At 43.6% G+C, this 63,923-nt stretch overlaps 1 protein-coding gene and 1 long non-coding RNA gene across 3 annotated transcripts in view; one reads left to right on the top strand and one right to left on the bottom strand.

The window, feature by feature from the left end:
* Window positions 1–4,506: 4,506 nt before the first annotated feature.
* NUCKS1 (nuclear casein kinase and cyclin dependent kinase substrate 1) lies at window positions 4,507–36,582 on the top strand. 2 transcript variants are annotated; one of them, XM_015099136.4, is made up of 7 exons: window positions 4,507–4,731; window positions 21,901–21,950; window positions 23,531–23,636; window positions 26,442–26,497; window positions 28,837–28,989; window positions 29,808–29,954; window positions 30,963–36,582. In XM_015099136.4, the coding sequence occupies exons 1-7, from the start codon at window positions 4,715–4,717 to the stop codon at window positions 31,160–31,162; spliced, it is 729 nt and encodes a 242-aa protein (XP_014954622.1). In that variant the 5' UTR covers window positions 4,507–4,714; the 3' UTR covers window positions 31,163–36,582. The 2 variants fall into 2 exon arrangements, with proteins under 2 accessions (XP_014954622.1, XP_014954620.1); XM_015099134.4 differs by having other exon boundaries at window positions 29,805–29,954.
* A 26,257-nt stretch (window positions 36,583–62,839) lies between these two features.
* LOC121820755 (uncharacterized) overlaps window positions 62,840–63,923 on the bottom strand; it is a 4,985-nt gene continuing 3,901 nt past the window's right edge. The window contains exon 3 of the long non-coding RNA XR_006061435.2: window positions 62,840–63,923. This exon is cut by the window's right edge and continues 150 nt beyond it. This is a non-coding gene — a long non-coding RNA (uncharacterized LOC121820755).

Here is a 63,923-nt window from a genome sequence, read left to right as displayed (position 1 = left end):
ATGATTTATGTCAGAGAGTGTTCTGCCTATGTTCTCGAGGAGTTTTATAGTCTTTGGTCTTACATTTAGATCTTTAATCCATTTTGAGTTTATTTTTGTGTATGGTGTTAGAAAGTGTTCTAGTTTCATTCTTTTACAAGTGGTTGACCAGTTTTCCCAGCATCACTTGTTAAAGAGATTGTCTTTTCTCCATTGTATATTCTTGCCTTCTTTGTCAAAGATAAGGTGTCCATAGGTGTGTGGATTTATCTCTGGGCTTCCTATTTTGTTCCATTGATCTATGTTTCTGTCTTTGTGCTAGTACCATACTGTCTTGATGACTGTTGCTTTGTAGTATAGCCTGAAGTCAGGCAAGTTGATTCCTCCAGGTCCATTCTTCTTTCTCAACATTGCTTTGGCTATTCAAGGTTTTTTGTATTTCCATACATATTGTGAAATTATTTGTTCTAATTCTCTGAAAAATACTGTTGGTAGCTTGATAGGGATTGCATTGAATCTATAGATTGCTTTGGGTAGTATACTCATTTTCACTATATTGATTCTTCCAATCCATGAACATGGTATACTTCTCCATCTATTTGTGTCCTCTTTGATTTCTTTCATGAGTGTTTTGTAGTTATCTATATATAGGTCTTTTGTTTCTTTAGGTATATTTATTCATAAGTATTTTATTCTTTTCGTTGCAATGGTGAATGGAATTATTTCCTTAATTTCTCTTTCTGTTTTCTCATTGTTAGTGTATAAGAATGCAAGGGATTTCTGTGTGTTAATTTTATATCCTGAAACTTTACTATATTCATTGATTAGCTCTAGTAATTTTCTGGTGGAGGCTTTAGGGTTTTCTATGTAGAGGATCATGTCATCTGCAAACAGTGTGAGTTTTACTTCTTTTCCAGTCTGGATTCCTTTTATTTCTTTTTCTTCTCTGATTGCTGTGGCTAAAACTTCCAAAACTATGTTGAAGCAGAGTCTATCTTTAAACCTGGCTGGCTGATTTTCATGCAGCCACAGAACTGGAAGTGCCCGGCATGGAGTAAGTGCTCAAAATTTTTTACAAAGTTCCCAGAAATTATAGCATAGCCTTGAAGGAAATGGGTCTTTGTTAGGGGTAGGAAAGAATCATCAGACTCACTGCCCCACACTGTCACTTCTTATTGTCTTTAACATATGCAGGGGAGAAGGAAAAGGCTAATTCTCAAAATGTAACTAAAATCATAGGGGAAATTAAGCATTGGGTTCCCAAAGCCATTAAATCTCATTTCCTGGGAGAAAGAGTAACTGTCTTTTCTGTCTCCTGAGCCTGTTTCATTTTCACGATTTCGTATATTGTCTCTTCGAGGTTAACTGACAGTGCATCTGATATCTAACGCACCAGATGATTAGTATCTGTCTTCAGTTTCCTACAGAGTGGCTGTGCTTGAGACAGGTGTCCAGGGGAGATTGTGTGGGGATGCACTGGAGGGATCTGACCTTGGAGGTTGCATTTCAGATTCTCCTGACAGCTAGGGAAACAGTTCTAGGGGTCTTGTAGGCATAACTCTGTACTTGCTCACTAAAAAGTAAACTAGAAGTTCAAGTCTTCCGTCCTTCCTGAGAGACAGTGTTTGTTGAAATACTGAGTGAAGGGACTTCCCTGCTGATCCAGTGGTGAAGACTCCCCACTTCCACTGCAGGGGGAAAAGGTTTGATCCCTGGTTGGGTAACTAAGATCCCATGTGCCACACAGTGCGGCCAAACAAAACCAAAAAGAACAGTACCTGGAACAAATGAAAAGGGTATCCAGTGTTTTAAAAAAAGAGAAAAAAAGAAATACTGAGTGAATAAACAAGCAAACAGAAGCTATTAGCTGAAGCTAAGGAGAGAGATAGGATATGACCCTCACTTTAGAAGAGGAATAGCCTTCCATGGCCATCTGTACATAGGCCTGGAAGTAAACTACAGTGCCAAGGCCCAGAAAACCTGTTCTGAACTTTCCATTTGCCTGGATATGTAGATTGGTCAGTTCCTTTCATTGCCTAATAAATGAATAACAAGAATTCCTCTGCCTCATCTCACAATAACAAATAATGGTATTTGCTAAATAACAGCAATCTGACCTAATAATAGAGCTTCCAAGAAAGTCACCTGTGACTGCGCCACACCAGCCTCTGCACTGGCATTGTGGCAATAATGGATGACAATCCTTAGTCAAAACGTATTTGGACATCCACTAAGACTACCACCAGGAAAAACAAAAAAAAAAACAAAAAAAGATGACTACTATCAAAAAACACCAAAACAAGGGTTTCCCTGGTGTCTCAGGGGTAAATAACCCACCTGCCAATGCAGGAGACATGAATTTGATTCCTGATCCAGGAAGAGCCCACATGCTGCGAAGCAACTAGCCTGTGCCCCACAACTATTGAGCCTGTACTGCAGAGCCAGGGAACCACAGCTAATGAGCCCATGTGCTGCAACCACTGAAGCCCACATACCCTAGAACCCATGGTCTGCAACGAGAGAAGCCATCACAGTGAGAAGCCCTTGCTCTGCAACTAGAGAAAAGCCTGTGCAGCAATGAAGACCCAGTGCAGCCAAAAGTAAATAAATTATAAAACCAAAAAAAGTGTTGGCAAGATATGGAGAAACTGGAACCCTTGTGCACTGTTTGTGGGAACGTTAAATAGTGCACCTGCTATGGAAAATAGAATGGAGATTCCTCAAAAAAATTAAAAATAGAGTTACTGTATGAGCTAGGATTTCCACTTCTGGGTATATAGTCCCAAAAATTGAAAGCAGGTGCTAGAAGAGCTATTTATATATTACATTCACAGCAGCAATTATTCACCATAGCCAAAATCTGGAAATGATCCTAGTGTCCACTGACAGAGGAATGGATAAACAAAATGTGGTGTATACATATAATGGCATAGTATTTAGTCTTTAAAAGGTAGAAAATTTTTATACATGCTTCAACATGATTGAACCTGAGCGGACATTATGGTAAGTGAAATAAACCAACCACAAAAGGATAAATACTATATGATTCCACTTATGTGAGGTTCCTTGCAGTAGTCAGATTCATGAAGACAGGAATAACGATGGTGGGTACCAGGGCTCGGGAGAGAGGGAATGGGGGATTAGTGTTTAAGTATAATGTTTAGTTGAAAATATTCTGGAGATGTGAATGTACTTAATGGTATGCTTTATTTTTTAACTACCAACAACATTCACGGGGGAAAGGATGGCGCGACATGGAAGAGAAAATATAACTTGTTTTACGCTTTACTGGTGGACTGTGCTATTCTTTTCCCTTAGGGAAGCCAGAGTTTACAAGGGGAGACATTCAGGAGGCAATAGTAAAGGTTTGGTTTGTTTGTTTATGGACTGTGGCTTCAGTTGGTTATTAACAGGCTGCCTGTAACAGGGATTGAAGTCTGTTTTACAATGGTCGGGTAAACCTTGGCCTTTCCCATAGGGATCCTGAGCTCTACTTCCGAGAGTTCTATGCTTCCAGCAAATGTTCATAGATTTAAATCGAACGATCTGAGTTACCCTCAGTTATTTGACTTGAGTCTTGAGCCAGCCCCTCCCCCATCCCCACCAAGGAATTAGGAATATGAATTTACTAATAACAAATACTTACATTCCGCTTACTGTTCCAGAGACTGTCCTAAAGCCTTTTAATATATCAACTCATTTAACCCTAAGAATCCTACGAATTCAGTAGTTGCCCATTTTACATAGGAGAAAACTGAGGCACAGAGCGGTAAAGCTATACACCTATTAAGTGGTGGACCTGAGGTTCAAACAGAAAAACCTTCTGGCCCAGCGCTCTTGCTCCTAATTTTTAGGGCCCTGAAGTCCACGACTGGGACGTTAATGACCCTGAAGTGATCTCAAGGTCCTGAATGGAGAATGGAAATTGATGGTGAAGTTTTTCCTTGACTGAGAGCCTGCCTCCCTGCTCCAGCAGTTGCTGGGCTCCTGAGGTCTAACGGTGAAGCAAGGCGAAGGGGCTTGTGGGTTTAAGGTCAAAATTTTTGAAGCTGTGAAGTTTCCCTCCAATTCAGAAGCAGCCCCTTGCTGACGAATCAGCTGCCTAGCCCACAGGTTTTGCTGTCAGTGGAGTTTATAAATGACCAAGACAGGCGAAATGATGTATCATTAAGCTAACATTAAATAACACTGAGCCCTTCATAAATCTTTTTTCTCAGTCGTCCTAAGGCGCGACCCAAGACGAATCTGCAACTCCGGAGTGGCAACCAGGGGGCGGGACGAGCAGCGACCATTTTTGTTTTGCGGCCGTGCGCTCTCAGAGAATCTTGACAAACAGGACCTCACGGAGGAGGTGGGGCCTCTCCGCGGGCGGGGCGGAGCCTGGGGGACGTGATGATTCAAACGGACCAATGAGCTCCGCGCATCTGGCAGGAGCTGCCAATGACCGGTGGTGCTGGGGCGGAGCCCACCGGCCCTAGTGGGTTCGGTAGTCCGGCGGCTTTGGCGCATTTTCGGCTGGTTTGATTCATCCATTTTGAAGAGACTGGGGAGCGGGGGGCTCGTCTGATTAAGGGGCCCTGAACCAGGGAGCGGCGGAGTCTGAGAAGCCAGCAGCTCGGGGCTCGGCGGCAGCGGCCTCCTCGGCCGAAGTTGGGGGGGGTGGGGCGCCGAGCGCGCGGGGTGGGGGGGGTCCTGGTCTTTGGCTCCTCGACTCGGTCCTGTTTCGACAGCGAACATGTCTCGGCCTGTCAGGTCAGTGCGGAGTCCGAGGCCTGGAACGGGCTGGAGGGGGCTGGGGTGAGTGGTGAGGGAGCGGGTGGGGGGGGAGGGCCGAGGCGCAGCGCCGGCCTTCTGCGCGCCGCGCGCGGCCTCCTCCCTTTCGGGCCCCGCGCGCGCCCCTGAGCGCGGGGGGCCTGGCTGGCGCGCGGGGCTGCGCGGGGGCGGCGGCTGCGCGCCCGAGTCGGGCTCCTCCCCGCCCCGCGCCGCTGCAGGGCCTGGGGCCGCGTTGCCGCCTCCCCCACTCGCCGCACTGGGGCGGGCCGGAGGGGGAGGGGTGTGAAGTCGGCGCCCCCGCGCAGGCCCCACCTCCTCGGGGCCGGCCCCGCGGGCTGGGTGGCTTGGCCCGGCCTCGTTGGGGGTTGGGGCAGAGGCGCCGTGGAGCGCCTGCCCCGCGCGGCCCGCGTGGGGGTGGGGGGAGGCGGCCCGTTCTCTCCAGCGGACGGCGTTGCTCCCTGCCGGGCGGGAGGGGCCGCGCTGCTGCGGCGGCCCGCCTCCGTCCTCCAGGGTCTCCGCAGGGCCCCACCTCCCGGATCGGGGCCGGGCGTGGGCGGGACGCGTTCTTTCCCCCTCAGGCGGGAGGAAGAGTTCGGGGCTGGGCCCTGGCGCGGACTGCGGCCTCTGCCCCGCCTGGGGCTTTCTGAGCGGGGTAACCCCCCGCACCTCCCGTCCCGAGTTCGCTCCCGGCCCCCGTCTAGAAATGCCCTTCCTCGGGGAATCGTCCCTGCTCGGAGAGGTGCGGGTCAACTTGCACAGCCCAAATCCCGAGTGCTCGTCCTTCCCGTTACCCGGCTCTCCTCTCACGTGGCCGAACACGTTCGGGTGTGTTTGTAATCTTTTCACCCCCCGAGTAACTTTAATAATAAACGGGCTAGGGTCGGGCAGCCGTTGGACTTCATTCTGAGACTGTCAACAAGTTTGCCGTTCCCCAGCGCCCGGTGGAATCGCCCTCTGCTGTCCTGGCTATTGTATGGAATGTGCCATTTATGGAGGGGTGTGGCTTAATCCAATCTGGTGCGGCCTTAAGAAGGAGCGCTGTTGCTAATAAATGTTATTTTTAACATAATGTCCTTGAGGCTGTCAATGTAAGGATTGGCTACTTGGCGTTGTGTTTTCTGGATAAATAGGTTTCGTTTTTAGGTATTTTAACAGTTTCTTCCCCCTTCTCCATTCCAAGTTTTGTGAGAAACGGAAGTATTTTGACCTAGAGCTGTAAAGGGAGGTTTGGAACCCCGGAAAGGGTTTTTAAACGTTGCACACCGTTCTGTCTCCAGACTAGACTGCCCGCTCCAACTGGTGGTGGTCTGGGACTGCATACTCCTGTGCTCCGGGTGGGCGTGAGGAGAGTGCTCACTACCTACCTGACAGCCTTTCTGCTTAATTTCAACCCGCATCTCTGATACCTTACCATCGCCACCGGAAAGAGTTCTGCCTGCATTTTGGCACGGAGTCTGAGTCGATATTTCAAATTACAGTATGCATACTTTTTTGCATAATAACCGGTGTATCCGGTCAATTTTCAGAGTATTTTCTTTAGGATCAGAACAAACAAGACAATTATCATAATAAAGATTTATTTCACCTGGATTGGATCTTCTGTCTTCTGGAAGTAAATTACTGCGTGATGAAAATGGATTTATTTTTCTCTACCTTCTAACCGCAGTTCACTAGGTTTTGATGACTTTTCACTGTTGCAACTTAACTCCTCTGCCTGAGTTTGTGCCCCCAGATTTATATGTTGGGACAGGAACATCTTTTATCTCTTGAAAACTTGGATTTTTTTTTTAATATCACCAGGTGGGAATAAATACATTAAGCACGTTCTAATGCGTTTTTTGGTAGGCATTGGGATTTGTGCACAACTTTTTTCTTAGTATGTTAAAAGTAATTTTTTTAAGTGTTTATTTGCCCCTAATTGAAGAATGAAGTTAAATATATTGTAGAGTTTTTTGAGTCACTTTCAAATGATTAATTTCAAGCAGCTTGGTTTCTGATTATATATTTAGTGATGAAGCCTCTTTGTAACTGTCTTTTAAGTCTTTTACATACTCTTGATCAATAATAAAGCAGAAATAATTAAACTTGAGTTTGGTGGTTTGTTAAATTTGCAATAAAAAAAGTTCTGTCTTAGGGAAGTGCTTTTATTTCAAGGTGTAATTGAATCTGTTTACTCTAGGGAATGTAACCAAAAATTACAGATGTTGACCCAGTATCAGAATGATCAACTTCGTTTAAAAACAAACCAAAAACCAAAAAAAGCACGTGTTGGATAAGTGTCTTTGCAGCTTAGGGATATGTTTCTGTCCTTAGGCCTGTATATAATTTTGAGGGTTTTCTGGTTTACGTTTTTGACTATTTTAATGTTAACCTAAGCATTTAAAGAAGATTTAGAAATGTACTAATGGCTGCTTGACACCAGTCCTAATGAGTGGAATTGATCAGCTGCGGCAGGATTTTCCACAGATGTGTGCGCCACACATATCTAAGTAGTTTTGTTCAGGCTATATTGTTCTCTTCACCTTTTATAGTATATGACTCACATATAAATGAGAGCTCAAATATTTTAGGTCTTGGATTCAAGTTTATAACATAAAATTACAGTCTTAGAGCCAGAAAGAAATTTAGGCAAATTCATCTTGCAAGTGACTTTATGTGGGGACCTGGACAAGTGAAGTGCCTTGCGTCATCCGATAATACATGCCAATACTGGGCCTAGAACCTAGATTTCTTAATTTCCAGCCCTGCTTACCCTCATCCTCCCCCTTTCCACATAAATGTTCTACCTTCTACCAGATAAGAATTGATGTTACTTGACTGTATGACACTTTGAACTTTTGTTTTTATGACTCTTATCCTTTGGGGTAGGGACTAAAAATGATACTACTTGTAAAAGATGAAACAGAAAGCTCAGAGATTTACTGACTTGCCCAGACTAGAAAGTGGGTTTTTTGAAATTCGGCTTGGTGTATATCTCCAGAGATCCTCTCTTATTGAAAATACTCCCAAGTCACTCAGATCAATCTATTTCTCCTTTCTTCATCTTGTAAGTGTACTTGATATCATGCCTCTTTTTGTTTAGTACTTGAGATTGCAAAGAACCTTTAACATTGAAAGTTAGATGTGAAAGCATAGGCTCTTACTGATAAAACTATTTTTGGTCTTGTTTATACTTTTGTTGAGAATTAACAAGCTTTTCCAAGATTTCAAATTGCTTTATTTTCAAAGAGAATTTTGTTTGGAATGTGTCTGGATTTCTTATTTTTTTTTAAAAACGACACTCTCTTACCGGGAAATTAGTTTCAAAACGGCCTGTTAAAGGGAAAAACTTAGAAACCTGAAAATTTTAGATAGTTTGGATTTTGATACCAAGTATACACCGTGCTAAGTCTACTGTGACTCTAGCTGGCCAAGCTCCTCTGTCCAAGGGATTCTCCAGGCAAGAATACAGGAGTAGGCAGCCATTCCCTTCTCCAAGGGATCTTCCCTACCCAGGCATCAAACCGGAATCTCTTAACGTCTCCTGCTGCATTGCCGAGCTGGTTCTTTACCACTAGCGTCACCTGGAAAGCCCCCAGGTAGACACAGGAAGATACTTAAAAATGTCATATATTAATAAATGTGGTTTTAGATGAGCCTGGTTCCTTGTATCTCATCTTATTCTCTATGTCCAGGATGTGTGTGTGTGCATGTGAAAGAAGTGTGATTTTTATTAACCTTGAATCTGTACATTGTTACTTACATGTCACTTTCCTCTAAAAAGACAAACTCTTTGTAGACTTTACCTTCCAAAATATCTCACATAACTTGCAAAGCCTGAATAATGGAGGAGTTAATTTTGTAACAACACTTAAATACTCAACATTTCCCAACATACATATATTTAATGTGAAAACTATAGTAAGACAACGCTGGGAATTCCCTGGTGGTCTAGTGCTTAGGACTTGATGCTTTAACTTTGATGGCCCAGGTTTGATCCCTATTTGGGAACTTAAGATCCTCCTGCAAGCTATATGGCACAGCCAAAAAAAAAAAAAGTTTTAAGTTTGATTTTAGAGAAATTAAATAAACATTTAAAATAAACATTTACTAAGTATAAATACAGAATCACGTACTCCACTAGAGGATTTCACTTTATCTTGTGTTATCCTTATCACCCTGTAATAGAACATTTTTTTAAATAACAGATGACAAAATAAGTTACAATAGTATGTTACTCAATGTCACAGAACTATCAAACAGAGCCAGTATTTGAACTGAGATTTTCTGAGTACAATGCTGGCATTCATTCTGTGGTACCACTCTTTCCTTCCTAGTGTTTGGCATGAAGATGGGCAAATGCTACTTTATTTAGTCATCTTTAATGGTGAGTGCATTCTGTATGCACCGGTGGTTAAGATTTATATAGAAAATATTTGAGGGGAAATATATGGCCAAAATGTTTTAAATAGCGATCTGTGTTTTTTTCCAACTCAATCTTTAACTTTCAGAGATAAGTTAATTAAAAGCATTTGTTAAGAAAAACAACTAGAAAGAACTTCAGCTTAGTCCAATACCATCTGTTTGAAGTGATAACTTTGAAGTCAAGGAGCTAAGGTGTAGAAATAAAAGTAAAGGTGGATTTAGGCTTCACGAGTCTTATTTAAGTCTCTTCCAGATTTGAATTGTGTTTGATTACACACCGAATGTATTACAGGTCCACAATCCTTAGTTTGAAACCACTGGGGGACTATATGTTTGAGAGAGCAGTATTTTCAAAACTTTTAAGCAGGTAACAAGATTTTAAAAAAGTAAAAGGGTTCCTATACTGAATATATAGTGTACTATCACCAGTCTGGGGTAGTGCTCCTATAATGAAACACATTAATCTCTGGTAAAACCTAGGAATTTTCACACTAAAATTCTAAAAATCCTCTCGTTTGCCCCTCATATATTTACCACCATATACATTATGAAAAAACTTGGTTTTCAGAACTTTTTGAATTTCCAAATCATAGATGAGAGAATGGACCTTTTAACAGTGCAGTTCCTTTCTCAACCTTTAATTTTAGAAAAAATAAAAATCTTGAAACAACTCTTTAAGCAAAGTATATATATTATCCCTACTTTGTATGTGAGGTAGCTGAAACTTAGATAATTCCATAATTGGCCCAGGCGACCTAACCGTTAAGAGGAAGCAGGGATTCCAATAGAAGCTGTGGCCAGTCCGAAGCCAGTGTGATCGGTTCTGTGAGTCACTGCCTCGGGGCATTACTCACGTGGTAGCAGCACACTTTGCCATCTTTGGAGGCCTTTAGTTCATAGCAGGACTTCGGTGGACACGACCAACTGTAGAGTAAGCTGGGGAGGGGTGTGAATGGAGAAGAGGAGAGTCGGGGGCAAGAGTAAGAGAGCATGTGAAGAGGTTCATTAAAGGAAAAGAACACTTGAATGCAGAGGAAAACTTACTGAAGTAGTGTGAGGCTTTTGCGGGAAGAAAATTGCATGGCTTTAAGTGAATACAGTTCATAAGTCGGCATTTTTCCCCTGACCAAAATAAGTGAATGGATTCCAAAACCACCCAAAGGACACCACAGGAAATTAATGGGCTCATTTTACGTATACACATAGATGCAAGAATGCCAAACATAGCTAACTGAAGCTAGTATGTATTAAAAATATCAAGTAGAATATGTCCCAGAAACAAGATGTAGAATCTTTCACTGATTTCATCATATTATTAAACAACCAAAGGAGAAAGACCATAGCATTTGAAAAGGTTCAGCATCAATTATAAAACTCATTAGTATACTACAATTAGTAGGAAATTAAGATTAATAAATTGGAGTTGATTTAACTTGACAAGTTATAAATTAAGGTAAGTGGTTGACTTTTAGTGATTGAAATCATTTAGCAATATAACATTAGTAAGGAGAAAGTAATTTGGAATAAAGAAAGGGAGATTGGTTTATTTATGTTTTTGGTCTGTTTTCCCCAGAAATATAAAAAACAAGGCCACCGTTCTGTGTAGCTCTGGGATACCAACCCAGTTAACATCCACATTACAGCCCATGTGAATGGTGCCTCTCTGGAGTTGAGAGTTAATGATAGGCAGTCACATAGAGTTTGCAAACTTGAGTCACTTGAACTTAATGAAGTTGTTGAGTATCCTGTGAAGTGTTACTTCTGTTTGCCTTTTTAAATTCTTAGCTGCAAAGGGAAATAAACATACCATTCTGGATTATGAAGAAGTGGCTTCTTGGATTGTTGAGTCTAGAAATAGAGACTGCAGTGTTGTAGACAGAGAAAACATTTGATCTAGCACATGACAACTTGATCAAACTGGGGCATCCCTTTGTTTTGTCTCAAAAAATGTATTCCTATCTAGGTTCTAGAAAGTAGAACTGATGTTACAGAATTGCATTGCCATATTTTTAAAATAACTAGTATCTAAATAGTCAGAGGTGTTTGAAAAGCTTTAGGTTGCCAGAGTGTTTCAGCTGGCTGTATTTTCAGGTGCTTCTTAGTATCTTTTGAACTGTGCACCTGTACAGTTACCTGCAGAGCAAGGTGGTCTTCAGGAAGATTTCATCTGTCCAGATAAAATGACCCAGAAAGTGAATTTCTTAAACTAAAACTTAGCTCCACTGAGAAGTAAAAATCCAGCCATCTATTCACTGGGCAGAGATAGCAGACTTTCTTCCACAGAAGCTACAACTGGAAAGATCTATAATAGTATAATAATGAATAAATATAAACTAGAATACTCTTCTGAATACTGCTCTCCCACTGAGTTCTCTAAAATCAGACCGTCAGACTCTGCTGCTTGAGGCTGCATTATTAGAGGGAAACATCACACTCAGCAGGAAAAGCTGTCCTTGATTTACAACTTTAGAGCCTCAAATAAGGACTTCTTGGGCACAAAATTCACATCTACCTTAACTTCTTTGCCAAGAAATAGGACCCAAGGTCCACTTCACAGTCTAAACCTGATGAAGACCCCTTTTCACACAGTCCTACTGTGCTTTGAGCCCATCAAGACACTGATTCATTTAAATTTCACCTAAATTGTACCCTTCCCCAAATCCTTTTCAGTTTTCCTGTTGGGTTAGATGCTCCACAGTTCTGATGTTCCATCATCTTTATGAGTCAGTAAATCTGACTTTCTTAGGCTACAGATTTGTCCCTGATAGTTATTAAGACAACTGGAAGAGTCCGCTGAAGTTTCCAAGACTGCTGCAGACAGGACTCTGCTTGGTAATGTGCTCACCTGAGACCCCTTTAATCTCAGCTGCTTGAGGTTTACTCTTCCTGATTGCATAGTTTTTGCAGTAAACGTACTTTTGGAAATGTTTTCCTATATGGAGGAACTGAATTTATTTTGGGAGTAAGGACTGCCATGTAATAGTTCATATTTATTCACCTGAACTGAAATACTAGCAAGTTGATAAAAGGTTTAGGAGGGAATTGTAATAACTATCTAATATATATCTGGCTCATCATTCACAATGCCTTTATTCTCGTGCAGAAGTTAGAAATTTACTTTTCCCATTTGGAGAACTGAGAACTCTTTACTTGATTTTTTAATTTTTACTTAAAATTTTTTGCTTTCTTGTATCTTGTGAATGGTTTTGAATTCTATTTAATTGTAAAAAGCAGAATGATATGCAGTTAAATCAACATTTCTTAGTCAAAAGGAACATGAAGCTCAAAGATAAGCAATTGTGAGAAATTACTCTGAATTGAATTTATGTATCTCAGCTTCTATGAACTAATTTTCCTACATCCTGAGAAAATTTGGCACATGAATAATCTTGAGAGTTAGGAAAATAGAGGTAAAATGTCCTAAGTTTTAAGGGGAGAGTGGATAGTGATTGGTGATAAGCAGAAATTTTCATATTTAGCCTTGGAGGAGAGTGGAAACTCACTTCAATTTTAAGGGCTGCTCTGTGGAAGAAAGTTGAGAGTTAGACCATGGCAATACCAGGAGCTAGACAATTGGAGCGTGGACTTCAGAGGCAGGTCTCACGGCACTGGAAACTTCCATTATGGAGTTTTCTTAGAATTAGTAGCCTTGGGAGATCATGGAGGCCCTCAGTCAAGCCCTTACAGTACATCCGTTACTAGGATGACGTGTTTGGGGTAAGACTGGGCCAGTGTCAGGCCCAGTAGTTCCAGTGCCTGGTGGTTTATCACCCTTCCCCCTGACCCCCACAGGCCACTAACCTTGGATAGGCTTTATGAGTGCTTAAGGTTAAAAAAGTGATTTTCGTGAAAAGATGAATTAAAGTAGGAAAAAATGTTATACTTTTGTGGCCACAGATTATAACTGTTTCTTGTAAAAGTGAAACTGCTTTGGAAATCAGTATATTCTAAAGCAGTGGCTCTCAAGACATTTTCTATGGGTTCCTGTAAGGAATAGGTTTGACATTGCAGTTTTGTTACATGTAAGAATACAAACACAGAAACAAGCTTCAGGAACTTGCCAGTTATTTAGGTACAGTTTTCTCTAATATTTTCTATTTGCTGCTTTTTCTTTTAAAGAGCTAGTTACAGGGAATTCCGTGGCGGTCCAGTAGTTAAGGCTCAGTGCTCTCACCCCCTGGTCGGGGAGACTAAGATCCCCCACCTGTGTAGCAAAAAAAATAAAATGCTAGTTACACATCAGTAAGGGCTTCACTTTGGAACAACAGACTGGTTCCAAATTGGGAAAGGAGTGCATCAAGGCTGTATATTGTCACCCTGCTTATTTAACTTGTATGCACAGTACATCATGCGAAGTGCCGGACTGGATGAAGCACAGTCTGGAATCAAGATTGTTGGGAGAAATAGCAATAATCTCAGATATGCAGATGACACCACCCTTATGGCAGAAAGCGAAGAGGAACTAAAGAGCCTCTTGATGAAAGAGGAGAGTGAAAAAGTTGGCTTAAAACTCAACATTCAGAAAACTAAGATCATGGCATCCTGTCCCATCACTTCATGGCAAATAGATGGGGAAACAATGAAAACAGTGACAGACTTTATTTTCTTGGGCTCCAAAATCACTGCAGATGGTGACTGCAGCCATGAAATTAAGACATTGTTCCTTGGGAGAAAAGTTATGACAAGCCTAGATAGCATATTAAAAAGCAGAGACATTACTTGGCCAACAGAGGTCCATTTACTCAAAGCTATGGTTTTTCCGGTAGTCATGTGTGGATGTGAAAGTTGGACTATGAAGAAAGCTGAGTGCCAAGGAATTGATGCTTTTAAACTGTGGTGTTGGAGAAGACTCTTGAGAGTTCCTTGGACTGCAAGGAGATCAAACCAGTCAATCTTAAAGGAAATCAGTCCTGAATGTTCATTGGAAGGACTGATGCTGAAGCTCTAATACTTTGGCCACCTGATGTGAAGAACTGACTCATTGGAAAAGACCCTGATGCTGGGAGAGACAAGGTGGAAGGAGAAGGAGATGACAGGATGAGTTGGTTGGATGGCATCACCGACTCAATGAACATAAATTTGAGCAAGCTCCAGGAGTTGGTGATGGACAGGGAGGCCCGGCATGCTGCGGTGCTTGGGGTTGCAGAGAGACGACTGAGCTGCTGAACTAACTGACTGAATGGCTTCCCAGGTGGCTCAGTGGGTAAAGAACCTGCGTACAATGCAGGAGACACAGGAGTTGTGGGTTTGATCCTTGGGTCAGGGAGATCCCCTGGAGGAGGGCATGGCAGCCCACTCTAGTATTCTTGTCTGGAGACTCCCATGGACACAGGAGTCAACAGAGTCGAAAAGAGTTGGACCCGCCCGACTGAAGTGACTGAGTACACTCGCAGGCATACATCCGTAAATTGGCTTCAGGAGCCAATAACAGGTTGTGACTGACAGACTGAAAAACATTGTTCTAGAAATTTACCAGTTACATGATTAGTGAAAAGAGCTATGTTAGCTGTTTCTCAAAACTCAGGTAAACTAAATTCTAGAAAATTAGCTAGGTGTTTCTTCCCTGCATTGACCAGAGAGAGCAGTGTGACTTCTTCAGGGTTACAAATGGAAGGACAGTCTGCTTGAGTGAGCTAAAAAGTGTAAGTTCTTTATAAGTTCTGTCTGGTTTTCCTTGAGAAAATGATTTTGTGCTCTTTAAGTAGTATAAAGCTTACGGTGTCAACAATTAAATGTGTGTTTCTATTTTAAAGTTTGCTTCCTTGCCTGGAATTTGATGTGAACATTTGTTATAGATTAGCATCAGATTTTGTGGCTTTAGTTGTTTTCTCATCTGTAAGGTTAAGAGGGTTAGTAGATCATCTCAAAGGTGTGGTCATTTTCATCTCTGAAATACCGTTCATTCCGTGATAGCTCAGTTGGTAAACAATCCGCCTGCAATGTGGGAGATCTGGGTTCAACCCCTGGGTTTGGAAGAGTCCCTGGAGAAGGGAATGGCTACTCACTCCAGTATTCTGGCCTGAAGAATTCCATGGGGTCGCAAAGAGTTGGGCACGACTGAGTGACTTTCACTTCACTTGATCTCTAGAATGTTATTCAAATATTATTGACTTGGTCTTAGATAGTTGCTGATATAAGAAAGAAAATATATTTTGGGGGTAGAATTACTACTGTTTAGTAGAAGGAAGTTGATGATCAAGAGAGAGGAAGAAAAAAAAATCCTATTGCTTGAGTTAGCCATTTTTGGTGCCAAAAATAGATCTTTTCTTGTTCTTTGTCTAGCTTCCAACTTTACCTTTCAGCTTTGCATTTTGCTGCTGCTAAGTCGCTTCAGTCGTGTCCGACTCTGTGCGACCCCGTAGACAGCAGCCCACCAGGCTCCCCCGTCCCTAGGATTCTCCAGGCAAGAGCACTGGAGTGGGTTGCCATTGCCTTCTCCAATGCATGAAAGTGAAAAGTGCAAGTGAAGTCGCTCAGTCATGTCCGACTCCTAGCGACCCCATGGACCGCAAGCCCACCAGGCTCCTCCATCCATGGGATTTTCCAGGCAAGAGTACTGGAGTTTTGCACTTTATACCAATGCAAAAGTGAGGACTTATCTCAAAGCCCTCTGGTGGTCATCCAAGAATTGGTTCATGTGCAACCAAGTTACCTTTAGAATCTAAATATAGTGATTATATCAGCTTTTAAAATAAGAGCAGGCACATAATTGAAGTTTTTGTGTTCCTATAGTTTCTATTTTAAACATTTGTTTTCCTTACTGAGTTACAGTTCTGTTTTCTAGTATAAATTTTTAGACTTATTTAGATAGAACTCCATGTGATTTGACTGATAGAAATTGATCGAACTTGAATGGTGGATTTAAAATAGCTAGTATTGCTACTTTCCCTGGCCTAAATGGTAACTGGAAACTTTATCATAGAGTTGGAAATAATGTTAAAATACCTATTTTGACATTGCATTTTAGTGAAATGAACAGCAAACTCTTGAACACAATCTTTCTAAATAATACTAGAACCAGACACAATGTTTTTAAGAGGAGTGATTTAATCATGCTGTTCAGATAAATAGTTCAAGAGTGTTGTGTAATCAGGTGGGTTCAAGATTGCAGTGGTATTCTGGATGGAACAGGTTAGTGGTTACAAGAAATAATGGCTACTGTTTATTGGATAATTGTGTGCCTGGCACTCACAGCATCCTTGAGAGACAGCTGTTACTTGTCTTAAAGATGAAGTTCAAAGAGGGGAAGTAACTGGGAGACCCAGGATTTAAACCCAATTTTAAAATCCATGTTTAACTTTTATGCTATATTGAAATTTTTAAATTTAATTTATTTTAATTGGAGGATCATTGCTTTACAATGTCTGTATTGGAAATTTTGTATTGTCCTCCCAGTTTGAGTTTTTGATGTTCATTTTACACTGAAGAATTGGTTTTGGCATTTGATAGTTGCTCCAGCAGTTAAGACTCCATGCTTTCAGTGGCATCATAACATGTTTGTAGTTTTCCTGTGTTGAAAACTAGGATAGAAAAAAATATATTGATATGAAATATGGGACTTCCTTGGTGGTCCAAGGACCTTGGTGGTCTTTGTTGCCAAAGCAGGAGGCTAGATCAAGGAACTAAGTAAGATCCCACATGCCATGCAGCATGGCTAAAAAGAGGAAAATGTACTAAATAATTTTTTGGCTGTGCCAGGCGACTTGCAAGGTCTTAGTTTCTTGACCGAGTATTAAACCCTGGACCACTGCAGTGAAAGTACCAAGTCCTAAGCACTGGACTGCCAGGAAATTCCCCTTTCAAATCTCTTAAATCTAAAATAAAGTTTTTTAGTTTGGAGAAAACTGAATTTTCTTTTGTTGTTAAGAGCAGTGGGATTGAAAGTCTGATAGGTTAAAACCTCCAGTGGCACATACATCCTCCCTTCTGTTGCCCTTTCTCACCCTAATCCTTTGGAAAGGCCAGATCCATTCACTCATAAAACCTGCCTTGAATCTGACGTTCTAAGTGAAGGAGAGACGCCTCTGTCCTCAAGAAGTTCACGTTTAAAAGGGGAGACAGGCATTAGTGGTTTATGTAGTATCAGTAAGGGATTAAAGGTGTTGTAGCTGGTATGAATGAGACTGATAACGAACGAAAGCATTCTAAGCAAGGAAGCTGCAGGACCAGGTGGTTAAAAAAAAAAGAAACCTGATTCTTGGTTGCCTTCTGGTGTTGATTGTTAAGTGGCAAGAAATGAGATCCAAAAAGACTTAAGGAGCTGCTGCTGCTAAGTCGCTTCAGTCGTGTCCAACTCTGTGCGATCCCATAGACGGCAGCCCACAAGGCTCCCCCATCCCTGTGATTATCCAGGCAAGAACACTGGAGTGGATTGCCATTTCCTTCTCCAATTCATGAAAGTGAAAAGTGAAAGTGAAGCTGCTCAATCGTGTCCGACTCTTAGCGACCCCATAGACTGCAGCCTGCCAGGCTCCTCCATCCATGGGATTTTCCAGGCAAGAGTACTGGAGTGGGGTGCCATTGCCTTCTCCAGACTTTGAGGAGATTGGATAATTAACCTCTAGAGTATTTTCTAGAATTAGATTTCTAACAGAGCTCTTAAAATTTGGCCCTAAGAGCAAAAAGTTCAGAAAATATTTGGGTGCCTACCTTTTACCTGTTCTGTAGCACCAGTGGGGACATAAGACATAACTGTTACCTTCAAAGAGCTCACATTAGTGAAGAAAACAAATGGCACAGCAGTATGTGTTAAGCTGTGTGATGCCCAAAAGGATCATTGACTGTTTGAATTTGACAGTCATGTTTTTCATTAAACTTTGGTAATTGTGTTTAATTTCATAGAGCAACTCTTTAGATCTTTCTAGCAACTTAGGTCATCAGTTCCAACAGCTGAGGAACTGGGGCCCAGAGAGTAAGTGATTGGCCTGAAGTTCTAGAACCAGAACCTGGAATTCCTCTCGGCAGATTCTGTATTTATCACTACATAATTCCTTTGTAAAGAGTGTTTCTAGGGATACGCTAGAGAAGTGTAACTATCATTAGCAAGCAGTTAGAAAGTTCTTTATATTGAACCCATACTTAATCTGACCACCAAATGTAACGTGTTTTCCCTTTTGCAAGTTAAAAAAATCCCAATTTATTCAGTTGTTCTTCATATGAAGAAGGAAGAAGGAGGAGAAGAGAATGTCTACCCACTGCAGTATTCTTGCCTGGAGAATCCCCACGGACAGAGAAGCCTGGTGGGCTACAGTCCATGGGGTTGCAGAGAGTCAGACACAACTTAGTGATTTAAGAACCGCAGTGATCCTTTTCCATTATGATTACTTGCCTTTATACAGTATCATAGGCTATGTCTATCGATCCCTGGAAATTGTACCGCATTTTAGCTGCAATTCCACCAGCGTGGATAACCTAAAAGTATTACACCTGCAGTTTCAGAATCTGCACATAATTATTAGAAGTTGAGGTTTGAAACTCCCTCTCCTGGGTCCTTTCCCCCTGCTTCAGTGTCCCATTTTCTTTGATACTAAGTAATGCAAAAAATGGTCGTCTTTGCCTTGGGTTCCTAATGTTGTTTTTCATGGTATCTGTCATTAAAAATCACTATTTTGCTAGAACATGAATATTTACTAGCTCCCCAATAATTTTTTTTTAATTGTGGTAAAGTAGCACATTTACCATCTTACCTTTTCCCCCCGATTCTTTTATATCATTTTATTCATCTGCTTCTGGCTGTGCTGCATCTTCAGTGCTGCGAGGGGGAGCTGCTCGCTAGCTGGGATGCTCGGGCGTCTCTGCGGTGGCTTCTCTGGCTGCAGATCCCAGGCTCTAGGGCTTCCAGGCTTCAAAAATGGTGTACACGGGCCGATAATTGTGGCACACAGACTTAGTTGCGCTGCCACTTGTAGGATTTTCCTGCATCAGGGGTTGAACCCGGCCTCCTGTATTTAAAGGCGGATTCTGTACCACTGAGCCACTGAGAAAGCCCCATCTTAACCATTTTTAAACGTACGGTTCAGTTGTTAAATACATTCACATTTTTGCGCATTCAGTCTCTAGAACTCTTGTAAAACTGAAACGATACACACCATTGACTAATCCACCTTCCTCTACCCCACCCCTGGCAGCCACCGTTCTACTTTTTGTCTCTCTGCATTTGACTAGGTAACTCATGTAAGTGGAATTAATAGTCATGTTTTTTAAATTGACTTTCCTAATAGAATGGTATCTTTAGTATATAAACTCAGTTTCTTAAAACATAGTTACAATATATTTTATGATTTTGCATCTTGACTCATTGAGGCAATAAAGTCAGAAGATAATTCATTATTGGTAGACTTAATGCAAAATTCCTTATGAGTCCTTTTTCTCTCTTAAATCAAGTGTGTGTCCACAGGGCTTCCCTGGGGGCTCAGTGGTAAAAATCCTGCCTGCCAGCCCAGGAGGCATGCGTTTGATTCCAAGTCTGGGAAGGCCCCACATGGCGCACAGTAGCTAAGCGCGGGGCCGCAGCTCATGAGCCTGTAGCTCTCAAGCCCGAAGGTCCTAGTGCCCGTGCGCCATAACACAAAGCCCCCATTTACCCCAGATGGAGGAAAACCTGTGCACAACGGAGACCCAGAACAGCTTGAAAAAACGCAGCTGTACCCTCTTGCACATCTAAGCCCCGAGCATGTGTTCAGACTTCACTCCTACGCTATCGTTTTTGCATATTATATAGACATTGCACCTACACTCGAATCCTGGCCGCCCTGGTTTTCCTTTTAAACGCTGTCTTAATCTATTGTTGTGCTGTCATTTAGCCACTCAGTTGTGTCCCACTCTGTGCGACCCCATAGACTATAGCCCACCAGGCTCCTCCGTCCATGGGATTCTCCAGGCAAGAGTACTGGAGTGGGTTGCCATTGCCTTCTCCAGGGGATCTTCCCCACCCAGGGATCGGACCCCTGTCTCCTGCATTAGGTGGATTCTTTACCACTGAGCAACCTGGGAAGCGTCTTAATCTATAAAACCAGGAATAGTCCTCAGCTTAGGTTTAAGTGCAGTTGGTAGTATGTTTCTCTTAGTTCTTTCAATTCATTTGTTCAATTTCCCCTTAGTTACAGTGCTAAGGTTCTTCAAAATGCCAGGCTGTTTGGATACTAACATGGAAGCTCTTATATCTCTCTCTTAAGGCAGAAATTTTAAACTTCTGGGTTTAGAATATGAAGTAGAAAAATGGGAATTAAATTTGTTTGAGATATTAAAGATGCTTTACCTAGGAAGAAATACTTTTTAAAGTACTTTTAAGTAGGGCTTCCCTGGTGGCTCAGAGGTTAAAGCATCTGCCTGCAATTCGGGAGACCTGGGTCCGATCCCTGGGTCGGGAAGATCCCCTGGAGAAGGAAATGGCAACCCACTCCAGTATTCTTGCCTGGAGAATCCCATGGACAGTGGAGCCTGGTGGGCTATAGTCCACAGGGTCGCAAAGAGTCGGACACGACTGAGCAACTTCACACACACACACACACACACAGTTCTTAAAGCTGAGCACCGAAGAATTGATGCTTTTGTAATGTTGGCAAAGACTCTTGAGAGTCCCTTGAACTGCAGTCAATCCTAAAGGAAATCAGTCGTGAATATTCACTGGAAGGACTGATGCTGAAGCTGAAACTCCAATATTTTGGCAACCAGATGCAAAGAACTGACTTGTTGGAAAAGACCCCGATGCTGGGAAAGACTGAAGGCAGGAGGAGAAGGGGATGACAGAGGATGAGATGGTTGGATGGCATCACTGACTCAATGGACGTGAGTTTGAGCAAGCTCTGAGAGTTGGTGATGGACAGGGAAGACTGGCCTGCTGCAGTCCATGGGGTCGCAAAGAGTCAGACACGACTGAGCAACTGAACTGAAAGGACTTAAAAATCACTGAGCCAAGCAGATACAAAAACTTGTTCCTTTAATAAATGCTCTTTAGGGGAGCTTCCTGGTGGTGTAATGGGTAGGACTCCGTCCAGGCTTTCACTGCTGTGGGATGGGAGCAGAGATCTGCACGCTGTCGGGTGTGGCCCCAAATGCTCTCTAATAAAGAGCATCTTTATATGTCTTGTTTGGCTGTGCCATGTCTTAACTGCAGCATAGGGAATCTAGCTCCCTGACCAGGAACTGAACCTGAGTTCCCTGCATTGGGAGCATTGATTCTTAACTGCTGGACCACCAGGGATGTCCCAAAGAACAGCTTTTGAATGAATCAGTTTCTTCCATTCCCTTCTGTGTAAAGCTTAACTTACAGTCACCATAGTTTGTATATTATAATTGACTGTATTATATTTAAAAGCTAAGACACTTTGCCGTAAAAAAAAAAATTAGTAGTAACCTTATTTATCAGGAATATGTGAATAAAATAACATTTACAGTTTTGGTTTGAGTGCATATGGTATCAGACTCTGTATATAAAGAATATATGGTACTGTGGCTCATTTCTCCATTTTATGTACTCCTGGGAGGTTGTTTTGTTGGAAAGGATGTTATTTGAGCTATCCCTGAGATGAGCACTATAAGAATTATCATTTGAAATACTTTGGTTTTAAGCTATGCTTTCCTATAACACAATGTGCCATTCTTTTGGCTGAGGTGACAGCTTTTTGAAAAATAAATTTCAGAGAGCTAGTTCTAATTCTGTTTATGAAATAGAAATGTGTGTTCTAATATCTTAGAAAAGTCCTATATTTTTATGATCTTGCTTAGAGTCTTTTCTTTTTACAGAAACAGGAAGGTCGTTGATTATTCACAATTTCAGGAATCTGATGATGCTGGTAAGTTTTATGATTTCAGTAAGTAGTAAATTGAACTGATTAGTGGAAGAACACCCAGCTTATTTACACTTTTTTTTTATTCTTTTGAAATAATTTTTAATTTTTAGACTATTTTGACGTATATAAATTACATCAGTCTGTGTCACTCAAAACAAATGTTGAACCTGCATGGATTTTAATTTTTCCTTAGTAAATCATTGACAATAAACACTTCAATAATTTTTTTTCTTACCTAGTTTTGGAGTCTGAAGTTTAAATGTTCGATAATTCTTATACATTGTTTATCAGTTAATATATCTCCTGCTATAATCACGACAAAACTCATACCTTGTAATAGGGAGCGTGTATGTATTTTGCATGATAAAGTAAGATGAGAGTGTTTTGTGAAACACCTTTGTTTTGTGGACTAACTATAGAGAGGCTAGGGTATTGTAAATCTTAGCCATGAAAGGTTTCTTTAGAATATGTCCTTACTCTCATTTTCAAGATGTGTTTACTGTTCTTTTTTTCTTTATTTTTTTAATCTAATTTTACTTGATAAAGATAATACTATATGCTTTGGGGAAATGTGGGAAATACAGCAATGTATAAAGAAGAATAAAAAAAGAACATAACCCAACTTCCCAGAGGCAATACTTGCTAAATGTTTTTGTTTACTCATTTAATCCTTAGCTCAGTCCTATTAAAATGGCGTTATAAGTATTGTTATTTCCATTTTACCGATAAGGAAACTGAGACAGAAATATTATTCAAGGTCCCTTAGCCCTCAAGTAACCTTTTTGTTTAAAAAGGCTTTGGTCTTTTTTTTTCCTTTTAAAAATATAGTTGACATCTTTCTGTAGAATTTTGGATTCTGTGCCTCTCCCAGCTGCCGCTACTTAGCTTTCTTGTGTTATGAAAAGTTTATGCTTGTTAGTGGTTGTATGGTATTCCATAATTTATAATTATTCAACCATTTAATAATTGCTGAAGCTTCGCACTGTTCTCGATCCTCACGATTATATATAATGGTCTAGCGAACAGGTTTGGAAATGGTCACTCTTTAAGGTTTTATGGCACTTTTTAAATTGAGGGTGTTTTCTTCAAGTGTCAGAGTGTGCTATATATGATACTTTAGCTGAAAAGTAATTTGCTTGATAACAGTAATTGTGTTAGGATTGTAGAATTGTTGGTTCTTTACATTCTAAAATGCTTATAATATAACCATGTTACTATAATAGTAAAAATAAATAAATACAAAGATGTGGAAACATTTAAAGGCTTTAACAAATTAAAAGGGTTAAATATAAAATAAGAGATATTTGACTGTGAGTATATTAAAGTATACACACGAGGACTAGAAAGCAATAGGCAAAAATAAAAATGACTGAGTCAAGGTGGAACTAGAGTAGAAAAGATTTTTTTTTTTGTAATGAAAGAAAATTATTTAGGAAATTCTGCCTTCTTAGCTGTTAAACAGCTTGAGAGAATTATCTCAGTAAATACTGTGGTATTTTTGATATGTAAAAATCATAATATAGTTCATTAAATTTGAAAATTTTTATCTTCATAAATAAATTCGATCTTCATAATCTATTTAGATGAAGATTATGGAAGAGATTCAGGCCCTCCAGCTAAGAAAATTCGATCATCTCCCCGAGAAGCTAAAAATAAGAGGCGATCTGGAAAGAATTCACAGGAAGATAGGTAAGAGGCATTGCTAATCCGTTTCTGCCCACACTGCCACCACTCTAAGATGGGGGTGGTCTCTGATCTCTAACCTGGTGGACTCTTCAGTTACTTTGGGAAAGTGCTCTTGGTGGTGTTTTTGTGTGTTTCATATTATCAAAGCATGAAGTGCTTTGATTCTAGAGGTTAGCCTCTTTAAGGTCATGGAGGCTTGCTCAGACTCAACCTGGAGTCTCAAGTGAGCTCTGGGAATGATGGAATGATTTTGTTGCTACTGCAAACCTCTGAACAAAGGCAGAAAGATTGTTTAAGTATGTACTGATAATTTGTTGTCCAAAGATACTATTGGCATTTTCACTGTAGAAAGAGCGAAGAATAAGTGACCTTTCCTATTCAGAAAATCACTGGCACAAATCACTGACAGAACTATAACTAAAGCTTATAGAATCTTAAGTTGCTTTGCCTGCTGAGTATTATATAATCAATCCTACTTTGTTTAAATAATTTAATCATTTTGAGCTGTTCCCTTTCCCTTCGTTTTATAAATGAGTTCAGATGAGTTATATTTTTAACTGTAATTGCCTCACATGACCAAGGAACAGTAGCTTTCATCTCTGCTCTTATAGGTATACATGTAAGCTCTCAAATTCAGTGTAGTATAACTATACCAAGACCTTCTTGATGGTGGTGGTGATGATAGTTACCATTTAAGATTATTATGTGCTAGTATCTATTATGTGCTAATTTATAATCATTATCATTTAATTCTCACAAAACCTTTATTAGGGTAAGTAACATTAACTCAGAGGACTCGGTGATTTATCTAAGGACTGGCAAATGAACCAGCAGGTTTTGAAACCATGTCTACTGGACTCCAAAATCCATTTTTTTAGCCATTAGACTACACCACTTCCAAACAATACTATTAAGTATGAGCATTTCGAAGAAATGAAATGATAATTCTCATTAGTTCTTCTAAGATATTTACTTTTGAGCACTGAAATCAGTATAACAAAGCCCTGAGTAGAAGTCTTTCATTCTGAATTCACAGAAAGCTAAATTTAATACATTCACCTAGCATTTTCTGTTTGCTTGAGTCACTAACCTCTAATATTTTATTTCCTGGAGAATTTCAGAAATGTGGAAAATATTTTAGGAAAAATAAGATAAAATTTTACTGTAGGAAGATAACTCTTCCATAGTTTCATTAATATATCTCTCTAATCCAGGTTTTTAAAATAATTTTTTTTTGATGTGAACTATTTTTAAAGTCTTTATTGAATTTGTTACAGTATTGCTTCTGTTTCATGTTTGGTGTTTTTTTTGGTCACAAGGCTTCCACACCCCATGCATTGGAATGCGAGGTCCTAACCATTGGGCCGTCAGGGAAGTCTGTACTCCAGTTTCATACAGCAGTCCGACTTAGAACTGTCTTTTACTGTATTTATTTTATTGTATTTTTCCTAGGAATGAGCATCTTCATTGCCTATCATGTCTCATCAATATAATTGATATCTAGACTACATTTTTCATTGTTGTAATCATTTGGTTTTATTACTCTCTCCTATGTGTCCAAAAATGGTTGAAATACAGTTTTTGTTGCCATTTGTATTGTCTCATATGTTTATTCCCTCAGACCAGTATTATGTTGATTTTTCTGTTGGTGTCTACTTAAAAGTTTAGCTATTACTTCACTTTAAAGGGGGTCAAGGATTAATGGTCTCTATAAACTCAATAATAAGATAGAGAAAATGATTTCATTCTTCATCATTTAATAGACTTGTGAATTAAATGCTTATTTTGCATAAAATATTTAGATAGAACAGTCACAATTTTCAAAATTACAGTATATTTAGATCAAATTGCTTAGTAAAGAAATGTGTTTGGTTTTTCCTTTGCTTAGGAATCTTGGGGCTCAATAGTTTGTCATTTGAGTGTGATCTAGATTATGGGAATACCAAAGGATTTACCGAATCTGCTGTTGAAAAACAGAAGGCTATGAAGACAGTTTTGTGTATGGTTTTTTGGTTGTTGTTTGTCAGAATTTCTCATGGAATCAAAATTTTTAGCACTGAAGAGTACCAAGTGAATTGCCTGAGATACAGCTAATTAATTTACGACAAAGAACACTAGATACCAGATTTCTGAGTTAAAATTTGTGAGGATATAAAATGTGCATCTTTGTGACATAAAAAATTTTTTTACAAAATTTTCCATTTAACTTTGAAACTCTTTAACTTCTACCCTGCAATGATCTTTAGCTTGCTTTTATTTTCTCCATGATGTAAGGCAGGCCTATGTGTTGAGATTTCTGATATGCAGCATGCTGGACTCCTAAATATTAATATTATGAGATAATTTATTTTCATTTCGCTTTAGATAAATTTCTGGGCACCTTGTAATAATTATAAAGGTGCTATCCACTAATTTGCCTTCTTTACCATCACTGATACATAACATGGTTTATTTTCATTATATTCATACTCTGTCTCTGACAGTGAAGTTTTTTTCTTATTAAATGTTCTTGTGAACCAGGGCTTATGCATAGGTGAAAAGATTTAGCCTGTGTTGAGATACCTTCGTTTTTTCCTTTGGGTCTTCAAAGGAAGCAATATTTTCCAAAAGTGGATAAAATTGTTCTTAGTCACCAGTATCTCTATGTATTAGGGAAATAATGGAAGCAGTTTCACTCCTCAGCATCTGAATTATTTTATGCATAACAGAGCTTTTCTTTAGCATTCTTCTCCAGTCAGATTTCTAGAGATTTATGTTCACTTGGATTTTGACCTAAGACTTTTAAACTTTTCCCTCTTCTTCTTATAGTGAGGACTCAGAAGAAAAAGATGTGAAGACTAAGAAGGATGATTCTCATTCAGCAGGTAGTAAACAATTTTTAATGTAGTAGCTGTAATTCTATTTATATATTTATTTATTGGGCATTTTGATAAGTGGTTTCATAGTAATGCCAGGCTCTGTGGTAAATGCCACGTTACAAACTGAGTGTTTCCGTCTCCAAAGAGCTGACGATGATTCTTAGTCCTGCTGGCTTATTATTGTTTCCTGTGAAAGTTTTTTTTTTTAGCATACTTATGTCTATCCCATCCCAGGACTTCTGATTCAGCAAGTCTAGGCGGGATGTTGGGGCTTTGTTTTTTAAAAGTATTTACAGATTATTCTCATGCATAATTGAAATTATGCATAATCGAAATTGAAAACCACTTACATGAACAAATAAAAGATATCAAACTATATAGAATATATATAATACTAAGTGAAATCAAGGTATAAAATACAGGAAGTGATGACTCTGGGTTGAAAAGCAAACAGTGATTAGTTTTAGTCTGACTTTTTAGCTGGGAAGAGGTCCTTTGAAACAGTAGCCACAGAGAAAGCTTTTTTGTAAGAATTTTAACTTAAAAGAATCAATTGAAGAGACTCTGACTAGATTAACTGTTAAATCCTGATTATTTGTTGTTGGTATTTATTTTTTAAAGTTTAACTCGTTCAAGAATTGAGAGTTCTACCTTGCTCCCAAACATGTTAGTTTCGGTCTACGTTCCCATGGTATTTAGGTAATATGTAAAGTGTAGACAAAGTTCCACTGAATTCGCCCTGCTGAGCTATTTTTTTCTAATCATTTAGTTAATTTGTTTATCTTGGGCTGTGCTGGGTCTTCGCTGCCGCGCAGGCCTTTCTCTCTTGCGGCGGGCGGGCCCTAGGGCACACTGGCCTCAGTAGTTGCGGCCCCCGGGCTCTGGAGCTCAGGCTCAAGAGTTGTGGTGCAGGGGCTCAGCTGCTCCCCAGCACGTGGGATCTTCCCAGATCGGGGATCAGACCCGTGCCCCCCGTATTGGCAGGTGGATTCTTCCCCACTGAGTCACCAGGCGAGCACTCCGCTGAGCTGCTTTGCTTTCACTTGTTCAAGTCTGCTAAATGATTGTCTGAAAAGAAATTGTATTAGCTTTTCGCACTGTCTAGTAATGTTGTGATAATGTAACATACACTTTTATTCAGTTACCTTGTAAACCTTAATTTGAATCTCTTGTGTTTGTAAGCATTTGAGCACTTCAAGATGAATAACTCTGTACTAATGTTAAGCATACCTCCTACCAAGTGGGTTTAATTTTGAGTCTGCCAAAATCAGCTCTGTTCTTGTGTCTGTTGTCTTCAGGTGAAGTTTTTGGTAGTGAAAGTGATGGCTTGAACACTGTCCATAACAAGGCTCATAAGACTCTAGTGTTTCCAAAAGAGTAACAGCTAAACCTTGACAGAATAAGGGAGCCTCAAAGTCCAGGAGCAGGGCTATAGGTGAAACTGATATAAATATAACTTGGTCTACAGACAGTAGGCTGGCATCCTGCCCTTTAAGTCAGATTTATGCACGACCATAACTATGTGCTGAAAAGTTTTTAATTAATAAACTATAGTATATGAGAGTAATTTTTTATTATAAAATTGTATTAAGATCTGATTGATCTAAATGTGTGTTTTGAAGATTTCCCTCCATCTCCTCTAAACTGAAATGCCCACACCTCATTCGTTGAAAAGGGTAGTAGTTTGGCATTATTTTGAGTACTGTATGTTTTGTATTGTAGAATGAATATGTTGGAAAACTGTCTTCCCCTGTTCTACTATTTAAAATATTTTTCTAACTTTAGTTTCTAAAACCTGTGTAGATAGGTTTGAATGTAGTTGAGAATTTTAGGGTACAATAATAATATAAGTTTAAAGCATGTTATATAGGAAGCATCTGTTATACCTAAATTGAGCTTTATTATTACTTAAAACTACATGCCTAGGTTATTTTATATGTAATAGTGGGTGAAAGTGAAAGTCACTCAATCGTGTCTGACTGTTTGCAACTCGTTGTCTGACTCAGTCCATGGAATTGTCCAGTCAAGAATGCTGGATGTGGGTAGCCTATCCCTTCTCCAGCGGATCTTCTCAACTCAGGGATCGAACTGGGGTCTCCGGCATTGCAGGCAGATTCTTTACCAACTGAGCTGTCAGGGAAACCCATAATAATGGGTACATAGCCTTATTCAAGTTACTTCTTTGAATTCTACCTCTCTTTTTGCATATTTCGTAGACATTTTTAGGAACAGAATCTTCCCTTTCTGAATGAAGTAAAGCTGCAGTTCATCTCTTACACCGCCTTTCCCAGTCACCTGTGAAACCCTAACCCTTTGATCATTGCATTGTGACTTTGATGTTGCAGAGGACAGTGAAGACGAGAAGGAAGACCATAAGAGCGTGCGCCAGCAACGGCAGGCAGCCTCTAAAGCAGCCTCCAAGCAGAGGGAGATGCTCATGGGCGATGCGGGCAGCGAGGAGGAGCAAGAGGAGGAGGACGAGGCGCCGTTCCAGGAGAGTGCGTGCCGCGCCTTGTGTCTCGGTCGTGGTTGTAGTTTGTGACCTCAGTTTTACTTCAGCAGTTTTTTGGATGCTCAGTGTTAAAATCAGCCCCTTAAATTAGATACTCAGTGTTATTAGGGAGGATTGTTTGATATATTTTAAAAAACTCAGAGATTCTCACGATTATTATCTGATTCAGTACATCAAATAAGTACCCAAGTACTGATTAAATACTCAAATAGTGATTAAGGACATCATTCATTCTCATATACTGAATGAACCATTGTTAGAGTAACAATTACCTGGTGGGTACTGTGGTTAAGATCTGTATTTTGTCCTCGTGGAGAAAGGTGTAGACATCTCCTTGCAAAACAGGTGTTAACAGAATTTAGGTGTTTCACAGGTTAGTCAGATTAATTAATTGTATGTATATTTGCTTTGTATGTATGTTTCTTACTTTGTTTATAGTTGTGCCAAACGCACCACATCAGTTCACTTTCATTTTCCTGGTCTTATCAGGACTATATGGAAAATGTAGAACTACCAAGAGTCATTTGATGACTTCAGTTTTTATCCACATTAAGCCTAATCTCTTCCTGTTTTTCTGCCTCCTCTTCAAACCAGTCAGTCATGGAACCCTCATGTGCATGTTAAACCATTTTACAGGTGGGGCCAATGACAGCTCCAGCCGAATTGGTAGTAGAGCTGCAAATAGAACCCAAGAGTGTCCGACTTCCAAATCCCATCCTCCATTCTTAGCGCTCTCTCCCTTTGCTCACTTGGAAGGATGTATACATTAAGTTGGACGTTGAAATTCTTCTTTCCTCTCAGAAGATTCCGGCAGTGATGAGGATTTCCTAGTAGAAGACGATGATGATAGTGACTATGGCAGTTCAAAAAAGAAAAACAAAAAGATGGTTAAGAAGTCGAAGCCTGAGAGAAAAGAAAAGAAAATGCCGAAGCCCAGGCTAAAGGCCACAGGTGAGCTCTGCAGAGGTCAGGTTAAGTCACCAATGAACGTGCTCTACAGAAATCCTTCAGTAGGGCTTGATAGTGAGCACATAACAAAGATAAAGGGACCCTGTCTCCTGTGCCTGGAAGTGTCACTCACTTATTAGTAAGGGCTCCAGCCCCTCCAGGAGTCTGGCGGCTTGGCCCTGCTCTTCAGCTAATGCTGTATAGAAGGCAAGATTTGGGAATAACCTATTCACACTGCACCAGCTTAGCTATTACTGCCTGTTTTTTCCCACTGATATCACAATCCCAGCAGCTACTAAAGACTGAAAATTGTGAAAATACATACCTACAGTAATATATTTAACTGTTCTGATTTGTACAGAGAATGAAATCACTCTTGACAGCATAGGTTCATTTTTTTTGAGCCCTTGTGGTTTCTGTCAGATATTCTTCTGGGTGAAGCTGGTTTGTCATTAAATCAGAAAGCTGGATTTGCCTTTTTTTTTTTTTTTTAAATTCTGGCAAATAGAACTTTTATTAATCATGTCTTACTGTTTGATAATGATGAAAGTATTAAAAGTTCCTTGATGGGGACTTCCCTGACCCTCCAGTGGTTAAGACTCTGAGCTTCCAGGGCAGTGTGCACGAGTTCGATCCCTGGTGAGGGAATGAAGATTCCACATGCAGCATGGCCAAAAAATTTAAAAATAACAGGTATTTGACGGCTTTCTATTCTGGTTAAGTTGCATCCCCTCTTCTTCACTCAAGTTTTAAACATAAACAACTGACAGTTTTGCAAGCCACTAAGGATGTTATGTGGTTCCTATAGCATCTTGTTTCTTTATTACAAACATTACTGTTAACATAGTAGTGTTGGCTAAAAGTGTTTGAAAACCAGTACCCACCTTCATTTTCGGTAAGTCAGAGTGTCGTCTTTTGATTTTTTTTCTTACAGATTGTTCTGTAGCTGATTTTTGTTAAAAACATTAGATGTTTCTTCCCTTCCCCTAGTTGGTATTTTTCTTCTTTCAGTGACGCCAAGTCCTGTGAAAGGCAAGGGGAAAGTGGGTCGCCCCACAGCTTCAAAGGCATCAAAGGAAAAGACTCCTTCTCCCAAAGAAGAAGATGAGGAACCAGAAAGCCCTCTGGAAAAGAAAACGTCTTCAAGCCCTCCACCTGAGAAATCTGGGGATGAAGGGTCTGAAGATGAAGCCCAGTCTGGGGAAGATTAAAAGTGATGATGGTCTGGGGAGAGATTTTATTTAAAAAACAAAAAAAAAAAAAGAGAAAAAAAGAAAAAAAAAGAGGGAAAAAAAAAAGAAAAGCTACTTAAGATAGAATATGGTTTTGGCTATGGCTTGACTCATGGGCTTTCAATGCTTTTTTTCCCTTTTGTTGAAAATAACATTTTCTTCTTTTCTTCTTTTTCTTCTTTTTTTAAAGAAAAGCATTGTATGTTTAATTTACCTTTTTTGTCTATTGGTCTCTTCGTCATGACCCCCTCTTCCCCCTCCCCCCCTTTCCCAATGAAAGCCATGTTAAATTAATCACTGGATTGACTGCTTCATCTTTTTATTTTTAATGGAGGGTATGCCACAGTTGTAAAGCAATAAGATTTGAGGTAAACACTATGAAAATTTTGCTTTTTGCTAAATGGTAGCAAGTTGAACAGGAATCAAAAAATGTAGAAGGTTTTAGTTAAAAGTTATTGCTTCTTTCTCTACCTGAATTTTAAAAAAAATCAATTGTCATCTAATACAAGTTTATATTCTATATACAAAAATACGGATGTCTAAAAAATCATGATGTTAAACTTCCACTGATGGGGCAGGTAGGAGATAAAGATGAATTCTGAACTGCTACTAAAGGTATTCATGTTTTATACTGTGGGGGCAGGGAACTGAAGTTACCTGACCCTGTTTGGGGATATAGGTTTGCTTGTTTTTAGTTTCATCACTTGTTATCTCTAGGAGACTCGGAGCCAGTGATCCTTTTATTCAGCTACAGTCTTTAAAGAACTTTAAAAAAAAGCAAGGGCCGCCAAAACTTAAATCTTTCTTAATTTCCTATCCAAAACTCAAATCTTGCTTGATTTCCTATTTCATTCTCTAATGGTTCCTGTTTTTAAATATATATATGTATCTATTCTGTTTCTTGAATAAAAAATTTTACCAAGGATCAAAAGAAGAAACCCTAGAATTAAAATGGGGAGATCTATATATCACAGTGGATTTCTTCTCAAACTGACAATGTTTAGGTTTTAAGCAAAATAAAGTGCCAGTTAATGTGAAACTCAATCACAAAGACTTGAGATTTTTGCTTTATGGAAACAGAGAATTGAAATTCTTTTATGCTATAAATGTGCACTCAGAGTCCATGAACCATGCTCTGCTTTTACTGAGGGGTAGAGTGTTTTCCTGTCAGACCCGTTCTTCCCGTCTCTTGGTAGAGACAAGGTGTGGAGCGCGTCTCTTGGCTTCCCGCTAGTGCACAGGGCACTCCTGCACAGCCCACTCGCAGCGCCCACCAGCCCTGCTCCAGGACATGGTTTCTCCTGGTTCGGTTCTGCACTTCATATCCTGTACTTGATGGGAGTATGTGACATGCTGCTCCGACACTGTTCAGTTAGCGTTTGTCTTTATACCGGTGCCCTTGCTGACCGCATGTCGCTTACAGCAGCAGTTTACGGGGCTCTGCAGAGCGGGAGAAACCATGCATCCAGGAGGCCTGTGTGCAGTGGGCAACAGACCGGTTGCACGCCTGATGAAGGTAGTCAGGAGACAGATCGGTGGGTTTGCTTCCCCACATTCTGATACCATGAGCTAATGGGGGCAAGGTTTAGGGGGTCTTAGTGTGCTAACAGGCTTCCCAGGTGGCTAAGTGGGTAAAGAAACTGCCTCTAATGCAGGAAACGCCGGAGATCAGGGTTCGATTCCTGGGTTGGGAAGATCCTCTGGAGAAGGGCATGGCAACCCACTCCAGTATTCTTGCCTGGAGAATCCCATGGACAGAGGAGCCTGGCGGGCTGCAGTCCATAGGATCACAGAGTCGGACACGACTGAAGCAACTTAGCACAGGACACAGTGTGCTGATAAACTGAAAAATTAGTGAAATTTAACCTCTGCCTTTTTATCTATCTGCTGTTACAGCATATTTTTCTCTCAAACAACCTGGCTTTCCTACAGATGTTCATAGAAAAAAGGTTATTTAAGGAGTGGTTTTAAGACACTGTAAGGAATATCCTTACTCTGATTTTTTTCTTTTTTTTAAAGAAAGCGCCAGTGGCAGAGTGTCGTTTCACTGTTGCACTGTGGAGGTTAAAGAATGAATTTGGAGATTTTAGTACTCAGCCAAATATGTAAAACTTGAACATAAGTAGCAATTGGACTATTATCTTTCATGATGGTTGACTTTACAGTTGTGAACTTTGTAATGCGGTATTAAAGACTATTCTGTTTGCTTTATTGGTTTGTTCAGGTATTTTAACAAGAAGGTTTGTGTTCACAGGTTTTAAAAAACCTATCAGTGTTTCCACCATGCACTTCTGTTTTTAGGGGTTTATAACTAAGTCTTAACATTCCTAGTAACGTGTGCTTTCCTCTCAAAGACTAGGGGGAAGGGTCTTTTAAAACTTTAGCCTTAGTATTTTATGTAACAGTCTCTTTACTATAGTAATCTGCACTAACGTTTCTGTGATATATGCACATCCTTTAGAGTAATCGCATCCTCTAGGTTATTTGTGTGCATTTGGTTATGCTTTTTGTTTGGGATCCCTTTTTTAAAGGTTAATTCATGAGATTATAAAATGTATATTTCTAATAGACTGGAAAAAAGGATCTGTGTCCCCAAGAGAGACAGGCTCTGAATGACCTTTGTTTTCTCCAGTTTTGCTGATGATTTAAAACACTCTGGTCTTCCCCTCAAATCACGCACGCAACCAGGACAGCTGTGGCGTCTCAGCTGGGAACAGGTGCTCAGGAGTCAGGCTGACAGTGGTGTCGGGACAGGTTATGGGACGGGCTGCTAGTGACTGCCCACTGGCAGCGCCCCTGGCTAAATGCCCCCTTTCTCTAGAGCGCCTCTGAGGAGGCGGCGGCGGCAGTGCTGCTGTCTTGGTTTGCAGCTGCTCAGGAGGCGGGACATTCCCTTTGAAAGTGCTTATCGGTGTTATCTCAGTTCTCCGTTAGCTCTGTTAGGGTTACCTCTGGAACACGGATTTCGGCAGCTACGCTGACTGACACTACATTCTAGTTCTTCAGATGCTTTTCTCAGACCTCCCTCCCAAACACACACACACAGAGCTAGGTAGCCTGCACCTTGTATACCTGCTATAGCCTGCTGCTGCTCTTCGCCTTCCCCACCTCAGACTGTAATCAATGGAGTGGGCTCGGAGGATACGTGTTAGTTTTCGTAAGGGTAGCTTTGTCCTGCGTTGTAAAACATTTCTGCCTCTCATATCTCTGCTCCCTATTGAGTCCAGGTAGGAAAATTCATGGGTGTTTTCCTCTTCTAGGGAAGTAGTGAGTGGAAATCTTTGCATCCGGAAGAATAGTAGTTGATTTTCCATTATGGAGCTTTTGGTAACCTTTTTTATTTTTTCTCATAATAACTGGTTTGTTCCAGGCTCAGCCCTCAGTTCAGTACTTATTCTTGGTACTGGTTCAAACAGCATTTTCTTACAGGTAACTAATCAAGAGTGGAATTCGAGGTTAACAGTCCATTGAAGTGTTTGACATTCTTACAGATACGATCAACTAAACTGAACTTGACACTTTTTTGAGGCTGGTTTTTTGGGGTTTGTTTGCTGCAAACATTGAAGTGACAGTGAGTTTTAGAGTCCTTACTGGGGAAGGGAATAGTGCCTGGTTTTCCTTTTCCTTTTCTGTAGAAGATGCTTTGAGGGTGTCAGAAAGGCGGGAGCAGAAATTAATCCCAGGAGCTGCAGGGAAAGCTGTGTGAAAGGTCAGGTGACCATCGTGGCTTTTATGAAGAGGGAGTTTTGATTGGAACACTTCTTTCTGTGCCTGTATCACCAGTAGCTGTGCCTAGAGGAAGCTGTCACCATAGCAGTTTGGAAAGGCAGAAGCCTGGCCTCCGGTTTTTATGACATTCAGATAGAACAAGCAATATTCATTTTCTGTCAAGGGATAGCTCTTGAGGTTAGAGAGTTGTCCTTTTCTCTGTGCATGGAGCTAGGTTTATTTGAAAAGGAGTTAGTTTATTTGAATTTTGGGATGTCAAACTACTTCAAGCCAAATTTCAATCCGCAGCCCATTTTCCCTTTTTCTTGAGATAAGCTTGATACAAAATAGGTTTTCTTGACTCCCAAATCCCTAGTTACACTTTTTTCTCAAAGCCTAATTCAGAATTCACAGTGGTGCTTTCTGTGTATTAACCACTATTGGAAAAAACCCCTGTAAACCTGCCTGTTGCCATGCCATGGAGTGACTGGACTGGTGGCATCTGTGCGGCATGCTTTGTGTGGCTGGTGGGGCACCACCATCGTGCATACACTTTGTACATCGGGGTGAAGGGAGGGTTTTCTAGATTATGGGGGGAGGGCAAAATTGGGACTTTTTTGTTGTTGTTCCTTTTTTGATGGGTTGTAGGGGTATAGTACTCAGTTTATGCCCTAAATAACTTGTATAAAAATCCCTGAAGTATTGTGTGGGTGTGTGTGTGAGTGTGTGTTTGTTATATGTCTGGCAATTAAAACTTTCTCTTCTGGAAATCAGTGAATTCTTTTTTTTTCCCTCCAGAAGTATTTGTTACAAGATTTGTAAATAAGAGCTCTACTTAGTTTGTTTACCAAGAACATGTTGCAGCAAACCTTTTACCCCTAATTCCCACAAGGTTGAAGTAGCGACTCTTAAGATTTGCCAGGTTAAGCAGCAGCCAGGTGCTCAGTCATTGTTGGCCTTGATTCATCTTTCAGACTTCATTTTGCCAGCTCTAAAATTCCCAGCCTTCCTTAATTGAGGTCCTTAACCGTTTATGTTCTAGAAGCAGGAAGGGTGAAAGAAAAGAACCTGCTTAAATGTATGGAATTGTCCATGGGCTGAGACCCGGGCGCCCCTCAAGACTGTAATGTTGCTGGGAATACATGATCAGACACCAGAGGGCTGGGCGTTCTCGCAGCACCTTAACAGTGCTGATCCCTGCAGCATGGTACTAAGGAAGTTAAAAGTTTGAATGTAACCACTTATTTAAAAGGTTTTTTTCTTTTAATTTAAATGAAATGGGGGTTGAAGTGAACATGATTTTGTTGACCATGTCCGTGACTTCTAGATGCAACATGCATTGGTAGACTTGTGCGATGGTCTTTTGTGATACTTAATTTTTACATATCCCAGTCTCTGTATGTATCTGCATAAACAAAGACAAACTCCTGCTTTCTCTTCCTGAAGGGTTTCCAGGGCTGCGTGTCTGTCCTGAGCTCTGTTTTAAGTATGTGTATCCTTTGCTTGTATTTTGTATTAAAAAGTAAGAAAAAAGAACACTTTATTGTTGAGCATGTTGGCATTGTCCCTTTTATTTTTTTTCTCTTTTTGGGACATATGAAGCAAGTTATTCTTTTTCTGTATCTTTTTTCTTTTGTAAACTTTTTTTGTTTTGTTTAAAAATGGCTTTATAAAAGGGCTTTTGTAACCCAGATGCGTGCTCTGTGTACTTCTTGTAATACTCAAGCAAATACACTGATTTACTATACAACTGGGCACCTTGGCCTGGCACCTCCCAGTCTAATTTGACTTTAGGGGGAAACTGCTAGATGAAAGAATTATTTTAGCAGTGACCATCACTGTTGTTGGTAACAGGAAACGTATGTTTTGTCTTAACTAGGACTAGAGTTAGGAATCAAGAAACAGACTCATTAACTTTTGATTAATCAAGGGAGCAGGAAGCTGGGTGCAGGAGGAAGCCTAGTTAGTGTCTTTTCTCACGTTCATGTCCAGGTTATGAAGTCTTACGAGGGCAAAATCCTTTCAACAATCATATGTAATGAAGAATAATGTTTATATGTGTAAAATAGACATTTGCATTCAATTTCAAATACCTGTAAGAATTACACTATCTTGCAGTTTACAGTTAACTATTGTTACCTCTTTGATGGAGAATATAGTACAAGATACTGTAGGTATTAGAGATTTTATCCTTTTCAACCTTTCCCCTGATTGACATTCGGGCCTTGTCATCCAAACGTAATTCACATACAAACTCACCTTGGCTTTGACATTAAGTGCTTTTTGCATGCTGTTACCCTTTAGTGACTAGCTAACTTGGCATTTATTTTTTATAGAGTTGTCTGTTTCAAGCCAAAGTTTACTTCCTAAGAATGTTGACCAGCCACTTTTCCTCCTGTCGCTGTTTTATGATTAACATCAGATTTTTGCTTGAGCACAGTGCTGAAGAAATAGTCTGGTTTACAGGACTTCAAAGGCCATCAGGGCAACAAACACCAGAGGTGTACTTTATATTTGGTGAGACACGTTTGGAACTCCCTCCCTCCCTCGACTCCTATCTGAGCATTACTCTACAGTAATTTAACGTTGCAGCTCATGTAAAAAACTGAGCATTTTTAAAAATTTATTTTTGATAGAAGGATAATCACTTAACAGTACCCTATTGGTTTCTGCCTATGAAGCATTTCTATTTACGTAGTACCCCTTTCAGTCTTCCCAACAACTGAGATTGCTCAGATGTTCCTCCAATTTTGTAGAAAATAAATTGCTTCAGGTAGAATGTGATTTAATGTGGCTAGTATGTGACAAGGCTTCGGATCAGGTCATTCTTTAAACTGTCACAGCTGTTGGTTCTAAAACCAGCTCCTTTGTACTGATGATAAACTTTTTAATATATTCCTCAGCATCACTGGAGAAGGCGATGGCACCCCACTCCAGTACTCTTGCCTGGAAAATCCCATGGATGGAGGAGCCTGATAGTCTATAGTCCATGGGATTGCTATGAGTCGGACACGACTGAGCAGCTTCACTTTCACTTTTCACTTTCATGCCTTGGAAAAGGAAATGGCAAGCCACTCCAGTGTTCTTGCCTGGAGAATCGCAGGGACAGGGGAGCCTGGTGGGCTGCCGTCGGTGGGGTCGCACAGAGTCGGACACAGCTGAAGCGACTTGGCAGCAGCATCACTAAGTAAAGGTGATACTCGAGCAGTGTTACATCAGAGATTTAATGGGAAATTTTCTTTTCAATGAAATATGAAAATTTCTCACTAAATGCTTAAATTTACTTGAAAATCCCTGTGGTCCCTAGACAGGAAGCTTCAGCTTATGTGAAACGCTTTCCTTTCTTTCATCTTTGATTGTGTTCTAGGGTAGTGACTACATAGAGAAAAATGTTATCTTGACTGCCGCTCTCACCCTTTGCCAGTAGAGGGCGGTGTCCTCCATATGCTTAGCCCACTCCTTACCTCTTTCCATACTGCCCTGGGCTCAACGCTCGCAGTATCGAGACACTACCATCTGCTTGTGTTAGCGATGTCCTGTGATCAGTGTGCCTGCTTAAGATTCTAGTGTATGCAGCAGTAACATTTTCTGATTTTCAGTGCAAAATAGGATCTCTTGATTCACGCATATCTGTCTGCTTATATTCCCTTAACAATTCCCAAAACCTTTGTGCATAATGGTCTCAAGATGAAAGTATATGTTGAGATTTCGAAAAAGCAGCTGTGAACTCTTGGCCCCGTTTGGAAACAAGTATTGTCTTTTAAAATTGCCCTCCAGCTCAAAAGCCTCATCTTTTTGCACAAGTAGCACTGATGACATGCTTGTGGACAAAATTACTGAGACTTCAAAGCAACATGGTACTGTGTGTTCCTTTACCTTGAAGGCATGCTTCTCTTTCCCTGCATTATTCTACTGGAATGGACAGGTACCCATTTGACATGTTTTGGCCGGGGCCCCACCAGGAGCAATCAGCATTGCTCATGGGTGTACCTCCTGTTTCAGTGTTAAAGTCCTGGACAAATATTGTGAAATAAATGCGTGTTGATTCTGGGGTCAGGGAATGAGAGCGCAGCCAGAGTTTACACCCTAGTAAAGAAAATAATTACTTTAAGATATGATAGCATAAGAAGAAGGCAATGGCAACCCACTCCAGTACTCTTGCCTGGAAGATCCCATGGACGGAGGAGCCTGGTAGGAAGGAGGCACACACACCCTTTTCTTAGCATGTGTAAGACCACTTCCTTGGCTGATATGTAACATGTCTAGTAGATAACACTTTGCCCACCTTGGGCAGGAACATGGATGCATAAGGCTCTCCTGATTACAAGAGATGGGGAGAAATGGATTAGGTAAGGCTCTGAAGGAGGTAGAAAGTCACCAGTACAAGGAAATCAGTGACCTAAATCTTAGGGTGACTACCAGTTTGGTAACTAGATTAGTTATGTGGTAAAAATTGATTCTCATCAATGAACTCAATGTGTACAGTGATATAATTAATAAGTTGACAATGAAACACTTGTCTTTACCCAAAAACTTTAGAGGCGGTTACATACACTGAATCCTCACTTTGTGACTATAAATTGATTGTCTAGTTTGACTTAATGAAATAAGATCCTGGTCATTTTAAAAATGCAGTTTTACCTCTAATGTAGTTTAGAAAAATGAAATAGCAAAGCGCTTTTCTAAGACACGGGATGTCTTTAGGAGTCATAGAGGGCTCAGTTGACATTCTGGGTGGATCCTGGAACATGAGCTGGGGCTTTGGTAACCTGACTTCATATCTAATGCAGGCCACATCTCGGTGACAGACTCTAGGCTCCCGGATTCAGTCTTCTGCCTCTGACCTAATTTACCACCATCTCTCTTCTTTTTTGGTGAATAAACAGTGTCTATGGGGTTAGTGTGTTTGAGGCAAATATATTGTTTCTACATGAATCAGGTAGCCCTAGAAGTCATTGGGGAACCACCTGTCCGGTAGAGTCACACAGTTGGCCCGTGTGCAAGATGAATAGCGTTTCCTGGCAAACCTGGAACAATGCAGAGCTTAGACTCCAAAGCTCCATTGTAGGGAGCTGCTGCTGTGACTTCAGGTGCACAGGATATGCGCACACACGGTGCCCAGTCAAAGGCCGTGCTTGTTGCCCTAGACCTTGCACAACGGGCTAGTCTTGGGTCATTACAAAGCAAGTCACTCCTTTTCTAATCTTGCTTTCCCTCTTTCTCTTCCCATGCCCTCGACTGAAGCAACAAGACCGAAACTTTGGCTCATGGGTCACTAACTGAGGAAGTCAGTGTCCTGGGCCGCCACTGAGAAGCAGATGCCTTGCTCTGGGAGATTCAAGTCTAAGGGGGACATGCTGCTACTGCCAGACAGTGCCAATGAGAGTTTCTAGCTCATCTGTTGCTTCTGGAGTTTACCTCTGAATTAGCCAGCAGTTTTCAACGATGAAAATTATGGTGACGATATTCCCAGCCCAAAATTGGGACCTGTGCTGTCATGAAGTTTTGTCCTACTCCTCACTGGAAAAAACCGTCTAAGATACAGTCTGGATCTCAGAGTATTAGCATTTCTGTGATATTTTTATAGTTAAGGAACTAACGTGTGAAACACTTAAAACCGGATTGTTCCAGGAAATGCATGTGCCTTGTATAAAAAGTGTAACAGATGTTAACAGCAGAGTTGAGAATAGTACATAACGCCCACTAAAGCATGAGTTCCCTTTCATTGAAGCCTCATGTCATCTTTCCTCATCTTTCCTACCTGCTTTAAGAAAAGCTTTGTGGCTGATTGTTGATCAAGCAGATCAGCTCAGAGAGTGATCTTAGGCTAGTCACTTACCTACCCAGCCCCTCATCTCTCCATACCCCATGCGCGATTCTCCATTTTATACAACGGGACTGACTGACTTTCCTTGCTTCAAAGGGATGCTATGAGCCTGAATGAGGCTGTGTGTCCCTAATGCCTTGAACCTAAGTTGTAGACTAACCGGCCTCAAACAAAAGCAGTAGTGTGCCTCTAGGCAAGGTACAGGGGTGGTGAAAACCTCATTCATGCCAAACTGAAATCCTTTTAGCTTTGTCTCTGAAGTACAAATGAGTTATTTATTAGTAAGAACACTTTTGCAAAAGGGTAAATTTTAACCAGCCCCAATGTAGCGTGGCTTTAGAGGGGAAGGAAGAGTGACAATAATTCCCAAGTCTACTCTAATGAAAGTTTTTTTTATTTTTATTTTTAAAAATAATTTTATTTATTTTTGGCTGTGCTGGGTCTTCACTGCTGCACAGGTTTTTCTCTAGTTACGGTCCTCGGGCTTCTTGTGGTGGCTTCTCTCGTTGATCTATGCCAAAGCCTTTGACTGTGTGGATCACAGTAAACTGGAAAATTCTGAAAGATGGGAATACCAGACCACCTGACCTGCCTCTTGAGAAACCTATATGCAGGTCAGGAAGCAACAGTTAGAACTGGACATGGAACAACAAACTGGTTCCAAATAGGAAAAGAAGTACGTCAAGGCTGAATATTGTCACCCTGCTTACTTAACATATGCAGAGTACATCATGAGAAACGCTGGGCTGGAGGAAGCACAAGCTGGAATCAAGATTGCCGGGAGAAATATCAGTAACCTTATATATGTAGATGACACCACCCTTATGGCAGAAAATGAAGAACTAAAGATCCTCTTGATGAAAGAGGAGAGTGAAACAGTTGGCTTAAATTTCAGCATTCAGAAAACTAAGATCATGGCATCCGGTCCCATCACTTCATAGCAAATAGATGGGAAAACAGTGGAAAGAGTGTCAGACTTTATTTTGGGGGGCTCCAAAATCACTGCAGATGGTGATTGCAGCCATGAAATTAAAAGACGCTTACTCCTTGGAAGGAAAGTTATGACCGACCTAGACAGCATATTAGAAAGCAGAGACATTACTTTGCCAACAAAGGTCTGTCTAGTCAAGGCTATGGTTTTTCCAGTGGTTATATATGGATGTGAGAGTTGGGCTATAAAGAAAGCTGAGCACCGAAGAAATGATGCTTTTGAACTGTGGTGTTGGAGAAGACTTTTGAGAGTCCCTTGGACTGCAAGGAGATCCAACCAGTCCATCCTAAAGAAGATCAGTCCTGGGTGTTCATTGGAAGGACTGATGTTGAAGCTGAAACTCCAATACTTTAACCATGTGAAGAGCTGACTCATTTGAAAAGACCCTGATGCTGGGAAAGATTAAGGGCAGGAGGAGAAGGGGCCGACAGAGGATGAGATGGCTGGATGGCATCACCAACTCGATGGACATGGGTGTGGGTAAACTCCAGGAGCTGGTGATGGACAGGGAGGCCTGGCGTGCTGCAGTTCATGGGGTCGCAAGGAGTGGGACACAATTGAGCGACTGAACTGAACTGAACTCTTGCTGCAGAGCACACTTTCTGGGGCATGGGCTTTAGTAGTTGTAACAGGTGAGCTCAGTGGTTGCGGTTTTGAGGTTCTGGAGCACAGGCTCATTAGGTGCGACCCATGGGCATAGTTGCTCCGCTTCATGTGGGATCTTCCCCCTTGAGAGATCCAACATGTGTCTCCTGCATTGGCAGGCGGGTTCTTTATCACTGAGCCACCAAGGAAACCTGAAAAGGATTTTTAACAGTGGGGGTGCACAGAACTGATGGGGGTGTGAGTATTTCTTCAGCTTCTCACATGAAAAAAAAAATTCCACCCAGTAGTTACAAACTGTACTTCTAGTTAAGGGACATGCGTTTTAAAAGAGGGAACGCTTATTTTCACTGGAAAGCTGATGAGAAATACTTGTCAGGAGCATATTTCTGGTGTATGAAATCACTATATTTTTGTATCTTTGGTTTTTCAAGTTTAATACCAGAAAGGAAGCCGCAAAACTATCTGCTGGAGCTATTATCAGGAACAGACCCCCGGGGGTCAGCTGAGCTGTTTCGCTGTTGCAGTGTGATATCCTGTGTTCTCATGACACTGGGGCCTTGCTAGAGTGCTCTCTGTAGAAGGCCCCTATCAGGAAGCCCTTCTGCAGTTGAAGAGCATCTTGCCAACCGGACCGCAGGGATGAGCTAGAAGATAGATGCTCCCTCCTCCCCCACAAATTCTCTTCAGTCTGAGGGGAAGGAAGATGCAATTTCAACAGATATGGAAGAGGCTTTTTTTTTAAACTTTGATTCATGTGAGTTGAGTAACAGTCAGCCTAAAAATACGGAAATTCTGGTCAGAAGCCTGTTATCTTGAACACTCTCTTCCATCAGATTTTTAAGAAGATCATTTGTGCTTCTCGTGTAGATAAAATAACTCCCAGAAGTTGCAAGTTCCTCTTGTCATGCTATCTCGCCTAAAGAGAGAGAACTGGTCATCTGGGCTTTAGTAAAATTCTCACTTTTCGCAACGCAGTTAGCATCTCTGAGCTCTGCTAATGTGCATGACACATGCTTCCTCCTCATTAGGCACTTTGGAAAAGTGTCAGCATTTAAGGTCGTGAGAACTGGAATTTTGTTCCCTCTTAAGAGTGTGGTATTAAGGAAACTGAGCTATGCACCAGGATGGCCCTCTTCTCCTCAGGCTTAGCTTTCACAACATTCTCGCAGAGTCAGAATGTGGGCTTGGGGGCAGACAGACAAATAAGGCAGGTTCTCAATAGAAAAGCAGCCAGTGGTGACGCAGGGTGAGTGGTCCGGGACCTGCCTTCCTCAGCCCCGTTCTTCTCCTCACCGCATAGACCACGTCAGTTCTTGCTTGTGTCAGTCAGACTTTCCAAAGAGATTTCTTTGTTATGGGGTGTTTATTTCTTTTTGTGCTTTCCACATTCTTAAAATTCTTAATTGAGAATGCACGTATTCATTTTCTAATCAATGTGATGGAGTTAGACGGCTAGTAAGTAAATGCAACTGTTATATGTGTTGGAAAGGAAGATATTAAGGATTCTGCAATTTGATACACTTTGGCTGCCCCTGGAAAAGGGCTTAAACCAGTGGTTCTCAAAATGTGATCTTTGGACCAACAGCCTCAGCATCAGCTGGAAACTTGTTCAAAATGCAAAATCTTCAGCTCCATCTCAGGCCTATTGAATCAGAAACGGAGCAGGGCCCAACTGTTGGGGTTTAACAAGCCTTCCGGTTGATTCCAACGCACACTGAAGTTTGAGAACCTCTGCTAGTTTAAATCATGACAAAGGATCAGCTAGACCAGACCCTTGCCCTTTTCTCCTCATTGGAAAGGCGACTTGGCCTAGATGGTGCTATTGCCACAGGCCAGTTATCGCACCCATCTGTTTGGCTCAATAGCACCAATTAAACCCCATAACTGCACCTTTATTTGCCTTTCCTGGAAATGATTTTCTTCACCCCTAGATGCTTCATTCCTCTCTAAGAGTCTCTAAAGATGGAAACAGCCCTTTTCTCTGGAATGAATCCCGCTGTCATCTGTCTGGTACCTCTGATTTTTTTATCTTGCGCCTTAAGAATCCTGCCTGCTTTTGGACTTCCTACAGATCCAGGCCTTGGTCTTAAGGTGTTTGTTTTTTTTTTTTCAAATTCTTTCTGGGAAGACCACTGGACCTTGAAAATGTCTTTGACAAACCACAGATGTTCATGTTCAAAAGTGAAAATACATAGTAACAACCTTTAATAATCTACATCTCACCCTGGAGAACTCATTTGGGCTGTTAACCCTGTATTTCTTCCAACATTAGTCATAATGAGAATACCTCTTGTTTTTGAGTGTTTATGTTCAAGGAATCATCTTGAACATTTATCATGGCTTTTATCATTGAATCCTTACAACAGTCCCACGAGATCCAGGTAATGTCACGATCCCCAATTTACAAAGGAAGAAACCGAGGTCTAGAGGGGGTGCCCCGGAGCACATGGCCTGACAAGCACAAGCTTCTGCTCCTCTTTTTTTTTTTTTTTTCCAGCTACTTTTTTATTGACTAAGGCCAACTTTGACAGGTTGCATTTTGCCATTCCCCAGAATAGCCATATTCTGCCTCTAGCTGAAATATCAGGAAGCAGTGAATTGACCCAAAAAATAGATTGCTGCTAAGTCATTTCAGTCATGTCCGACTCTGTGCGACCCCATAGACGGCAGCCCACCAGGCTCCCCCATCCCTGGGATTCTCCAGGCAAGAACACTGGGGTGGGTCACCATTTCCTTCTCCAATGCATGCAGGTGAAAAGGGAAAGTGAAGTCGCTGAGTCCTAGGGACCCCAAGGACTGCAGCCTACCAGGCTCCTCTGTCCATGGGATTTTCCAGGCAAGAGTACTGGAGTGGGGTGCCATTGCCTTCTCCCAAAAATAGATTAGAAGATATATAATGAAGAAAAACAACTTTAGACAGAAAGTTGGGGATATGGGTTTAAGTTCTGGTTCTCCGACAGCAGGATGATGACTTTCCCAAAGTGTCCGTTTTCTCAGACTGTTAACTGTGTCAGTGACATCCACTTCTCAGGGTTGTTATAAGGGTCGTAAGTGAGCCCGCCCAGCCTAGAGGCCTCATGGTGCTATTTCCAGGGGACTCGAAGCTAATCATGCATCACTAATATGAAAGAGGAGCAGCCTCGGCTCTCGAACCAGAGTGCCCTTCATTCGTGCTGCAGAGGCAGGCGGCAGTTTCTCTGGCTGTGCCTTCTGCTGGAGGTGGTATGAGGGGGCAATCCAAGTAAGTGAGGGGATGGGAACCACCCAGCCACCTTGTCTCAAGGCTCCCGGCTGCCCACCCTCTGTGCCTCCCGGGCACTTTTTCACACTTGTCCTATGAAACAGCTGGCAAACAACAGGCTGCTTATGCACATTTTGGTACTGGGGGCTAGAACCAGATGGGGATCTCTGATCAAAATGTCTCGGTGCCCCCGAAGGGCAACAGGCTAGGCCTGTCTGGAAACAACATTCTCTTGACTGCTCAGACCTCTCTGGTTAGGGGTAGGAGTGGCGCACAGTGGAAAACAGAGAAACATCTAACAGAGAGGCTCTGACTGGGAAATAGGACTGTAGCGATGTGGGCTGGGGCGGGGGAGGGTTGGGAGTGGTGTGGACGCCCACTCAGCCCCCGCAAGCCCCCTCAGATTCAATGCTGCAGCTCCTATAGAGCAGAGAGGCGGGGGTGGGGAGGCCCGGGAGTTTCAGCCGCACCTCCGTGAACAGGCTGCAACCGCCGGCCAGTGCAGGCCTGTGAGGTCTGGGTCCTGGGGGAATAGCTGGCGATGAGTGGGAAGTGACATGAAACAGGAAGCCGGGAGGGAAGGATCCCAGGGGACCACCCTTCCTCTAGCAAGTCGTGTGTAGCCGTGGTCGCCCTGTGTCTGCCTGCCTCCTGAATCCACCACAGTGTGCTCCCAACTCAACAAGATTCCAAAGGTCTTCCGTTCATTCCAGCACACCTAGGATTTCTCTTTTGAGTGCGGCCTGTGTGTGTATACGAGAGAAACAGGCAGAGCATCAAGGGTTTGTGTGTTGCAGAGGCTGGGAGGGGGGCTTCCCATCCCCCTGGGGCCCCTCCTCTCTCGTCAGTGTAGCCGAAGGACACATTGACTGTGGGGTCCTCCCTTTTCCCCAGGCTAATTACATGCCTCTTTATGAAAGGAAATAGTTTCCCGGCCGAGCTGGGAAACCCAAGTCCCCGGTGCCCCCTCGTCGCGGGTATCATGGGAAGGACAAGAAAGGAGGCAGCTGCTCGCAGTTCCCCCTGCCTTCCCCGGCCTCGCCCGGGGCGCCCCACCCGGCCTGGAGACGCGGAGCGCCTCCTCCTCCACGCAGGCGCCTCGGAATCCCCCTCCGCGCCGGGCTGAGAGACGCGGGTGCTGGGAGGAAACCCTGGCGAAGGATGCGAGGAGGTGGGGGACACGGGCTGGGAGTCCAAGAGGCCCTGAGGAAGCGGAGATGTTTCCTCACAGGCCCTCAGCCGCTGCCCGGGTGGGAGGGCGGTGTGGCTGCCCCACGCCTGCTGCGCGCAGCTGCTGCCGGGGATGCAGCCGCCGCCGGGGATGGAGCCGCGGCTCGAGCTTGGCCGGGGGAGGACTGGGAGAAGGAAGGGAGGATCGGCCCGGGCTCGGAGGGGAGGTTGGCGAAGGCCCGGGACGCGGCTGCAGGATCCTCCTCTCTCCCGGGGGCTGCCTCCTCCGCCCGCCCAGTCCCCGGGGGCTGGGTTCAGAAGAGCGCCCCTCGTGGGATCCTAGGTGAGCACGCGGAGAGGCGGGTACGGGAGCAGGAAGCAGCTGGGCTGCCGCCTCTCGGGGAAGGTCGCCCATGCGGCAGAGGCCAGGATGTGAGGGTTACGGGCACCTCTCTGCTTTCCTCTGTCGGTGAGGCAGACAGATGGACGCAAAGAGACGCAGAGAGAAGAGATCCCATGATCCACAGTCGCTGCGAGACCCACAGCGAGAGGGAGGAAGCCGCCGAGCGGGGAGGGAGCCAGCCGTGGAGCCCGGGGGAGGCTGACCCTGACCCTGACCTCGGGGCTGCCTACCCCAACTTCCAACGCCTCTGTCTCCCAATTCTTTGTTTTAAAAAATGCCACAGGTGGGGAGGCTGGGACTGGGGAAACCATGCAGAGGAGTGAGGGTAAGCTGCATTTGTGGTCTTTTGATGACGATTCAGCAACCTCTTTCCTGAGGAAAACCTGCCCACTTGTTTATTATGCCTCAGTCAGTCCAGTCGCTCAGCGGAGTCCGAGGCTTTGTGACCCCATGGACTGCAGCACACCAGGCCTCCCTGTCCATCACCAACTCCCGAAATTTACTCAGACTCATGTCCATCAAGTCAGTGATGCCATCCAACCATCTCATCCTCTGTCGTCCCTTTCTCCTCCAAGAAAGTCCCTCAATTATTAAACCTCAGCTGCAATCAACACAGAACTGGATAAAGCAGCAGAGGACTGGAGAACGGGAACCCCTTGAAGGCAGATCTCTCTCTCTCTCTCTTTCTGTCGCAATCATTGCAAATTCACAGACAAAAACCTACTAACAATAATACAGAGACATTCTTTGTACACTTTGCCCATTTTTCCCCAAAGGTAACATTTGCAAAGCTATAGTATAGTATCACAACCAGGATATTGACCCTGATACAATCCACAAATCTTATTCAGCTTTTCCATTTTACATGTGCCTGTGTGTGTTTAGTTTTATACAGTTTTATCACCTGTGTATGTTTGAGCTGTCACAATCCAGATTTTGAAGTTACAACAGGGAACAAGGATCCCTTGTGTTGCCCTTTTATAACCATCCCTGCCCGCTGTTCCTGGCAGGCACTATTCTGTGAGTCATTTCTAAGGTTTTATTTCAAAAATACTATATAAAAGAAATCACATCACATGTGTCTTTTGGGGATTGGCTTTTCTCTCTGCATAATTCCCTGAAGATCCACCCAAGTTGTTGTGTGCATCAATAATTCATCCCTATTTTTCCTTTTTGTTTAGGAGTAGTTACTTTGCCAACAAAGGTCCATCTAGTCAAGGCTATGGTTTTTCCAGTAGTCATGTATGGATGTGGGAGTTGGACTGTGAAGAAAGCTGAGCACAGAAGAATTGCTGCTTTTGAACTGTGGTGTTGGACAAGACTCTTGAGAATCCCTTGGACTGCAAGGAGATCCAACCAGTCCATCCTAAAGGAGACTAGTCCTGCTTGTTCATTGGAAAGACTGATGCTGAGGCTGAAACTCCAACACTTTGGCCACCTCATACAAAGAGTTGACTCATTGGAAAAGACCCTGATGCTGGGAGGGACTGGGGGCAGGAGGAGAAGGGGACAACAGAGGATGAGATAGCTGGATGGCATCACTGACTCGATGGCATCACTTGAGTTTGAGTGAATTCTGGGAGTTGGTGATGGACAGGGAGGCCTGGCGTGCTGCAATTCATGGGGTCGCAAAGAGTCAGACACGACTGAATGACTGAACTGAACTGAATTTGTGGTATGTTGGTACCAGAGTTTATTTAACCATTCACCCTTTGAAGGACATATGGGTTGTTTCCAGTTTGGGGCTATTACAAATAAGGCTGCTATGGATGTTCAGTTTATGTGAATATCAAGTGATTTTCTATCCAATGTCCGCATTGCATGGGCACACAGTGGGTCCTCAGTCAATACTCCTTGGAGACGGAAGACAATTGACTTTGGCACTTCCATCCAAGAGGGAGGATGGGAGCATTACAGTAATGACGGGAGTTACCCTCAACAGGGAACAAAAAGCGAGGCGCCATCTGAAGAAAGGACTGAGCAAAAGACACAGAGTCATCAGCATTAAGCAGTGGGGACAATGAGGGCAAGATTCTATATAGAGACAAAAGGTAAGGTTCAACACACCACCTAGAGTACTGGAAATAAAACCAAAATTAAACAAGTGGGACCTAATCAAACTTAAAAGCTTTTGCAGAGCAAAGAGAACTATAAACAAAGTGAAAAGACAACCCTCAGGATAGAAGAAAATAATAGGAAATGAAACAACTGACAAAGGATTAATCTCCAAAATATACAAGCAGCTCGTGCAGCTCAACACCAGAAAAGCAAACAACCCCATCAAAAAGTGGGCAGAAGTCCTAAACAGACACTTCTCCAAAGAAAACATGCAGATGGCTAATAAGCACATGAAAAGATGCTCAACATTGCTCATTATTAAGAAAGGCAACTCAAAACTACAACAAGTATCACTTCACACTGGTCAGGGTGGCCATCATCAAAAAACTCTACAAGCAATAAATGCTGCAGAGGGTGTGGAGAAAAGGGAGCCCTCTTGCACTGTTGGTGGGAATATGAATTGATACAGCCACTATGGAAGATGGTATGGAGATTCCTTTAAAAACTAGGAATAAAACCACCATATGACCCAGCAATCCCACTACTGGGCATATACTCTGAGGAAATCATGACTGAAAAAGACACGTATACCCCAGTGTTCAGTGCAGCGCTATTTACAACAGCTAGGACATGGAAGCAACCTAGATGTCCATCAACAGATGAATGGATAAAGAAGCTATGGTACACGTATGCAATGGACTATTCAGTTCAGTTCAGTCGCTCAGTCATGTCCGACTCTTTGCGACCCCATGAATGGCAGCACGCCAGGCCTCCCTGTCCATCACCAACTCCTGGAGTTCACTCAGACTCATGCCCATCGAGTTGGTGATGCCATCCAGCCATCTCATCCTCTGTCGGCCCCTTCTCCTCCTGCCCCCAATCCCTCACAGCATCAGAGTCTTTTCCAATGAGTCAACTCCTTGCACGAGGTGGTCAAAGTATTGGAGTTTCAGCTTCAACATCAGTCTTTCCAATGAGCACCCAGGACTGATCTCCTTTAGGATGGACTGGTTGGATCTCCTTGCAGTCCAAGGGACTCTCAAGAGTCTTCTCCAACACCACAGTTCAAAAGCATCAATTCTTCAGCACTCAGCTTTCCTTATTGTCCAACTCTCACATCCATACATGACCACAGGAAAAACCATAGCCTTGACTAAATGGACTTTGGTGGCAAAGTAATGTCTCTGCTTTTCAATATGCTGTCTAGGTTGGTCATAACTTCCCTTTTATTTATTTTGGAACCCCCCAAAATAAAGTCTGACACTGTTTCCACTGTTTCCCCATCTATTTCCCATGAAGTAATGGGACCAGATGCCATGATCTTAGTTTTCTGAATGTTGAGCTTTAAGCCAACTTTTTCACTCTCTTCTTTCACTTTCATCAAGAGGCTTTTGAGTTCTTCTTCACTTTCTGCCATAAGGGTGGTGTCATCTGCGTATCTGAGGTTATTGATATTTCTCCCAGCAATCTTGATTCCGACTTGTGCTTCTTGCAGCCCAGCATGTCTCATGATGTATTCTGCATAGAAGCTAAATAAGTAGGGTGACAATATACAGCCTTGATGTACTCCTTTTCCTATTTGCAACTAGTCTGTTGTTCCATGTCTGGTTCTAACTGTTGCTTCCTGACCTGCATACAGGTTTCTCAAGAGGCAGGTCAGGTGGTCTGGTATTCCCATCTCTTTCAGAATTTTCCACAGTTTATTGTGATCCACACAGCCAAAGGCTTTGGCATAGCCAGTATTCCTCAGCCATAAAAAGGAATGCATATGAGTCAGTCCTAATGAGGTGGAAGAACCTACAGCCTATCACACAGAGTGAAGTAAGTCAGACACAGAAAAACAAATATCATATATTAACACATAAATCACATAGATATGAAATCTAGAAAGATGATACTGACGAACCCATTTACAGGGAAGGAGTGGAGACACAGACGGGCCTGCTGGCTTCAGTCCATGAGGTCGGGAAGAGTTGGGCATGACTAACTCTTTCTTCAACAGAGACATAGGACAGACTCGGGCACACAGTGGGGGAAGGAGAGGGTGGTTTGATTTGAGAGAACAGCCGTATGTAAAATAGATAGCCAGTGGGAGTTTGCTGTATGACACGGGGAACCCAAAGCCAGCTCTCTGTGGCGGGAGAGGGGAGATGGAGGCGGAGTCCCCCTCGGGTGTGCCCAGTCACAAGGAGCCCTTCCCACCCATTCAGGGACCACCCCCGCACAGCCGGTCCAGCGGTCAGCAACTGTCCGGTTCTGGTCCATTGGTCTTTGCACCCATCATCACTTTTTTCACTGGAGTTCTTGATACGTCTCCCTGGCAAGCTCAGACGGCCCACAGTGAGCTTGAACACTATCAAGTCGATCATGTCACCCCTCTGCTTGGCTCCTCCTGGTGGTGCCCTCCTGCTGCGCCAGAGTGAAGTCCACGCTCATACCCGCCAATCCAACCCCACCTCTGCCTTCCTCCCTTGCTCTGGCTCTCTTCCCATTCCTGGCACTCGCCTGCCTCAGAGGCTGGCCCTGCCTCAGGGTCTTTCCCTTTGCTCTCCCTCTTGCCTAGTCCTTCCCTCCCAGATCTTCCTGGGATGGGCTCCTCTTTAATCTTCCAGATCCAGCTCGGTGTCTCCTCCTCAGAGGGTGCTCTCCTCCTGGACCTCCCCGCCATCTCCTCCCTAAAGGCGCCCTAACGCATCATCTTCTTTTACCTCCTTCATAGCCATGTGCGGGTTCCTCCACACATCAAGATGGAGAGACCTAGAGTGTGTCCCCAGCACCTAGAAGGGGCTTAACCAATGCTTTCTTGGATGGACAGATGAATCCCCTGAGGTTGCATTCGGTCAGAGAGAGGCCCACCTGTGGGCAGAACGCTGGCTGCTGAGACTAGAAAACCAAGTGTAAGTCTGTACCTGCACTCCGCCGTGTATTACCGGCGTCGCTCCAGACAAGTTGCCTTGCCTCTTTGCATTTTCTTTTCCTCATCTGTAACACGGAAGTGTTACCACGTGGCTTCATAAGACTGTGGGGAGGGTGAGAGAATTATATGAAAGCACAAAATAAGATGTGGAAGAAGCACCGGTTTAAAAATAAATCCGCATGGTTATCCAAAGACAGTAAAATAGAGCTTAGGTGCTGTTACCCGCTAACTTCTTCACTTCTTTTACCAACTTTCATTTTTATTTAAGGAGGCTGACACACAGGGCAGCTCTAATGGAGAGCTGAACAGAAAGCTCGTGCCTGCAGGCCAGATCCAGGCACTGCCAGTTTCTGTCTGGACCATGAATGATGAAGGGTTTTCGCATTTTTACATGGTTGGGAAAAAAAGAAGCCATTTTCTGACACAAAAATACTGTATGAAAAACCCAAATTTCAGGGTCCATTAATAAAGCTTATCAGAACCCAGCCTTGTCGACTTGTTTACACACTGGCTGGGGCTGCTTTCATGCCATGAGGGCAAAGTTGAATTGTGACAGAGGCCACCCTAAAATATTTTCTATTTGACCCTTTACAGAAAATGCACGCAGACTCCTAGCTGCTTTTCAAAAGTGAAAGGCTGGTGTGAGAGGCCGCCTGGCCACAAGGAGGTCAGCGAGACCCGGGGACTGCTCTTCCCTCGGGGCGCCCTGCTGCGCTTTGCTGACGCCCGTCTCAGCCCGGCCACGAAGGCAGCGCCAGCCCCCGAGTCCAGAGAGATACCGAGGGGGCTGCACACCTGTAAGCCTTGGGGGCACCGTCCCCAGAATGAAGCCCCCCAGAGTCCCTCGCCCTGCTGCTGCTCCTCCGACCTCCCTTTGCTTTCTTTCTAGAAGGTGGTGGTGGGGACGTTAAGGGGCTTAACTTCTGGGGTGTCAGCTTTCAAAGACAAAGGCAGTCCTCCCAGAAGTTCTTCCAGGTCCGGACTGGGGTCCCCAAAGAGCAGCCTGTGAGAGCTCCGATAGAGTCTTCTTAGGAAAACACAGGAGCGCTAGCTGCTTGGAGGATGTGGGAAGTCTGCTCTTAATGACAGGCCTGTCTCTCTGGGGAACTTATAATCACCTCGGGAGGCTCCCCCTTCGTGGCAGGGACTCAGGGCTGAAGGAGGCAGGAGATGCCAGAGGCTGCTGTGTGGCCTGGGGGCGGGTGGTGGAGGGGAGCACAGAGCAAACCCAGAGCGAGGCGTGGGGGTGAACAGGAAACCAAGGGGGGGCTGCCTCCTAGGGGCAGGGCGGGGCGGGGGCCGTGCAGAGGGCGTGGGGGGTCGGGCTGCCTCCTAGGGGCTGGGCAGGGGGGCCGTGCGAAGGGCACCACCCCAAAGATCCCTTCCCTCTTCTCCTTCCTTCTTCTAGTCTCTGGGGACCAGGAGGGCCAGGGGGAGGCCCCACCGTCCTGCTCACCCTGAGAAAGAAGAGGCTTTTCCTGGAAACGAAAGCCGTCCCCTGGGAGCAGAGAGCAGGGCAGGGACCTATCTCTGGGCTCCGTCTCGGCATCCACAACCTCCTGTGGTCACCCACCTCAGAAGGAGACAGGGGGCCAGGGCTCAGGCCCGGCCCCAGCGCTCTCGGCCGTGCGGCCCTGGCAGGTCCATTTCTACTCCTCCAAGTTGGCATTTCTGTCCTGCGCTTGCCTGCCAAGGTCTTCATGAGAACCGAGCGACACGGCGCGCATGAACTGGCTTAGGAAACCATGGAGCCCGAGCTGTGGTCTTGGCGCCCACACCGCCTACCAGACGGTGAGAGGCTGCCGTTACAGCAACAGCAAGATGGGCCCCGTGTGGCTGACCGCCTCTGAAAGCCTAACCATCACCCACCCTGAGCAGCTGGAAGGGCTGGAGGCCTTGAGAGGAGGGTTTGCTCCCCAGCTGGCAGGCTCCGGAGGCGCTATCACAGGCCCACATCACATCGGGCCTCAGCCTGTGGGCTGATCTGGGCATCGCCCTGTCGGCCCGGCCTTCCGGTGGCACCCGGCAGTTAGATGGAGGTTGCGGTCTGCTTCCCGCCAGGGCTGGTGCAGCAGCTTCTCCTGGTCCTCTCCTCTCTTGGGCTGCTCACCCACTCAGGGCTGGCAGGGTGGAGGAGGACAGGTTGAAATGTGTGGATTTCAGGAGGCGCCCGCCTCTCTTCCCTTTTATTCTGAAAAGGTGTTGGTAAAATTCTAGAACCTTCACTGCCCCCCACCCCCACCCCATGTGATCACTGGGAGCTCAGCACCAAGGCTGTAAGCCTTGGGTTCAAGGCCAGTTCTGCCGCTCTGCGGGCACATCACCCCCAGTGAGCCACCTCTCGGGGCTGGGTCCCCGGTCCCCTGTAAACCGCGGACACCTTCCTGTCCACTGCTCCGAGAGTGGGGAGCACGGGGGAGATGTCAGCGTGAGTGCCTTGAAAACTGTGCCGTTTACCTGCAAGGAGCCTGACTGTCATAGACTGAGGAAGACTGGCCACAGCCCTGAGTCTGGGCAGGAGGCAGGGAAGACGGGGACAGGGCAGGAACTATGCAGAGCTCTGTGTCAAGCACAGCACAAAGCCCTCTCTGACTCTCACACAACCCTGGGGATGGGTACGATCCTCCCCATTTGCAGGGGACCACCTAGCCGCAGCAGAGTTCAGTCATTTGCCCCAGGTTCACCTCTAGGGAGGCCAGCAAGCCCATGTTAGTCTAACTCCAGCGTTTGTGATCTGTGGACCCCTCCAAGGCTCTAGACACTCCATTCTGGGTGTGGGCATAGATTAGATAAAATGGGGTAGGAGGAGAAGAGGGCACTGGAGAGGGGCAGGGAGAGGCCCGAAGGCGTCCCTGAGCTGCGAGTGCCTGGCCTGCCACGGGTGCAGGGGCTGCAGCCAGCCCATAAGGGGCCTTCGTGCAAATTCGGCAAAGGTAGGCGTGACCACCAGCCTTGCCTAGCTGCGCTTGTGAAGTGAACAACAACTACAACTGCACACGGCAGCCCTGGGAGGCACTCTGCAATTAATTAAAGAGAAGAAAAACCAAACACGTTCCAGGGTAGAGATTTTGTGACTTGTTCCCCGCTCCATTTCCTGGCCTCTGAGCCCAGCCAAGGGGCCCCTCCCATGACTTCCTCCTGGCCACCAGGAGCTGCAGAGTCTGGGGGCTGGCAACCCAGCCCACACCCCTGAACCAGGTGTATCTGTGCCTCTCTTCTCTGCAGGCCTGGGGACGGATTGTGCAAAAGTGGTACCACAACCTGAGGCCAGAGGCTCGTTCACAATCTAGTTATTAATTACTCTCTTGCTTATTATCTTGAGCATTGCATCAGGGGCAGGACCGTGAGAATGGCTTTATAGGCATTTACGTTAGTATCAGTTTCCCCTTCCCCGCAGACACACACAGGTCTGGGTACAGCAGTAAGTCCTGCCAAAAGTCAGTCTCTCACCACTCCTGGCACGTTCAGGTCAGCCCTTCCAGAGTGGCCAAAGCTGCCCACTCAGGCAGGCTCCCCAGTGCAGACCCTGTGGGTGGGGCCTGTTGCAGAAAAGCTCCCCTTGATCCTTGGGCTGATGCACTGCCCTGAACTCCGGAACGCTTTAGAGAAAGGACATTCAAGATTCCACATCTCACCTCATGCGCCCAGGGTAGTCCCTCCTCCAGTCAGACTCCCATCCCTCTTGCTGCACTTCTAGTGTTTTCCCTCTTGTTTGGCCCTCCTCGTCTCTGGTTGAGTAAAGAGTGTGAGAGAATCTACTGGTGGGGATAGCGGTCTCCTCTTTCAGTCCCGCCTTGCAGTGGAGAAGTCAGCCCACGGGGATAACGGGAACGAGACCTTGAGGCCTCTTGCCTGGGTCTCTCCCCTCATGCCCTCCTGCCCTTCGCTAGACCCCTCCTCCCCCCTCTCTGGAGAGTGTAGTGGCATAGCTGGCAACTAAACCCCTCTGAGCGTCTTGGCCTCCTGATCCCAGCTCCGTCCACCTGCTGCTGCTGCTGCTGCTGCTGCGGGAACAAGATGAGTGAGCGAGCTCTGGGCGCTGCCTTCTACTGCCGGGCAGGGAACCACAGCAACCAGGGCTTGAGTGACTCAGATGAGGGGCCTCGGCCCCCTGACTTCAGCTCCGCCTCCCTGGGCAGGTGCTTGACCTCAGTTTTCCCATCCGTAAAAGGAGGTGGCACCTGCCTACCTTAAAGGTATTTGTGAGAATCAAACCTGCTGATCTTGGGGAAAATGTTTGTAAGTCGTTAAGTATAGCACAGAAACGAGTAATTATCTCTCACCATCACCAGCAAGCTGGCCTCAAAACCCCCACTCAGAACTCCACTTCCCTGGAGTTATACCACTGAACTTGGATCATGTTTGACCTCTGGAATGCGGTTCTAGCCTCAACATTTTTGCACTTGCTGATGTGTTGCTGAATCACGTTTTCTCACCACTTTCTAGTTCCCAGAGAAGACTGTAACCTCCACGAGGGCAGATAGACACCTCGTATGTCCTTCCCCATCTCCTAAATTACATTGAAAAATCTGTATATAAGGGAGAGTGAACAGACATGCATTGAGATTCTCCTCTAAATGCATTATTTATGCTGTAGCCTTGCATTCTTCCCAACAAGCTTTCTGCATAAAAATAAAGACTCTGGGATTAAATGACTATGCTTGCAGGCATAAAGTGACTAGGTCCTAGCACTGAGCCTGATTGGTAATTGTTATTTAATAAATGTTTGCTGAAGAAGTGAATGCCTGGATGCACAGTAGACGGTGCTGGGTCTGCCTGATTCCAGGGCCCACACATTTTCCACCGGAGCAGCTTCTCACTGACTAGCTGGGAAAAGATCTCCAGGGGGCATGGAGTGGGCAGAGATCTATAGCCTCTGGCTGTCACTCCCCATTCTCCAGCCCCTTCCCTGCAGTTAGCCCCTCAGGCGGTCTGAGCTCCTGAGAGTTTTTCACTGTGACAGAATCACCTCCTTGCTTCAGGCATTTTAGAACCCAGTGCAGTTAACTAAGTGTCTTCCCCACTAAAGACTTCTAGGGAAGTGGTTGGGTTCACTCCTGGAACCCTTAGGGGGAGGGAGACAGCATCACCTTTTCCGCCTCTGCTTCGCTGCCCTGAACGAGTCCCATCAAGCATTCCACCCCCAGCTCCAACCCTTCCCGTTACTTAGGTTTCCACAACTAAGCCATCGTGGCTCTAATTCTAGGCTCCTTGACTGGGGGAATTCTGCTGATGCCCTGAAAATCTAAGAAGCCACAGGACTCAGTTCTGACCTTTGAGAGCAATGTCAGATGGGTTTCACTAGCTCTCAGAGCTGGAAAAGACTATGGTGTTCACCCAGGCTCACCCTTACCTGGTGCCTCTGAAGTGAAGTTGCTCATGTTCGACTCTATGTGATCCCATGGACTATAGCCTACCAGGCTCCTCCGTCCATGGGATTCTCCAGGCAAGAATACTGGAGTGGGTTGCCATTTCCTTCTCCAGGGGATCTTCCCAATCCAGGGATCGAACCTGGGTCTCCCGCATTGCAGGCAGATGCTTTACCATCTGAGCCACCAAGGTAAGTTCGGTTGAGTTCAGTTGCTCAGTCATGTCCAGCTCTTTGCAACCCCATGAACCGCAGCACATCAGGCCTCCCTGTCCATCACCAAATCCCGGAGTCGACCCAGACCCATGTCCACAGAGTCAGTGATGCCATCAAACCATCTCATCCTCTGTTGTCCCCTTCTGCTCTCAATCTTTCCCAGCATCAGGGTCTTTTCAAATGAGTTAGCTCTTCGCATCAGGTGGCCAAAGTATTGGAGTTTCAGCTTCAGTATCAGTCCTTCCAACGAACATCCAGGACTGATCTTCTTTAGGATGGACTGGCTGGATCTCCTTGCAGTCCAAGGGACTCTCAAGAGTCTTTTCCAACACCACAGTTCAAAAGCATCATTTCTTCGGCACTCAGCTTTCTTTATAGTCCAACTCTCACATCCATATATAACCACTGGAAAAACCATAGCCTTGAATAGATGGAACTTTGTTGACAAAATAATGTCTCTGCTTTTTAATATGTTCTTTAGGTTGGTCATAACTTTCCTTCCAAGGAGTAAGCATTTTTAAATTTCATGGCTGCAATCACCATCTGCAGTGATTTTGGAGACCAAAAAAAATAAAGTCAGCCACTGTTTCCCCATCTATTTGCCATGAAGTGATGGGACCAGGTGCCATGATCTTAGTTTTCTGAATGTTGAGCTTTAAGCCAACTTTTTCACTCTCCTCTTTCACTTTCATCAAGAGGCTCTTTAGTTCTTCTTCACTTTCTGCCATAAGGATGGTGTCATCTGCATATCTGAAGTTATTGATATTTCTCCCGGCAATCTTGATTCCAGCCTGTGCTTCTTCCAGCCCAGCGTTTCTCATGATGTACTCTGCATAGAAGTTAAATAAGCAGGGTGACAATATACAGCCTTGACGTACTCCTTTTCCTATTTGGAACCAGTCTGTTGTTCCATGTCCAGTCCTAACTGCTGCTTCTGGACCTGTATACAGGTTTCTCAAGAGGCAGGTCAGGTGGTCTGGGATTCCCATCTCTTTCAGAATTTTCCAGTTTGTGGTGATCCATACAGTCAAAGGCTTTGATATAGTCAATAAAGCAGAAATAGATGTTTTTCTGGAACTCTCTTGCTTTTTCGATGATCCAGCAGATGTGGCCAATTTGATCTCTGGTTCCTCTGCCTTTTCTAAAACCAGCTTGAACATCTGGAGTTCACGGTTCATGTATTGCTGAAGCCTGGCTTGGAGAATTTTGAGCATTACTTTACTAGCGTGTGAGATGAGTGCAATTGTGTAGTAGTTTGAGCAGTCTTTGGCATTGCCTTTCTCAGGGATTGGAATGAAAATGGACCTTTTCCAGTCCTGTGGCCACTGCTGAGTTTTCCAAATTTGCTGACATATTGAGTACAGCACTTTCACAGCATCATCTTTCAGGATTTGAAATTCCAGCTCCACTGGAATTCCATCACCTCCACTAGCTTTGTTCATAGTGATGCTTCCTAAGGCCCACTTGACTTCACATTCCAGGATGTCTGGATCTAGGTGAGTGATCACACCATCGTGATTATCTGGGTTGTGAAGCTCTTTTTTGTACTATTCTTCTGTGTATTCTTGCTACCTCTTCTTAATATCTTCTGCTTCTGTTAGATCCATACCATTTCTGTCCTTTATTGAGCCCATCTTTGCATGAAATGTTTCCTTGGTATCTCTAATTTTGTTGAAGAGATCTCTAGTCTTTCCCATTCTATTGTTTTCCTCTATTTCTTTGCATTGATTGCTGAGGAAGGCTTTCTTATCTCTCCTTGCTGTTCTTTGGAACTCTGCATTCAAATTGGTATATCTTTCCTTCTCTTCTTTGCTTTTGGCTTCTCTTCTTTTCACAGTTATTTGTACGGCCTCCTGACACAGCCAATTTGCTTTTTTGCATTTCTTTTTCTTGGGGACGATCTTGATTCCTGTCTCCTGTACAATGTCAAGAACCTCTGTCCATAGTTCATCAGGTACTCTGTCTATCAGATCTAGTCCCTTAAATCTATTTCTCACTTCCACTGTATAATCATAAGGGAAGTATACCTGAATGGTCTGGTGGTTTTCCCTACTTTCTTCAATTTAAGTCTGAATTTGGCAATAAGGAGTTCATGATCTGAGCCACAGTCAGCTCCTGGTCTTTCTTGTTTTTGTTGACTGTATAGAGCTTCTCCATCTTGGGCTGCAAAGAATATAATCAATCTGATTTCGGTGTTGACCATCTGGTGATGTCCATGTGTAGAGTCTTCTCTTGTGTTGTTGGAAGAGGGTGTTTGCTATGACCAGTGCATTTTCTTGGCAAAACTCTATTAGTCTTTGCCCTGCTTCATTCCGCATTCCAAGGCCAAATTTGCCTGTTACTCCAGGTGTTTCTTGACTTCCTATTTTTGCATTTCAGTCCCCTATAATGAAAAGGACATCTTTTTTGGGTGTTAGTTCTAAAAGGTCTTGTAGGTCTTCATAGAACCATTCACCTTCAGCTTCTTCAGCGTCACTGGTTGGGGCATAGACTTGGATTAATATGATATTGAATTGTTTGCCTTGGAAGCGAACAGAGATCATTCTGTTGTTTTTGAGATTGCATCCAAGTACTGCATTTCAGACTCTTTTGTTGACCATGATGGCTACTCCATTTCTTCTGAGGGACTCCTGCCTGCAGTAGTAGATATAATGGTCATCTGAGTTAAATTCACCCATTCCAGTCCATTTTAGTTCACTGATTCCTAGAATGTCAACGTTCACTCTTGCCGTCTCCCATTTGACCACTTCCAATTTGCCTTGATTCATGGACCTGACATTCCAGGTTCCTATGCAACATTGCTCTTTATAGCATCGGACCTTGCTTCTATCACCAGACCCATCCACAACTGGGTATTGTTTTTGCGTTGGCTCCATCCCTTCATTCTTTCTGGATTTATTTCTCCACTGATCTCCAGTAGCATATTGGGCACCTACTGACCTGGGGAGCTCCTCTTTCAGTATCCTATCATTTTGCCTTTTCATACTGTTCGTGGGGTTCTCAAGGCAAGAATACTGAAGTGGTTTGCCATTCCCTTCTCCAGTGGACCACATTCTGTCAGACCTCTCCACCATGACCCGCCGGTCTTGGGTAGCCCCACACAGCATGGCTTGGTTTCATTGAGTTAAACAAGGCTGTGGTGCGTGTGATCAGATTGGCTAGTTGTCTGTGATTGTGGTTTCAGTTTGTCTGTCCTCTGATGCCCACTCTCGCCGCCTACCATCTTACTTGGGTTTCTCTTACCTTGGACATGGGTGTCTCTTCAGGGCTGCCCCAGCAAAGTGCAGCCGCTGCTCCTTACCAAGGTAGAGAGCCCTGCAAATGTTCCCGCCATGCTGAATCTGCTCAAAGCCGCTTGGGTCCTGCCCCTTGGTGAACTCACCTGTTGTCTGGCTCCCTGAGACTCTCCTCTGGTCTAGGTTGGCCCTCTGAAGCCATTCCCTTCTGACACTGACCTTGCCTGCAGAAAAGCTGACATGTTTTCATAGCAGAACGGACTCGGCATTTGTCTACCTCTGATCCCTATTCAGCTGGATCTCTCTGCTTCGAAGGCAATTTTGGTGGCTCCCCTGATTCCCTGGGTGCCTGGGTGGGGCTGGGAGGAGGACTCAGGAGGAAATTTAACTCCAGAGGAAAGTTCTCTTTGTAGAAGAGTTTCTGTTTCTTCATGGTCAGAGGAAAGTGTCCTGAAGAAAGTACCCTTAAAGGTGTTGGTGTTGTTTCAGAAATTTCCCTGTATTTCCCTGTATTTCAGAAATTTCCCTCAGATTGGACTGTCCCCAGCTGCACAGCGGGGACTGCGTTTGCCAGCGATTTTAAGGCTCCACCTTCTAGCAGTGACCCTCAGGGCTGCCTCAGGACCTAGAGGCCACGGTCGTTCCCCAGCTTGAGGTTTGAGAGGGAAGAGGGGGCTGTCCAGTTCTTTCAGCGTGCTCCGTTTCCTCCCCTGTGCCCGAGGAGTGTTCGTGACGGTGGAAATACGGCCCAAGAGTGGGCATAGACACCCCCTTTCAAACTGCTCCATCCTATTTCTTCACCCGAAGCACTCTAAACCTCTCAGTTAAGGAGGCCCTGGGGGTGGTTTTCCTGCTCCGGCCGCCAATCTCCCAGTCCCTAACTTCTGAGCAGAAATGGGGTGTAAGAGTCCCCACTAGGGCGCAGCCCATGGGTGATGGCTTATTCCTCTTTATTTTATTCTTTTCCCTTAAAAAATAATATTTATTGATTCTTCTCTTTCCATTTACAAAAGCAATTTATGATCCACTACAGAAACATTTCCCTAGCCTCCTGCCACCCTATCAAAATCATCCATCCCATTCACTGAAACCCAGAGTTCACATTTTGGCTATGCCCTCTTAAAATCATTGCTTTTCTGTGGATATTCACCTAGTTTTAAAAACTTTTCATTCTGTAGTACTTTTAGATTTAAAGAAAAGTTGCAAAAGCAATACAGATTTCCCATATACCCTTCAAGAAGTTTTCCCTGATGTTTTGTGTAGTCGCTAAGTAGTGTCTGATTCTATGTGAGCCCATGGACTATAGCTTGCCAATCTTCTCTGTCCATGGGATTTCCCAGGCAAGAATACTGGAGTGGGTTGCCATTTCCTTCTCCAGGCGACCTTCCTGATTCAGGGATCCAACCCGTGTCTTCTGCATTGTCCCCTTTACTGCTGAGCCACCAAGGAAGCTCTGATGTTAACATCAGAGTGTAATAATCAAAACTGAGAAATCAACACTGGTGGAGTCCTAGTCACTAACCTGTAGACTTGATTCAGATTCCACCAGGTTGTTCTTTTTTTTACTAATGTTCCTTTTCTGTCCCAAATCCAATCCAGGATATAGGACTGCAGTATGTGGGAGCACTGATCTTCATTGTGAGATCCTTAGTTGCAGCTTGCAAACTCTTAATTGTGGCATGTGGGATCCAGTTCCCCAGCCAGGGATTGAACCTGGGCCCCTTGCATTGGGAGCTTGGAGCCATTGGATCACTAGGGAAGTCCCAGTATAAACCTAATTTTTAACAATGTACACCCTACTGTGCATACTATTCTGTACCCAGCCATTTTTATCAGTAATATATCATAAGCATTTTCCCATTCAATTAAATTCTTCTGTTATTATCATTTTTAAATATAAATTTATTTATTTTAATTAGAGGCTAATTACAATGTTATTATCATTTTTAATGGCAGCATAATGTTCCATTATGTATGGATGTGAGAGCTGGACCATAAAAAAGGCTGAGTGCTGAAGAATTGATGCTTTTGAATTATGGTGCTGGAGAAGACTCTTGAGAGTCCCTTGGACTGCAAGGAGATCAAATCAGTCAATCCCGAAGGAAATGAACCCTAAATATTCATTGGAGGGACTGATACTGAAGCTGAAGGTCCAACACTTTGGCCACTTGATTCAAAGAGCCGACTCACTGGAGAAGACCCTGATGCTGGGAAGATTGAAGGTAAAAGGAGAATAGTCTGGCAGAGGATGAGACGGTTAAATAGCATCACAAACTCAATGGACATGAATCTGAGCAAACTCTGGGAGATAGTGAGGGACAGGGAAGTCTGGTGTGCTACTGTCTTTGGGGTTGCAGAGTTGTACACAACTGAGCGACTGAACAATGTTCCATAATGTTCCATTATTTGCTATAATTTACCTAGCCAATGGCTTATTAGTCTACATTTCAATTGTTTCTAATTTTTCACTGTCATGAAGGATGATGAGATGAACATCTTGTACATACTTCTGATATACATCAGTTCAGTTCAGTCGCTCAGTCGTGTCTGACTGTGACCGAATGGACTGCAGCACACCAGGCCTCCCTGTCCATCACCAACTCCTAGAGCTTGCTCAAACTCATGTCCATTGAGTCGGTGATGCCATCCAACCATCTCATCCTCTGTTGTCCCCTTCTCCTCCCACCTTCAATCTTTCCCAGCATCAGGGTCTTTTCCAGTGAGTTCTTTGTATCAGGTGGCCAAAGTATTGGAGTTTCAACTTCAGCATCAGTCCTTCCAGTGAATATTCTGGATTGAATTCCTTTAGAATGGACTGGTTGGGTCTCCTTGAGATACGTATCTCTAGTTATTTTGCCACAAGAGAAATTCTAGAAATCAAATTCTTATGTTCAGAGTTCTTGGGTTTCATCTCTCCCACTTCAAGGTCCACAGTGAAGATGTGGGCCAATTGGTGGCTATTATGCTTAAAGAGACTGCTGACCCCGAGGCAAACAGGG

Source organism: Ovis aries, chromosome 12 (assembly GCF_016772045.2).
Source record: "Ovis aries strain OAR_USU_Benz2616 breed Rambouillet chromosome 12, ARS-UI_Ramb_v3.0, whole genome shotgun sequence".
Taxonomy (NCBI): domain Eukaryota; kingdom Metazoa; phylum Chordata; class Mammalia; order Artiodactyla; family Bovidae; genus Ovis; species Ovis aries.
Note: the sequence above shows the minus strand (reverse complement) of the source record. Positions and strands in the feature narration are given on the sequence as shown.

What these genes read in the sequence shown, in the direction of transcription:
- NUCKS1 (XM_015099134.4), top strand. An exon ending in GGATGATTCTCATTCAGCAG is followed by an intron (nt 26,498 to 28,836) that starts GTAGTAAACAAT and finishes TTGATGTTGCAG; the next exon opens with AGGACAGTGAAGACGAGAAG. An exon ending in GCCCAGGCTAAAGGCCACAG is followed by an intron (nt 29,955 to 30,962) that starts GTGAGCTCTGCA and finishes TTCTTCTTTCAG; the next exon opens with TGACGCCAAGTCCTGTGAAA.